The following is a 71,708-nucleotide window of genomic DNA, read 5'->3' as shown; positions in this document are numbered from 1 at the left end:
CGAAAAGGGTCGAAATGACCAAAAATGAACCAAGAAGAAGATCCATGAATTGAAAAGGCAAGGTTTGGACTTTATACCTCCCAAGCCACCAAAAGGAGATACAAATGCAAGATCACAAAGCTTTCCTTTAAAGAACAATCTTCAAGTTTCTCCTTTTTCTTCTAGATCCACAAAACCCTCCACAAAATCTCACAAGAGCTTCAAGATCACCAAACATAGGCTAGGGGTCGAATTAGAGTTTTTAGAGCATAGAGGTTGGCTTAGAAATGATCAAAAGAGGCTATCATAAAACTTATATAGAGCACAACACAAAAATTAAGGTTTTTCTTACTTACCCTCGTACGCCCAATGTACTCCTCGTATGCCCAGCGTACGAGGCCTCATACTCCCGCACCACCCTTCGCAGTACGCCGAACATACACCACTTTATGCCAAACGTACTGACCTCCGCAACTGTACGCCCCGCACATTAGGTTCCCTCTAAAACCCTAAACACTCTGAAGGCCATGACTTCCTCGATCTAAGTCCGTTTCTGACGAACTTTATATCCATGGAAAGTTGACGAGAAGCCTTACACTTCTAGTAACCCATCATAGCCTTAAAACTCCGCGAACCAAACCCAAAATTCATAAAGGACCGAGTTAACAAATTACAATAATGCCCTTAGGCTTCGAAACACCATCGAACACTCGGGTCACTTAAACTTTAACACACTCATCCAAAAAGGGCCAAATCCTTTCTTCCCCAAGATCCCAAGCCTTATGATAACTGATGATCGGGCCGTAACCCTAGAAAATGAAGTGATTCAAAACTGGGTATTACACATAATACACACAATTGTTAAGCAGTTTATATGTTTTTCTGCTCAAGATTTTAGTCTTCTTTTGTTTTCCTGATTTTACTCTTCATTTGGTTTCCTTTTTCTTTATTAATAAAAATCCCTAAAAATATCCCATCAAATTATCATCAAGATATGTTAATTAACTAAATCTAAAAAATATCAAGAACCTATTTCAGACTTGAATTTGTACTGTTTTTCTCGGCTTCATATATACATTCAATCTCAATGTATAATGTCTCATTATATAATGGATTACCATCCCATATTTATGTTCTGCATATTTGTTCTTCTCGATTATTAACCCTAACCCTTTACTGCTTCTTTTTTAAAGGCATTCAATTTCAATCGACAACTCAAAATATTCAAATTTCTACAATCCCTATTGGATCAGATTGACCGACACTAAACTCAAGTCTAACTTATCCAATTTCTGGATACCAGTTCCACTCAGCCCCTCATTGTATTCCAACTCACCCGCTTTCCTTAAGTTTAATATTATTTCATACACACACACACACACATATATATATATATGTGTGTGTGTGTATGTATTTATGTATGTATGTATAAAGAAGAATGAAATTGAATAGTGGAATATTCATCTGATAATTATAGGTCGAGAAAATGATGTTGCCTTATGTAGGATCTGGTGGTGAAGTTTAAATGTTAAAGAGTCAATGAGTTATTTTATTGAGTGGTCATGACTTTAGTTTTAGATTATGATTTCATTGAGAGTAAAGATGTAACACCGTAAAAGTTTACAACCAATTTAAACTTTTCAAAAACAACCCATATTCATTAAGTTATTACAAAAATGTTTTCAGTTCATTTATTATCAGAGTATGCTAGAAACATCAACATAAAACTGAGGAGCGGTATGATCATGCCTTCGCCTTGCCACGGTGTAACGCTCTAAAAATTCAACCAATTTTAAACTTTTCAAAAACAACCCGGTTTCATAAAGTTATTACAAAAAGGTTTTCAATACAATTATTATCAGATTCTTCCCAGAACCACATCACAAAATATAATCATGAGGAGCGGTACGATCACGCCTTTGCCTTGCCACGGTCTCCTGAAGAACCTGAAAAACATTAAACCACAACTATAAGCCCGAAAGCTTAGTGAGATACCCCCAAAATACCAACCACATATACCATACACACACAACATGTCATATCATAACAGAACACAGAACAACCATGCACTTCGGGTCTAATGTGTGACTGGTCCGCCGCACCGGCCTTCAGTCCACCTGGTCCACCCTCCGAGTCTAGCCACATACATCGAGTCTACAGTGTGATTGGTCCGCCCACACCGGGCCTTCAATCCACCTGGTCCACTCTCTGAGTCTACAGTATGACTGGTCCACCCGCACTGGGCCTTCAGTCTGCCTGGTCCACTCTCCGAGCCTCGGCACGTCTGGTCCCCCCTCTTGGGGCCTACAGCCTATCCGGATCACTCGCTGGGCCTTCGGGATAGCCGGTCCGCCTTGGGTATGTTGGCCTACAGCACAAAGCAAGACCCGCTTCAACCCAACCCCAGTCCAACAACCATGTGCACATAAACATTCAATCATATAACAAATCACATCCAATCAAACCGATCTAACAGATCACATAGCATAACATCATCCTATATACCAGGATACCAACCTTAACCAGGTCTCTAACATATACCATCCTAACTACCAGATGCAAACATAGCAAAGCAAAACATAACAAAGATACCCGGATCACAATCCGATAAAGGGTCGGCCTTGGTGCCATAGACCCTGTCGATATAGTGAGGATAACTCACCTTGCAACTGCCGACTGAAAAGATAAGACCAAGATGCTCCGACCACTGACACGATCTCCACCACTAGCCAACACCAACACTGAACTCAAAACAAAAGCCAACAATTACCAAAATGCCCCTGGAAGTCAACTGGTCAACCCTTGGTCAAAGTCAAAGTCAAAGTCAACCTCCTGACTGACTCTACTCGCCGAGTCAACCTAATGACTCGTCGAGTCCCCATTCTCAGAACTTCCCCAATCCGCGACTCAGCTCGTCGAGTCACCTCGAGACTCGCCAAGTTCAACAACTCTGAGTCCCCTCGCACTCAACTCGCCGAGTCCTCCCTTGACTCACCGATTCACGACTCAACCAGAAGAAGGTTAGGACCTCACGACCAGACTCGCCGAGTCCAAGAACAGACTCGCCGAGTCCAAGGCTATCTTCAACAAAGTCGTCGGGTTGTTTTTCCAACTCGTCGAGTTTCTGCCCACCTTCATGCAACTCGCGGAGTACACCCATGTGACTCGCCGAGTGCCACTAGCTCTTAACCCATACAGAGGCTTTCCAAGCCATGCAGGGTCTCAAATCCATAGATCTACTCTTATACAAGCCATCCATCACGTAAAGTGGCAAACTTTACGTGAATCCAAGTAGATCTAAGCATTTTACACTCTAGGGTTTGGGTTTAGGACAAAAGGGCTTCATCAACCATTCTTGGGCAACACCTTTACAACAAATAGGGTCATTACCAGCTTGGATTTGAAGTTTCAACTTCAGATCTAGCTTCTAAACTTGCAATTGAATCCACTCAAGCCATAATCCCCAAAATAGCAACTAAGAACAAATCAAGAAGAAGGAAACTCAAGGTAACAGATTGTTACCTCAGAAATGATCCAAAGGAGGAGTAGATCCCTGATCTACAATAATATCCAGATGCTAGCCTCTTAATCTTCAACCTTCTTCTTCTCAAGTTCTCTTCCCAAGCTCTAATTCTTCATCAATGGAGGTTATGCATGATTCTAGGGTTTTCTGGACTTCAAGAGAGGGTAAAGAGGCTGGGGAGAGGGTATAATGTCCTTTATATAGGGCTCATCCTCCAAAATTAGGGTTTTCTCCACACAACACCAACTCGCCGAGTCCAGCCGCCGACTCGCCGAGTTGGCCACTTAACACGCGACCAGAATCGCGACCCTACTCGCCGAGTCCACCCATGGACTTGCCGAGTTGCCCTTTCAGATTTACACTTTGAACCCTAAACTTGCACTTCTGAACTCGGGATGTTACAATTCTCCCCCACTTAAATTAGGCTTCGTCCTCGAAGCATGCATCAACACAACTCCAGAACTACTCTCGCAATGCACTACCTGGCATTAATCAGACCAAGTTCCTCAAAACACAACCACCGAAACCCAAAACCCAACTTTCCCTCCCGCGGAGTTCTGACCACCGCTTCAAGCTGGCCACCGACCTCGTCCTCTGATAACCACACTTATCGACCGAGTACCATTCCATGATACTTCACTCGCTCCAAATCACGCCAATCACTTGACTCATTCGAGATAGAAATAACCCTGAACCACCGGAATCCCAATCGGAGTCTAACTTTATCCACTCCATGCTGACAGGATGACACATCCTTCAGTCTCAGAGCAACCCCCATGAGTTCTCCTCCGCAATCTCATACCCATGCTGAACTGACTCTAGCACCCTCGGGTTGGGAAAACCCGATACACTGACGACACCTCCAACATCCCCGAGGATGAATTTCCACCGCATACAATAATTCCTTGATCAAAATCAAACCGGAAATCCAAGATTCCATCCCTGCATCCCTTCCGAGCCTCTTGGCTCTACACCCGCGGAATTCCGTCCGCGACCTTAGCAGACATCCAACCCGGATGTGATCTCGTACCACCACCGCAACACACTGCTCAAAACCATAATTGGGAACACCCCAATCATAACTCCGCACTACTGCTTTCCCTTCCGTGAACTTACACTCCCTCTCGGAGCTACATTCCTTTCCCTTTCCTTACCAAGGAAATCCATTTGGCTGCCTTGAAACTACCACAAGTGCCACGGTGCTCACCCAATACTACACCATTCCATTATAGCATAACCGCTATCTCATGCACCACACATGCTCTGAGTCCGCTCGCAGGGACTCTCAAGTCCATGCACTACCTTCCACTAATCACGATCGATACCCGGGCCAGACCATCTGATGCTATCACATCGCGACATACTCGTTCCATTTCCTCATACCGATCTATCAACACATGCAGAGTCTTCAGCATGACTGGACCGCCTTACCAGGCCTTCAGCCCATCTGGACCACTCTCAGAACCTTCAGCAGGTCTGGATTGCCTTCCAGGGCCTTCAGCCTGTCTGGACCGTTCTCCAAGCCTTCGGCCTGACTGGTACGCCCACTGTCCTTCAGTCTATCCGGACCGCCCAACTAGCATTCTTCATCCCGCGTTATCCCTCCAGGAAAAATCTCCCATGCATACTGTTCTAGCCCTCTAGGGGTTCCGAACTCTATCTCCATCCTACATACTCAATCCCTGCCCGATCCCACGCCTTCCAGAATCAATCACCCTTGATCTGCATCCCGCCCCGTCTGTCTGACACTTGCTCATACCAGTCTACGCTCGGCTGACAGAACCACTGTTGAATCCCAACAGCTAAACAACCTCTCATGCTTATCGATCTTCCGGAGAATTTTCCAATTCTCCCCCACTTAGAGCAATGACTATCAACCACCGATCGCCATCACCGACCTCCCTTACCAACCCTACACAACACAATCCCTTACACGCGAACTGATTCCCACTAGAACTAGCAACCTTCACAAAATCACATATCAACAATGATCCTCTCGGACTCGAAAGAAACTCGACCTTCAGCTAACCACTCCTCAGACTGCAGATGCTCCCCGACATTCAGCCCAAAAGCCAGATTTCTCACTAATAAACCTCATGAATGATAACCAACGAAATTCCCAACACTAAATCCATAACCATACCATAACCCTCAAGGAACAAAGAATATAATACCAAAAATCGCACAACGAGACTAGCAGATATACAATACTCCATAATAATCACAAGATAACAAGACGTCAAGAAAGAAACATACCTGCAGCTGCATCCGGCACTGCCCTGACCTCCTTTGCTGTAAGCTGAAAAGCACGACCCTGAGCCCTTGGGGGCTCCGCTCCACCCTGACCTCCACCCGTAATCTTCAAAGTGGCCGGTGCTGGAGCCTGCACCAGTCCTGCAGCAAGCTATGGATAGTTGACCCTCAAGTGTCCAACCTGATGGCAATGATGAAAAATCCTCAAATCCCTAACCGGGGCTGTCTTCCGACAATCCCTCGCATAGTGCCCCTCCTTTCCGCACTTGCGGCATGCACCACTGGACCTACAAACTCCGGTATGACCCTTCCCACACCTTCCACAAGTGCAGCTGCTCTGATCTCCCAATCCAGAATCAACGGTCTTGGACCGTTTCGGCGTCGGCTGTGACTGTGCCGGGGCCTGCCTCTGCTCTCTCAACTGCAACTCAATCTCCAACTCATGCCGCCTAGTGGCCTCCTGCAACTCTAACAAGGTCCCGCACCTCTGCGTAGACACAAACTGCCTGATATCCCTCTTGAGCATGCTCAGATATCGAGACATCTGAGCCTGCTCCGAAGCAAACTCAGGGCAAAACATCGCCCTCTCAGTGAACATCCTGGTGATCTCCACCACCTACTCCGAATCCTACTTCAGCTCCAGTAACTCCTGAGCCAACCTCTCTCTTTCTCAACCCGCGGAACATAACAAGTGCTAAACATCTCCCGGAACTGATCCCACGAAACCGCAACCCTCCGCGCATCCGAATATGACCCCGTGGTCAATCTCCACCAATCCTTCGCCCTGAGCCTCAACAGGTTCAGAGCACACCTCACCCTCTGATCAGCAGGGCATGAACACGTGAAGAAACACCCCTCCACGTCCGACAACCATCTCATAGCAACAATCGGGTCCTGAACTCCATCGAAGGTAGGGGGCTTCGTATTATCGAAGTCCCGATACTAAAAACCTCGACCGACTCCTTCCCCTGCCGCTGCTACAGCTGCTATAGCCACCGCGGCAGCCGTCTCTGTGAGAGCCGCATAACGCTCATCAAAATACTCAACCATGGCGGTCTTGATTGACCCAAACAGTTCCGGCAACTCGGTCCGGAACAACGCAGCAACCTCATCATGTAGGATCTCACGAATCCTAGCATCCAACTTGCCTGTGCTTATCTGACCAATAACCTCGGGCGGTACTGACCCACCCTGACCGCCGTCTCCTGCTCCCGATCCTGACCCGGGTCCGCTTCCAGCATGCCTCGTAACCACCATACTGAAAAACACCACAAGATCTCAGATACTTCCCACTAACCCGGGAACCAACCCCCAACCCAACCCTAGAGGTTATGGTCTTTTTGATACGTGTATGGGTCCTGTGCTTTCAGTAGTACGGGCCCATACTACCTTCCACACCTACCCATATTTGTATCAAGTATCACCACAACACCCTAGTGAAGAACATACATACAAGCACTCAACCCTCACTCCTAGAGGAACACTGGAAATCTCCCACGGAAGAAACCCTAGGCTAGCAGGCATCATAAATCAGGCAACATTATCATGAAATCCTGAAGATCCCTAGCCTAGTACTAGCATGTTGTTCTATCATAGCTCAAAAACAAATATCATGTATGGTATTTTGGGGTTACTTACTGGCTCCGACTGATCGTACCTCCGCGTCCCCCTTTACTCATTTTGAAAACCATTTTAAATTCTCTTTCGAAAACTCTCCTTGATTTGAGACTGGATTCACACGAATGTTCCTCCAATTCACTCAAACCAAGGCTCTGATACCAACTTGTAACGCTCTAAAATTCAACCAATTTTAAACTTTTCAAAAACAACCCGGTTTCATAAAGTTATTACAAAAAGGTTTTCAATACAATTATTATCAAAGTCTTCCTAGAACCACATCACAAAATATAATCACGAGGAGCGGTACGATCACGCCTTTGCCTTGCCACGGTCTCCTGAAGAACCTGAAAAACATTAAACCACAACTCTAAGCCCGGAAGCTTAGTCAGATACCCGCAAAATACCAACCATATATACCATACACGCACAACATGTCATATCATAACAGAACACACAACAACCATGCACTTCGGGTCTACTGTGTGACTGGTCCGCCGCACTGGCCTTCAGTCCACCTGGTCCACCCTCCGAGTCTAGCCACATACATCGAGTCTATAGTGTGATTGGTCTGCCCGCACCGGGCCTTCAATCCACCTGGTCCACTCTCTGAGTCTACAGTATGACTGGTCCGCCCGCACTGGGCCTTCAGTCGGCCTGGTCCACTCTCCGAGCCTCGGCACGTCTGGTCCGCCCTCTTGGGACCTACAGCCTATCCGGACCGCTCGCTGGGCCTTCGGGATAACCGATCCACCTTGGGTATGTTGGCCTACAGCACAAAGCAGGACCCGCTTCAACCCAACCCCAGTCCAACAACCATGTGCACATAAACATTTAATCATATAACAAATCACATCCAATCAAACCGATCTAACAGATCACATAGCATAACATCATCCTAACCAGGATACCGACCTAACCGATCACTAACATAGCATCATCCTATATACAAGGATACCGACCTTAACCAAGTCTCTAACATATACCATCCTAACTACCGGATGCAAACATAGCAAAGCAAAACATAACAACGATACCCGGATCACAATCCGATAAAGGGCCGGCCTTGGTGTCGTAGACCCTATCGATATAGTGAGGATAACTCACCTCGAAACTGCCGACTGAAAAGATAAGACCAAGATGCTCCGACCACTGACACGATCACCACCACTAGCCAACACTAACACTGAACTCAAAATAAAAGCCAACAATTACCAAAATGCCCCTGGAAGTTAATTGGTCAACCCTTGGTCAACGTCAAAGTCAAAGTTAACCTCCTGACTGACTCTACTCGCCGAGTCAACCCGATGACTCGTCGAGTCTCCATTCTCAGAACTTCCCTAATCCGCGACTCAACTCGCCGAGTCACCCCGAGACTCGTCGAGTTCAACAACTCCGAGTCCCCTCGCACTCAACTCACTGAGTCCTCCCTTGACTCACTGATTCACGGCTCAACCAGAAGAAGGTTAGGACCTCAAGACCAGACTCGTCGAGTCCAAGGCTATCTTCAACAAACTCGCCGGGTTGTTCTGCCAACTCGTCGAGTTTCTGCCCACCTTCATGCAACTCGCGGAGTACACCCATGTGACTCGCCGAGTGCCACTAGCTCTAAACCCATACAGAGGCTTTCCAAGCCATGCAGGGTCTCAAATCCATAGATCTACTCTTATACAAGCCATCCATCACGTAAAGTGGCAAACTTTACGTGAATCCAAGTAGATCTAAGCATTTTACACTCTAGGGTTTGGGTTTAGGACAAAAGGGCTTCATCAACCATTCTTGGGCAACACCTTTACAACAAATAGGGTCATTACCAGCTTGGATTTGAAGTTTCAACTTCAGATCTAACTTCTAAACTTGCAATTGAATCCACTCAAGCCATAATCCCCAAAATAGCAACTAAGAACAAATCAAGAAGAAGGAAACTCAAGGTAACAGATTGTTACCTCAGAAATGATCCAAAGGAGGAGTAGATCCCTGATCTACAATAATATCCAGATGCTAGCCTCTTAATCTTCAACCTTCTTCTTCTCAAGTTCTCTTCCCAAGCTCTAATTCTTCATCAATGGAGGTTATGCACGATTCTAGGGTTTTCTGGACTTCAAGAGAGGGTAAAGAGGCTGGGGAGAGGGTATAATGTCCTTTATATAGGGCTCATCCTCCGAAATTAGGGTTTTCTCCACACATCACCAACTCGCTGAGTCCAGCCGCTGACTCGCCGAGTTGGCCACTTAACACGCGACCAGAATCGCGACCCTACTCGCCGAGTCCACCCATGGACTCGCCGAGTTGCCCTTTCACATTTAAACTTTGAACCTTGAACTTGCACTTCTGAACTCGGGATGTTACACACGGTCTCCTGAAGTACCTGAAACAATACACTAAAACTGTAAGCCCAAAAGCTTAGTGAGTTACCCCCAAAATACCAACCACAATACCACACACATAACATATCATATCATAAACAGAACAACCATGCATATCGAGTCTACAATATGATTGGTCCGCATGCACCAGGCCTTTAGTCCACCCGGTCCACTCTCTCTCCGAGTCTACAATATGACTGGTCTGCCCGCACCGGGCCTTCAGTCTGTCTGGTCCACACTCCAAGCCTCGACACGTCTGGTCCGCCCTCTTGGGGCCTTCAGCCTATCCGGACCGCTCGCCGGGCCTTCGGTCTAACCGGTCCGCCCTGGGTATGTTGGCCTACAGCACAAAGCAGAACCCGCCTCAACCCATCCCCAGTCCAACAACCATGTGCACATAAACATATAATCATATAACATCACACAACTAATCAAAACGATCCAACATATCACATAACATAGCAACATCCTAACTAGGATTCCGACCTAACCGGTCACTAGCATAGCGTCATCCTATATACCAGGATACCGACTTTCACCAGGTCTCTAACATATACCATCCTAACTACCAGGATGCAAACATAACAAATCAATAACATAACAAAAACTACTCGGATTTCCATCCGATAAAGGGTCGACCTTGGTGCCTTAGACCCTGTTGATATAGTGAGGATAACTCACCTGCTATAGCTGACTAAAGAGGTAAGATCACGCTGCTCCGACCACCGACACAAACTCCACCACCGAACACTACCAATAAACCAAATCCAATAAATACCAATAATTACCAAAATACCCTTGGAAGTCAAACTGGTCAACTTTTGGTCCAAGTCAAAGTCAACCTTCCTGGCTGACCCTACTCGCCGAGTCAGCCCGTCGACTCGTCGAGTTCCTTTACTCAGAAACTCCCATCCTGATTAACTCACCGAGTCGTCCCTTGACTCACCGATTCGAGGCATAGCCAGAAAAGGTTAGGGTTCCACGACCAGACTCGCCGAGTCCAAGAACAGGCTCGCCGAGTCCAAGGCAATCTTCAACAGACTCGCCGAGTTGTTCTTCCACTCGCCGAGTCCAAAACGTGACATCTTCATTCAGATGATTTCAGGCCATTTCATTGCTTCCAATACATAGATTTGGAATCCTAGGGCTAGATTCACACGTAAAGTTTCCAACTTTACGTGCATGCAAGGCTCAACAAGCTCTAATCAAGCTACAAGGAGGTTTTGGGACAAAGATACTCTAAATCAAGCCCCATGGCTGATGCTTTAAGCTTCCATGGCTCACTATTAACCTAGATTTGAAGTTGCAACTTCAGATCTAACCACTAAACCCGAAATGGATTCTAATCAAGCTAAAATTCCCGAAACAACAACCAAGAATGGATCTAGAAGGAGAAAACTCAAGGTAACGACTTGTTACCTCAGAAACGTGCCCAAGAAGGAGTAGATTCCGGATCTACAATGATCTCCCGATGCTAGCCTCTTGATCTTCTAACTTTCTCCTCTTAAATTCTTCTTCTAAGCTCAAACTTTAACAATGGAGGCTCACACACACTAATTAGGGTTTCTGGAACTTAAATGGACAGTAAAGAGGCTGATGGTGGCTATAATGTGCTTTATATAGGGCACAACTCCTAGAATTAGGGTTTTCTCCCTTCAACACCAACTCATCGAGTCCATCTGCCGACTCGACGAGTTGGCCACTTAACCTGTGACAAAATCCCGCTCCGACTCGTCGCGTAAGAGGACCTACTCGTTGAGTCCCTGACTTAATTTACACTTTACTCCCTGGAACTCTTGATTCTGACTTGCGATGTTACAAAAGATGAGTCCTTTATCACAAGGGTTGTGCTAGCCCGAGTTTTCGGAGTTGCATTCGTCAGCAGGTCGCGCCCATGCGCATGTTCGGTGATTTTGGTCTATGAAATCCAAGATTTGTCTATGGTCTTGAAGTAAAACCATAGACACAAGATTGTAAGCCTTTCATGCATTCAAGCTTATAAACCTAGTCGAGTTTGGTCTTTCTACCAATGTGCGACTCATTCCCACATTTATCTCTTTTGCTAACTTTATTTTTAAATACCCGTCTTTGAGTATCGATATCTCATTCACATATATTCCATTTTGGACATATAATATATCGTTTCGAAGTACCGATATCTCATTCACATATACTCCATTTTGGACATATAATATATCGTTTCGAAGTTCTCACAGAGGAGAACACAAACCAACTCAAAATTAATTATATATACAACATATGTTTATATATGTCCAAAGTTAGTAAAAATATAAATTTTTAACTAAAATTTTCCAACATTAAGCCCTACAAAGTTTTCTATTTTTAATATTTACGGCACTTTGCGAGCAAATACTAAAAAATATCTCAAATTTTAATCTAAACATACACATTTTTAAATCTTAATGGCTTTTTTAGCAATTAATTAAACGTTTATGTTATAGAAGAACATTATCATGGTAGTGGTATTATTATTATTATTATTATTATTATTATTATTATTATTATTATTATTATTAATTGCGCCTTGTAGCCTTTTCGTTTAAGAAAGTGCCTAAGAAGGAAATATAACATAAGCACGTTATTATTTCAAATATGTTTTAAGATTGGGTATGTAACACATGATAAAGCCTGTTCGAGAATGAAAATGAAGGAACTGCTACATTTACATCAAATTAAAAAATTAATTAAGGTATAAAACATAGTAAAGAAATATTAATAAAATATATTGTAAGTTGCAATACAATTATATTAAAATTAGTTATTACGATTTTAAATTATCAATAATATATTTTTTCTTATCCGTGGTTTTTACGAGTATTAATCTAGTCTACTATAAAGACAAACAAATTAATCCTTATACTAATCCCTATACTAATAAAAGAATAGTCTTTTTACCATGTGTCACTATATTAGACATCTTAATTAATATGAAGCCACTTGTCAATCTATTAGTCATACCTTTTAAATTTATTAGACCTCCTAATTAATGTGATGTTATTTGTCAATATATTTATTCTCCATTTTAAATTTTATATTATTGTTTTCATTAATTCACAAATAAAAAATGTTTAATATATATTAAAAATTAATTTTATATATTTATTTGAATCAACGATTATAATTTCACATAACTAATAAAAATATATCGTAATTAATAATTTATTTAAAATAATTAATTAATAATTTTGAGGTTTTACTATAAAAATTTAATTAATTTTATACATGTGGTTTCCACGGGTTATAAACTAGTATTCTAATGAATGAATAGTTTTAATCTCCACTTGCTAAGTGTCACTCTAATACAACTCCTCATTAATATTATGTCATATGTCATGTAGATATATTAGGTAACTCATTTCAAAATTTAAATTTACATTTTCTAATTATATGTTAAATTTGAATTTATAATAACTTAAAAAAATTGATATATCTCCTTATTAATAATTTATTTAAAATGATTTATTTAAAATAACCGATTAATAATTATAAATTTTTATTATGAAAGTTTAATTAATATTATAGACGTGGTTCCCACGGGTTATAAACTAGTTAGTTATATTACAGTGTTATACAAACTCTATATTTACAAATATAATATATGACTTCTTTTATATTAATCGACAATATATATTAATTAAAAGAAAATAGATTTATTTTTGGTAGACTGTAACGGTAATTTTAGAGATGAGAGTGTCTTTTGACTCTTGAATACTTCCTTTTGAAGTAAAAGTCCATATAGAAATACAGTCAAATATAGATTGTATAAAGCCAATGTGAGATTAAGGCACGAAGAGCAATTTTACAAGTGACAAAAAAAGAAAGAGTTACATATATAGAGAGGTTGAAGGTTGAAGATGGTGACTGATGAGATCTCAAGACGATAAGACGGTGGTCGGCGAGATCTCAACACATCGAGACGGCTACTATGGAGAACGAAAATTTTCGATGGATTATTAATCGGTATTGCTAGTGTGCGATGACCAGAGAGGCGAAGACGACATTGAGTGGTTGAGTTGTTAGGGTTTATAGTTTTAGATGTTGGCCTTTTCTTTTTAACATTTTGTTGGTGAGTTTAAAGAACATTTTTTTTGCATGGGCGGGTCGGTAATGGTGTCCGATGTTGCACCGCTGACACCTATTTTTCCGGTACGTAATGGAAAAAAATTCGATTTTTTGATTTTTTTTACATATTTTTCCTGCACCGACAACACTTACTTCAAATCGGCAATACCTAGTATGAACTAATGTGTCTGCCCCTGATTTTCCGTTTTATGGGCCAAAGTTTTTTAAATTTTTGATAGAATTGGATGTGTGATTATGATTTTTGAGACTTGGAATTTCAAATTTAGATTATATTTCGTCTCAAAGACTTAAAAAAATCGTTATTTGTGAACCATAATTTATCATCTTATGATTTGTTTCATAAAATTGATTGTTTGGTTTTGAAACACCGAAATCCCAACATCAGTCATGTCATAACGCTAGTGTGTGTGATGCCACATTTGCCACGGTCCACATAGACGTCACGCCATTTTTGTCACATTTTAGCCAAAATTTATCATTTGTATTGCGTGAGTTGTCACACTTGCCATGCTATATATATATATATATATATATATATATATATATATATATATATATATATATATATATATATATATATATATACTTTTAATTAATTTAGAACAATAATATTGCAAACATATTATTTTTTTAAAAAAACTTAAATTCGATTAAAAAACCTAGAAATTCAAAAAACATAGAAATTCAAAAAAAAACATTGAAATTAAAAACATCTCGAGACCACTAGAAATTCAGAAACATCACACTAGAAATTCAAACACACAACTAGCTAGAAATTAGAAGACAAAGACTTCAAATTTGATGCCATTTAGGGCTCTGCCTCACAATTTGTCAAAACTCAACAAACTTGAAATCTTTGTCAGTTTCAAGACGGTAAACCTCAAGAGCATTCTTTAGCAAAGTATTTTTGTTTCACCATTTCTGGCTTCATGAGTCACCCTACCAAAACACAATGGTAAACCGAGTTGCGAGTGCGTATGCCTTTATCCATTTGTCGTAGAGTATATCTTTTCTTCAAGGTTGAAAGGTTTGACAGTTGTATATGTCGGCGACTCTACTCCAAAAGTAGTCGCATGGTTGTCATTGTGGTGTGGATCTTCTACTACATCAATCCATGGACGAACTAGTAAAATCTCTTATTCAGTCGACCAAACAATAGTCATTTTTAGTGATGAGGTGTGAAGAATGAGGGTATTTATAGTTGAAGATTCATGGTTTAAATTTTGAAATTTTGAAAAAAAAAATTAAATTTTTGAAATTGGATATTTTTTTGGAAAGAAGGTACTTTTTGAAAAATAGGATTGAGTAATAAATGGGTAAAAAAATACAATCTCTCTCATCGGTGAACCATTGTCGAGTTGCCGAGCCGAGCTCGGCAATGCCTTTGCCCCGGCCCGGTATTCGCCGCGGTCACCAAGTGTATTCATGAGTCCCCATTGAGCAACCTAACCCTTCTTTAGAAAATGCATAATTGTTTGATATTTGACAACCTTTATAAAAACTAGATATGTTGCCCATGCTCCGCATGGGCCGTGTACGTCTAATTTGAATGTCGTTTTTGTTTATAGATTAATAGACGTTGTTGTTGACTGTTTAGTTGACTTTGGTGAGGGTAGGAAAAACCAAAAAAAATTAAATATGATGACCAATATAGAAAAATTATAGCAAAAGAAGCAAATGACAGACGTAGAAAGTGCAAGGGTGAAAAACCCGAGTTTTACCTCGTACAATTTTTTTTTTTTTTTTTTGTGTTTTTTATGAAAAATGTAAAAGTTTTGTCTTCAAGGACGAAAAATGTCAAAATGTCTAAAGAATTAAATGGGTAGGAACTAGCAAGTTTTTAGAAAATGGACCAAAGTTATCAAACCGTTAAAGTTTTGTGGTCAAACTCCGCATGGGCCGTGTGCGCCCGATTAGAATGTCGTTTTTGTTTATATATTAATAGACGTTGTTGTTGACTGTTTTAGTTGACTTTGATGAGGTAGGAAAAACAAAAAAAATTAAATATGATGACTAATATAGAAAAAATTATAGCAAAATAAGAAAAATGACAGACGTAAAAAGTGCAAGGGTGAAAAACCCAGGCTTTGCACCGGACCATTATTTTTTTTTGTGTTTTTTTATGAAAAAATGTAAAGTTTTGACTGCAACGACCAAAAGTGTCAAATTGGCTAAAGAATTAATGAGGTAGGAATTAGCAAGTTTTTATAAAAGGGACCAAAGTTTTAAACCGTTAAAATTTTGTGGCCAAACTTTAAATATTAAAAGGTTCCTAAAATATGTAAAAAATTTGATTGCAATGGCCAAAAATATCAAAATGGCTAAAGAATGAGGGCCAAAATTGACAAAACCGTCAAAATTTACTGTTCCTAACTTTGAACATCTTTAATATATACTAGATATGTTGCCATGCTCCGCATGGGCCGTATGCGTCTGATTTGAGTGTCGTTTTTGTTTATAGATTAATAAGCATCGTTGTTTTTTTTGGAACGACAACAATTTTATTAAAAAACTAGCAAGAAGCTAGAAAAAGAACATTACAATAACTTACAAGTAGAAACAAGATTATGAAGCCAATTAGTCAATCGTATATTAGGTTTGCTACACCTATTAACAACCCAAAAATAAGAATTTTTGACCGTGTCATCAAAAATTACTGATTTCATAGGCAACTCCATTCCAAAAAGAATGGAATTCCGGAAATTCCATATACACCATAACGTCGTCATAATCACCGCGTCAAACTCTTTCCATTGACCACTTCTCCAAGAGAACGAATTAGACCAAAACAATAACGAATCTATGGAAAGATGTTGAGGAACATGAACACCCCACCATAGAGCAACTCTATTCCAAAGATCATTTAACTCACTACACCCAACAAACAAGTGATCAATAGACTCAATCATAGCAGAGCAAACTGGACACAAGATTGAATCCAATAAACAGTGATCAATAGGCGTCGTTGTTGATTCTTTTAGTTGACTTTGAATTATTTTCATACGGATAAACAGTCGTAGAAGGACAGACAGAGGGTAGGAAAAAAACAAAAAAGTTAAATATGGAGGCCAATATTAGGGATGTCAACGGGGGCAAACGGGACGGGGAGTGCATTCCCCGTTCCCGCCACCGAAATTTCCCGGTTCCCCCCGTCCCCGCCCCCGCCCCCGAATCCCCTTTATTATCCCCGCCCCCGCCCCCGTTCCCCCGCCCCCGATTGATTTTGAGCTGCCTTTTTTTTTTGCTAAAAAAAGTTGTTATCTAGGTTAAAAGAAGCTATTTTTTAGGTAACAGATAATTATTTATAGCCGAATCTTACATGTTAAAAATAAAAAAGTTATGGCATCTTAAAAACATTATATAACAACTTAAAAACATATTTTTTGATGAATTTTGGAAGATCAAAATCATGTTATTGTTTATTATGTTTACATAATTAATATATGTAAATATATGTTTAATTTATTAACGGGGTCCCCGTGGGGGTTTCGGGACGGGATTGCCTACCCCCGCCCCCGCCCCCGAAATTAAAATGGGGGTTAACCTTGCCCCCGCCCCCGTCCCCGCCCCCGATTTTTTTAAAAAAATTTCCCCAAACGGGACGGGGCCCCCACGAGAACGGGGTCCCACGGGACTTTTTGACATCCCTAGCCAATATAGAAAAAATATACAAAAAGACGAAAATGATAGACACAGAAAGTGCAATGATGAAAACAATAAAAAAAACGTGAGTTTCACTATTCCTAACATGTTGTTGACTCTTTTAGCGAAAAAAAACCCGGCTTTGGCCCTGGCCATTTTTTATGAAAAAATATAAAAGTTTTGATCGTAAGGACCAAAAGTATCAAAATGGCTAAAGAATTAAAGGGGTTGGAATTAACAAGTTTTTAGAAAAGGGACCAAAGTTGTCAATTTCTTAAAGTTTTGTGGCCAAACTATGAATATTAAAAGGTTTCAAAAAAATGTAAAAATTTTAATTGTAAAGACCAAAAGTGTCAAAATGGCTAAAGAATAAAGGGTAAAATTGACAAAAAAAAAATGCTATTTTACTATTCCTGAACATCTTTAATAATAATAATAATAATAATAATAATAATAATAATAATAATCAAAGGGATAGCAGTGGCAATGGGATTAAGTGGAAAATATCAACAACCAATGAAATAATACACCCCATACGGTGAGCTGTTAGGCTTTATGCCTACGTGAATCGAAAATGTTCACCGGCCTGCCCTATTGGCTCCGCCAGTCTGGTAAAGGTTGAATATTATTGGATAAGTGTACCTTAATTGCAACATCGTCACCAAGTTTTTGCACAATTCATATTTGATAAGTAGCCACATGCATTATGTTTGTCACGGAAAAGTAACCACTCCTAATTAAGTCCTAAGTCATTTTCACTTTCACATTCTCTTGCTTTTCATCCATTCTTTATCATTCGCCATTAAAGTCTTACTGGATAAACCTTCACCAACGCGTAGCCAAACCATAAATTAATCCTTCAATGTTTATCCAAATATGGATTTATTCAAACTTCTCTTGTTCCAATATTTACATATGCAAAACCTTTATAAGGTTATCCACACTTGATCAAACGCAACTAACCTTTTTCTAATTAACCTAATGCTTGAGCCATGTCATTAACACTCAAGAATCTTAATTCAGAACCATATATACGAACCTTTCATCACTGCTGTCAAGTCTCAAGTACGTTAAGTTATCATGATCCATATATGCGAGTTAACAGACGCGTGACAAACAAGAGGTGACTCGCCACCATTCCAACTTGCGGCAGTATCCACATTAATTAATCTTGCTCAACGCCCTTGGTGGTGACACTCTCCGATTAAATATAAATATAAGTTTCATTTAATTAAATCAAAAACGTCACGAAAACCTATAAAAAAGCAGATTCGCAAATAATATGTATGGCTATAATTTTCCAACACACTTTATGTTTACACAATTTTTGAAAGTAAGTTACATTCAAACATTGCCAACACGAGCTGACTTGTCAGCTTAATCTCAAAGTTGAATATAGTTTTTCAAAGAGTTGAAAATTGGTGTATGAAGTCATTGGCTTGATATCTTTTGCCAAGAAAGGAATGTCGTGGTGAGAAAAAGAACATGTCATCCTTCTAGTTTATATTACTTTTTTTCAGGTATATATATATATATATATATATATATATATATATATATATATATATATATATATATATATATATATATATATATATATATATATATATATATATATATATATATATATATATATATATATATAAAAGAAGTCTACCCAAGCACCACCTTCACTATCTCTACCCACCACCTCTGTCATGCCACCACCACCGCCTCCACCGCCATCATCGTCATAGACATCTCCGCTACCCATCGACACCACCTCTGTTACCTCTACCACCACCACAACTACCACCACTATCACCGTCACCGCTATCTCTGCCACCGCCACCAAACATCATAATCATATATGAATAATCATTTTTAATAGACACGTATGAATAATCATATGTGAATATACTACGTAATATTAATATATGAATATATACTTATTCATATATTAATATTATATTTTTCCGTCGTTCCGAAACACTGGAGTGTTTAAATGGTAGATGAAGAAACATGTGGCCAAGATTTAATCTTGCATTTTCAACATTTTTTTTCTCGGTTGAACCTTTTATATATATATATATATATATATATATATATATATATATATATATATATATATATATATATATATATATATATATATATATATATATATATATATAACCAACTAAATTAATTTCGGTCATTGATAGTCGTCTAACAACTTATTAACCGCATTACATCTTAGTCATTGATATTTTAATCTGACAGTTATAATATGTTGTTACGTTGTATAACTTGGTTGTGTTTTGATCTTCTAGCTTCTCCATAACTAACGGTAATGGTAGGCCTTATGGCGGTGTTTATGTGTTAACATGTTTTTTATAAATTTTTTCTTTATGAATGCATTTTTATATGACCGGTTTAATGTCTTAAATTATTTAAAAATAAAATCATACAAAAAAGTTTGTGGAGTTCGCGTGAAAATATGGGTTCGTAATATATATATATATATATATATATATATATATATATATATATATATATATATATATATATATATATATATATATATATATATATATATATATATATATATATATATATATATATATATATATAGAGGTAGGTTCAATTGAGATTAAAAATAAAATAGAGATATTGAAATTCAACCTCACCCACATATTTCAAGTCTGCCGTTTTAACCCTCCGACGTACCGGCGCGACATGCATGTTATAATCATAAATGATTATACAGTGTTGCCCGTTCCTTTCTCCTCTGCCACCATCCCCACCACTACAACCGCCACCGCCACCTCTGACACCAGTCAACCCCACCACTGTCACCTCTGTCCCTTATATCACCCCCAACTCTGTCACTATCACATTCTCTGTCACCAACTGTCATAATCATATATGATTACTCAATCTATAAACAAACGTATATGTACAATCATTTATAATTACACATACATCGTTGTCAATATACTGAAGCGCTAGACCGGCAAATGAGAAATATATGACTCAAGTTGAATCTCAAGATCTCTATTTTTTTTAATATCAAGTGAACAGTACCCTATATATATATATATATATATATATAACATTTGGAAAACAAGATGAAACATAATTAAACATTGAAATATATAAGGAAATTAAGATTTGGGTCAAAGTAAAAGAAATTTAACCTTATCTGGATGCGGATAAAGACCTTCTCTCTATAAATACTTATTTAGTTCTTCAATTTCTCCATCCATCTCTTTCTCTCTCTTTTCCTCCACACTAGCAAGTATTTTCACTTATTTTGAGTCCAACCCTTCGAATCGATAACCATCCCTTTTGTTTGTTTGTTTGTTTTTTTCATATATATTCTTTGGTGGAGAAAGTGAAAGGCACGAGTTCATATGTTCATATTCTAAGATTCATAATCTTGTTTATGATGAGGTCCTTCAATAGATATTTACGGGTTTTGCCATTATTATTATGGTATTTGTCAATGTTGAACATTAATCTCATTGGAAGAGGAGTTATGGCCTTCCACAAGGTTCACCTCAACTATAGAATTGATAATGTCGTGGACGTTAAGAACGTTTATAGAACTGGCTATCACTTTCAACCAAAAAAAAATTGGATCAACGGTATGTCTCTTTTTCATTTGCACGTAATTGTTTCGTACCATTTATGAATGATCGCCCGTCGTTTATTTGTAGTATTTCTCACATGCATACGTACGTACATACACACATACATACATACATACATACATAAAACTGTGTTTTATTACTTCTTTTTCTTCCAAAATTGCTTTTGGTTTCGAAACTTCACAAAGCTGTCGCTTTGAAACTTGCAAGGCTTAGGTAATTACGATGTTAAATTAGTTATTTGATAATTAAAAATATTTTATGGTTTTATGAGAAAAACAGTGTGCATTCACACTTTAATTATATGCGAGGTTCAGGACTCAGGAGAGCTATTTGACCGAAAGAGCCTGCCTTCTTTGAATATTAATAACAGTATATCTTAATATAGTATATAATTATATTTAATATTATTATTGTAAAAGTTAATGTTGTATTAAATCAACTTTAGTTATGTATGTTTTGTGATTATATATTTCATGTGTAATTTGTATATGACCTTTTCTCTCCCGTAGAAAAAAACTTATTAATGTTAGTTTATTTCTATTGAAAAGGATAGCTTTTTTTTTTGGCTAATTTGGTGATAATTTTTTTTTTGAGTGATTAATGAAGAACATTTCTGAAAAGAAATTTATAAAAGAAGTAATATATTTTCCTTGTGATTTGCACTTCATTTCTGGTCCATCTTGGTTGGTACCTCATATTTCATTAGATCCGTGATGGTGTTTATAGTCATTAATTCTCACGAAGTTCTTTTTTTTTTTTTTTTTTTTTTTGTAAATAGGGTTTTATGAAAATAAATTCATATTTTCTTATGATGAATAAGCATAGTTAATAGCTAAATAAAATTATAATTTAATATTATCTGTTTGTAAATAAAATAATTAGATCGTCACTAACCCTAAATATATTATATATGTAACTTGTGACATTATAGGGTCAATATTTGATTCTGGCATTGATTGTCTAATTTATTAAAAGATCTTACAGCTTACATTATTAACTATAAATCGTAGAGGCTGTCACATTGTTGCCGTTGTCCCAAAGGACTGGTATAAGTCAATGCTCTTTAGATTTATTCGATAATAAAACAAATAATCTTTGATTAATTATTAAAATACATTAGTTTATAATATAACACTCTGGAATTTGTGATTGATACTCTTACTAACGAACAACTATGTATTAAATTAGTTTCAATTTCTGTTTTATATGTGATTAAATTAATCATGTTTCGTTTTCCATGTATGATATTGATGCGGGGCGAAATCATATCAAATTAACACAGATCCAAACGGTAAGCTTATTTTTAATGTAAATAATTTATATACACATGATAAGATGATTTTTATTAGTTAACTTTATTTAATTTATTTTTTTAATTTTTACATATGTGTAGCACCCATGTATTACAAGGGATTCTACCATTTGTTCTACCAATACAATCCAAAAGGAGCCGTGTGGGGCAATATCGTGTGGGCCCACTCGGTGTCAACCGATTTAATCAACTGGATCCCGTTGGAGCCAGCAATCGTCCCATCGAAACCGTTCGATAAATATGGGTGTTGGTCTGGATCTGCCACAATCCTACCAGGCGATAAACCAATAATCTTATATACAGGTATAATAAACAAGAAACCAGAACCAGGTCATCAAGTCCAAAACTATGCCATTCCCGCCAACTATTCGGATCCTTACCTAAGAAAATGGATCAAACCCGACAACAACCCGATCATCAAACCAACACATGAAAACGTTTCCTCTTTTCGAGACCCCACAACGGCTTGGTTCAACAATGGCCATTGGAAAACTGTGATTGGTAGTAAGAACAACCATCGAGGCATTGCCTATTTGTATAGAAGTCGAGATTTTATTAAGTGGACAAAAGCCAAACATCCATTTCACACGAAGAGTAACACTGGTATGTGGGAATGCCCTGATTTTTTCCCAGTATCATCTCAAGAAACAAGTGGGTTGGATACGTCAGCATTAGGTGACGATGTTAAGTATGTTTTTAAGGTTAGCCTTGACATGACTAGGTTTGATTATTATACGATTGGAACATACAATGTCATTAAAGACAAATATGTCCCTGATAACACGTCAGTTGATGGATGGGCCGGGTTGAGATATGACTATGGGAACTTTTATGCTTCTAAAACGTTTTTTGACCCGATTAAGAAAAGGAGGATTTTGTTGGGTTGGGCTAACGAGTCAAGCACTACCAATGAAGATATCGCAAAAGGATGGGCTGGAATTCATGTAATTTTATCGTATTTATATAATCATATTTGTATGACTTGATTTTTTTTTATTATTAAACTTACTTTGATTTTTATGTTTTTTTATAGTTGATTCCACGTAAGCTTTGGTTGGACCCAAGTGGACATAAATTGTTGCAATGGCCAATTCGTGAACTGGATAAACTAAGGGGTAAAATGATAGAATTGAGAAACGTAAAAGTCAACAAAGGTGATACCATTGAAGTCAAAGGGATTACATCGTCTCAGGTTTGTATTCTTTGAAGTAATTATAGTATGTTGACTATATGTTGATTGATTGATTGATTATTAAATTAACATGATATAAAATTATAAATACAGGCGGATGTAGACGTGACATTTTCATTTTCAAGTTTGGATAAAGCTGAAATGTATGATAAAAAATGGGAGAAATTCCCAGTGGAAAATCTTGCGAAAAGTATTTGTGGGATAAAGGGGTCAAACGTCCAAGGTGGGCTTGGGCCATTTGGGCTTCTTACTCTAGCTTCAAGCAAGCTAGAAGAGTACACACCTATTTTATTTAGAATTTTCAAGACCATTGACAATAAACATAAAGTTCTCTTATGTTCTGATGCAACTCCGTAAGTCCTCTTTCTAAAAAAAAAAAACAAATTAAATTAAGGGATTACAAATGTTTTTAGTGAAGTGGACTAACATTTGTTTTGTTTTCAATGAAAACACAGTTCCTCATTGAATCCAAATGAGTACAAGCCATCGTTTGGGGGCTTTGTGGATGTCGATTTATCCGAGAAGAAGCTTTCACTTAGGAGTCTAATTGATCATTCGGTCATAGAAAGCTTTGCAGAAGGAGGGATGACAGTTATCTCATCAAGGGTTTATCCGACACTGGCAGTTGCTGGGAATGCACATTTACATGTATTTAACAACGGTTCTGAAATCATAACAATTGAGAGACTAAATGCATGGTCCATGAAGACGGCTCGTATCAATTAAATTCTATCAATTCATGTCATGTTTTAAAAAGGGTTGGGAATAATTCAAGGATCGGTATTATGCCATTTATATGTTAAAAAAGAGGGATTGTATTTATCGATTAATAAATGTTGCATTAATATATCTAATGACATTGAGTTCTATATCACCACCATTATTAATTGTTGCATCATTCCAAACGTGAAATAATAGTAAGATAAACAAGGATGTGAAATGAAAAATTGTCACAAGGCCCACAACTCACAACTTATAAGGATTTTGTCAAAATACTTTTTCTTTTATATATATATTTATAATTCAAAATACGTTTTTGCATTACCACTAATGGACTGAATTTATAACTACTTCATACTGTCCTTCAAATTCGTTCAATGATAACCAAAGAACCATATAAGTTTGTCATTGTTTGAAATGAAAATCGCTAAATATTAGGATTTTGTCATTTGTATATATTATTTTCTCTAAAATATATGACCATTTCATGTCCACTTGTAGTAGGAATATTTCGAAATCTTGACCTAAAAGAATTGCATGTTTCTCTCAAATTATACACGTTTGTTTGAATGACATTGTATTTTATGGTATTAAAATAGATTCACATATATATGCCAAAAATATATTTATAATAATATATCTTTTTTAAGATCAAGACAACTCAATATAAAATATTAATTATAATCCTTATTTCATAAGTTTATTGACTATTAAAATAATTAAAATTGGAAAATAATTAAAAATGAAAATAGAATAACGAATTTAGCGAAAGATCAGATACGAAAATGTGTATCTATGAAATAAATTCATCTTTGTGTATAAATTCTTCCTAAATCTCAATTTTGCTTTCCACCAACTCTTGTTCGTTTCATACACTTACATGCATTACAATATTGTATCATCTTCTTTCGTCAATTCCACAACGTAATATGCAGGGTTTCAGTAGGTTTTCATGGGGTTTGTCATTGTTGATATGTCTTCTACCAACGTTCAACAACTTAGGCGGAAGAGATGGAGGAGTCATAGCCTTCCACACGCATGATCATCATAATCATCATCATAATCATCACCATAATCATCATCATAAACACACTCATACTCACGACACTGTTAAGGTAAAAGAGACATACAGAACTGGGTATCATTTCCAACCCAAGAAAAATTGGATGAATGGTATGTACATCTTCTTCTTCTCTTTCACATGCATTGCATCCACAGTTAGTTTTATGTGCATTTGAATTAATCATGATTCATGACATTCTTTTTCTTGTATGAAATCGATGGGGACACAACTTTTATGAAACCAACATAGATCCCAATGGTAAGTTCTCTCTTTAGAATTTTGTTTATTCTTTTTATGTAATTGAGTTCAATATTTGATACAATGGTTTATACTTTATATGAACAGCACCCATGTACTACAAAGGACTCTATCATTTGTTCTACCAATACAATCCTAAAGGTGCTGTGTGGGGTAACATTGTGTGGGCCCATTCAGTATCAAAAGATATGGTCAACTGGATTCATCTTGAACACGCAATCGTTCCATCGAAACCATTTGACAAATACGGATGTTGGTCAGGATCCGCTACAATCTTGCCAGGTAATAAACCTGTCATCTTCTACACAGGAATAGTTGACCCAAAACCCGCACCGGGTCACCAAGTCCAAGTGTATGCCATACCCGCAAACTATTCGGATCCATATCTACGAAAATGGATCAAACCCGCTGACAACCCTTTCCTCAAGCCAACAAGTGAGAACATTTCAGCTTGGCGTGACCCCACAACTGCATGGTTCAACAACGGTCATTGGAAGATCATCGTTGGTAGTAGACACAACCATCGAGGCATTGCTTATTTGTATAGAAGTCGGGATTTTGTTACATGGGTCAAGGCTAAACACCCGTTTCACTCTAAAACGGATACGGGTATGTGGGAATGTCCTGACTTTTATCCAGTGTCATCTCAAGGAACAAATGGATTGGATACTTCAGCTTTGGGTAAAAATGTGAAATATGTGTTTAAGAATAGCCTTGAAGTGACTAGATGTGAATACTACACCATTGGTAGATACGACCTTGATATGGATAGATATATACCAGATAACACATCTATTGATGGTTGGGCTGGATTAAGATATGATTATGGAAACTTTTATGCATCTAAGTCGTTTTATGATCCGAGCAAGAAAAGGAGGATTGTATGGGGTTGGGCTAATGAGTCGAGCACTAGCACTGAAGATATATCAAAAGGATGGGCTGGAATTCAGGTGATTTAATTTATTGTGTGTACATATCTATTTATTTTATGTGGATGTGAGTATGTGACATATATAATCTCTTTTGACTTTATAATAACTTGATTTAATATTTTATACTTCATGTAGTTAATTCCACGAAAGGTTTGGTTGGATGAGAGTGGACATAGATTGCTACAATGGCCAATCAAGGAATTGGAAAAACTGAGGCATCAAAAGGTAGAGATGAGAAACGTGAAAGTTCACAAAGGTGATACCATTGAAGTCGAAGGAATCACTGCAATCCAGGTTTGTATTTTCTTATAGTTAACAATTATTGTAGATCAACATTAAACATATGATTGGATATGTTTTAATTTATTGATTGTGATATAAAAACAGGCGGATGTGGATGTTACTTTTACGTTTAAGAATTTGGAAAAGGCTGAGATGTACGATGAAAAATGGAGGAAATTTCCACAACATGATCTTGGTAAAAGTATTTGTGGGGTTAGAAGTGCGATTGTACATGGTGGAGTTGGGCCATTTGGCTTAATGACACTAGCTTCAGAAAACCTTGAAGAATACACTCCTGTATTCTTTAGAATCTTCAAAACTAAAGACAAAAAGTATAAAGCTCTCATGTGCTCTGATGCAACTACGTAAGCTTCCCTTATCATTTCTCTCTATTATTAATTTTTAGAGAAAAGATATTATACCACAATACCACATATATATTAATTATCTAATTTTGTGGATTAACATAAGTTTTAATGTGTTTTGTGAATATATATGTAGTTCCTCCTTGAATGAGAAGGAGTACAAGCCATCATTTGGAGGCTTTGTGGATGTTGACTTAACCAAAAAGAAGCTTTCTCTTAGAAGTTTGATTGATCATTCTGTCGTGGAAAGCTTTGCAGAGGGAGGAAAGACAGTGATCACATCAAGAGTTTATCCGATGATAGCGACTTCATGTAATACACGTTTGTATGTATTTAATAATGGGCATGAGACTATCACAGTGGAAAAACTTCATGCTTGGTCTATGAAGACGGCTCACATTAAATAGAATTACCCATTTTTAGGATAGTTGGTAATAAAAAATGGAAGGTAGTTATTATTGTTTTGTTTTTACTTTTATTAGTATGGTACTAGTTTAATTCTAGTTAAGTTCATTACTATATATTTATTGAGGACCTTAGTTTCAGTTGTTTATGCCGATGACAAGTAGAATGAAGATTGGGGAAATCCTTTTGTATAAATATATATATTTTTGAATGACTGCATTTTTATTAAGAGACTAGCAAGTTGCTAGTTTGAAAACAAACAAACAAACAAACAAACTGTTATTAAGAAATGGATAAAATTGTGTTGTAAATTGTACCTTGAACACGTATATAAACACCATGAGGATATAGATGTGTCTTTGGCCCATGTTTGGAGGGGCTCGATGAAGATGGCCGTCCTTTTTTTTTAAATGCAGTCATCGGTTGTTTGTAAGTGGTCTCCCAAACTGCCCTCCATGGATACCCGTGACACCATCAAAACATGAATTATACCTCAAAAATAATAAATGACAACTAAGGTTTTGGTTGTTTTTTCGAAACCAAAACGTCTGCAATCTGCGGACCACATCTGCAACCCTCTGCAACAGAAGAGGTAGACCAAACATCTACAGTCTGTAATAAGAAATTTGTTTGTTTTTAATATCTGCAGGCTGAAAAAACATACCAAAACATAATCTGATTTCTGATTACCAAACAAACATACCAAATCATAATCTGATTTCTGACTACGAAAGCTTTAAAATTCTGATTTATGATTTCTTAACTCATTACCAATGCAAAAAAAATTCTGATTTCTGATATCTTAAGTCAGTATCGGCAATGATAATCTGATTTTTAGCATAAACAAACAATCATCTAACTTCAAACAAACATCAAACATCCCATAGCATAATTTGATTTCCAAAAAAAAGATCTTGAAAACATCCCAGAATAATCAAATTAGCATAAAAAAACATGAAAAAAAAAATCATCCACCAAACATCCTATCAAACAAATCAGATTTTGAAAAAAAAAAAACTGATATTCTAAAAATCAGATTCATTTCTTCCAAAATCAGAAAACAATTGATTTCAAATCAAATGGGGAAAAGTAGAAGAAAAATGTTACCTGAAAGGAGAGGGAAAATCAGTCAAATATAGGGCTGACAATTCTCGACACGACATGCGACACGACCCGCGACACGACACGAAATAAGTGGGTTTGGGTTGAGTTTTTCAACCTGTCAACCCGTTTATTAAACGGGTCATATATGGGTTTCTCAAAAAATAAACGGGTTGACCCGTCAATCCGTTTATATTCTTAATAAAAAAAAATTATTATATTTTTAAATATATTTATGTATCAAGTATTAATATTAATAAATATTATATAATATATACTATTTATTAATAGACCATTTGATTGTTTTGACATTATTACTCATGGTGGATGGTCTAAGATCATAAGTCGTAACCTATAAGGTTAAGTCTGTAACATGTTTCTACGAATGTTTTTAATTTTCATTTAGATTTTTAAGACTTAAATATCTAAAATTTAGACTCACGAACCCAAATCTGACCACAAACCCGCCAACTTGTGAACCCGTATAAATAAATGGGTTGTGGGTCATATATGAGTTTATGTTCCAAACCCGCCAACCCGTGACCCGCCAACTTGTGACCTGTATATTTAAATGGGTCGTGTTTGGGTTGGTATATTTTGACCCGCCAACCCGCGACACGCCAACCCGAACACGACACGATTGCCAGGCCTAGTCAAATAGGAGGAAGAAGTCGTGTGGAGAAGGGATGATTTGCATTCGTAGATGGTTGTGGATGTCGGAGCTTCTGATACGTCCGGTGGTCGGTGTGTCCGGTGACAGTGATTTTGGTGGTCGGTTGGAAGGAGGACCACCGGTGGAAGAACGATCGATGATGAGGAGAGGTATGGAGATGCTGAGAGAAAAGAGTTACATGTTTTTTTGTTAGGGTTAAATGAGATGTGAAGACATTAGTCAATGTTTGTACCAAGAAGAAGACCTCAACACAGATGTTTTTAGGTTTGTACACTTTCAAAAAGCAAACAGTCTCGTATGTCTATGCATGGTTTTGTAGATATGCAAACAAAAAACAAATTGCTTCTAAGTAAAAAGAATTTAAAATGTTAAATGACATAATACATGTTGTAGTCGATATTAGGGTCTAGGGCAAAGATCTCACCCATTGAATCCCTTCCTCAACAGAGATATTGAATCTTCCTCAACAGAGATATTGAATCCCTCCCTCAACAGGGTAGACTCGCAGCGCATCCCAATAACCAGTTAATTAAGTTTTTGACAGAATGATCAAAATTTCTCACCTAAATCAAACAAAACCCTCCTTACATAAGAGGTACTACATATGGTAGGTAGAAAGCACATTTCACCTAATTGGGAAAAAGAAACACACTATATTGTAAACCTATTAAAGCAAAACTAATTCAATCCCAACATATTCATCAGAGCATTTTACATTTTGAAATTTTATATTTCATACAAGGTTTTCCATACTTTAAACAACATAAAGATAACAAAAAAGAACAACATGAAATTTAAAACCAGCTACCATTGTACCATTGAATCTCTGGCAAAAGAGAACCATTTAATTCTGAATGTAGTAAACAGATAGCAAACATAACAATAATAAAAATCCATGACCAAAAATGCGAATGCACATCCAGATTACACCACACTAAAATGTCTTTAGAAATCTAAAGTATTAAAACCACTCCACTAAGCAACAAAGCCTTTGGTTTTACTTCTTACAATAGTTTAGAAACAGAATAACTAGAAATGATGCAGAAACTTCCAAACCAAACACATAGAACAACTGGGCTAGCGCCTACTTGATCTTCTTCTTTGGCCTCAACTGCGCAACACACACAAAAGGAATTTCTCAAATCATGAATTATAAACAGAAGAAACATTTAAAAATGCAAAACTTTGCAGAAATAAAAACCTGGTTGCTGTGGCCACACTTCTTCTTCCTGCAGTTTACTGCCCTAGGGTGCAAACGTGCATAGCACCTGCAAACAACCAATTTTTGTTAAAATATGGAAGGAATTTAAACAAACTTGTTATTGGTTAAACTTATATAATGTGATTGAAACCCTTTAAGAATAGACAAAAGCATCATAATCATTCATATGACAACCTTTGGATAGAAAGAGGAATACAGAAGAAAAAAAACTCACTTGCGGCAAATGGTCTTGTCTTGGTTGTATTTCCTAGCCAAAGCCATCAATGAGGGCTCAATGATTCCTCCTCTTAGCCTCAACACCAAATGAAGAGTTGATTCTGAATCAGAATTAAATATAGTATAATCAGCAATTCAGTATCACAATCAAAATAACAGCCTTATATTGTAAAATCTGAGTAACTATTGCACAATTGATCAGAAATGACTTTGGATGTTATAATCAGCAAGAGTTCTAAGTATCATGTCTGTTCCAAATAAGGAAGAACATATTTTTATAAACATCTATGCTGCATACATGCCCAATAGATAATAATTTCAATTGCAGTTGTGAAATTTTAAGAACGTCAACGATCTGATACGAAAACATACTTCGAAAGGATCATGTATGCTACAATTTACGAATACCATCATGGATTCTTAGAATCAGGTTGCAAATCAAACAATAACAATAATAAAACGGGATAAGACGAACCTTTCTGGATGTTATAGTCAGCAAGAGTTCGGCCATCTTCAAGTTGCTTTCCGGCAAAGATCAATCGCTGCTGATCCGGTGGAATACCTATAATCTCAAAAGGTTCAAACACAATCGTATCAAAGTGAAAGAAAATTTCAATTCCATAATAACATAAAAAAGAATAGAACTACGTACCTTCCTTGTCTTGAATTTTAGCCTTGACATTGTCAATGGTGTCACTGCTCTCAACCTCGAGAGTAATGGTCTTCCCGGTTAGGGTTTTGACGAAAATCTGCATCTTTCCGTTTCTCTATCTCTTTCACTTTGCCGAGGCTGATAATTGTTTGTTATGAGGATTTTATACTCTGGTTTGTAATTAGGGTTTGGAGTAGTACCTTTTTGTCCATGAAAGTTTCAAGCCCATCTTTTTCAATTCTTGGGCTTTTCCTACTCTTGAGTCTTTGAAGTGAATATGGACTATGAATCTATGATTGTGAAACACATATTTTCATAATATTATGATTTTATCTAACAAGGATTTTTATAATCATGTAATAAAATACATTTATGATTAAATATAATATTTACATAAATTTGTACTAGAACCATAGGTCCAAAGTTTTTATTTTGTTGCGAGTTTGGTCTAATCTGTTTTTAATTTTTATAAAATGACGATTTTACCATTTGTATTTTCATTATTTATTTATTTTTTAAATTACAAAAGTTAATAAAGGAAAAAAAATAATAAAAATCTATTTGTATTATCACCCCCACCCCATATTTTTCTCTCTCCCATTCAGAAAAAAAGGAAACACCACGAGATTCCGGCAGTAGCGGATCTAGTGTATAAAAAGTGGGGTGTATGGTCCCACTTCAATATTGCTTCTATTTAAAATTTTAGCAAAAAATCAAGTTTTTGTTATGTAATTCAACAATTGGCACCTAGTTAAGTTTTCTTTGGCATCATTTTCACTGAAAAAAACCCAAGAAACACTAACAATAGTTCATATTTTTCTATTAATTTTCTTTATATTTATCCTTTATGTATTTTGACCCCCCTGTTAGTTTTGGTTATGAGTTCGCCACTGGATTCCGGTTGATATTTTGGTGACCGACCTTTCCGGCAACGAGAGGATTCTGTCGTCGGAGACGTTTTTTGACAACAAACCAGAACGGTCCGACAACTAGAATGCTTTAAGTATATGGGATTGCTTTGGAAGAAGAAGATGGATAGAGGTTTCCGGAGAAAGGAACGAGTGAATTGGTCTAGATCTGTCTAACATGTTCGTCGTATTCCGGTAGTGGTGACACATAGATTGAAGCAAGGGTTTGCTAGGGTTTGTAGAGGCGGCGACGACGACGTTGGAGTTTACATACAGATGGTGGTGTAGTCTTGCTTCTCCTTTTCATCATCATTCTTGCTTCACCACGGACAAAGGTGGAATAAACTCGAGCCACCGACAGAGGCAACTTAAAGCCGGTGATGAACGACCCTAGGGTTCCAGAGTCGACGACGACGCTAATAGAGACAGTCAAGGATTCGACAGGGGCATTAGAAAGCTAAACGACACGGATCATAGATCCGATGTCTGATGTTCAGATCTTCGTCGTCGGTGGTGGTTTAGATGGTCCGACAGGCGGTTCATAACAGTAGAAGGGAGAGAATGAGAGAGATGGCCATAGTAGCAGTAGAAAGCAAGATGAATAGTGATCTTCGGCGGTTCAGATCTCAATTTTTTTTCTCCGGCGAAGTCGGCGCCCGATAGTTCTACGGTTCCGGCGGTGGTTTTGGTGGTAGACAGTGGTGCTTCGGCAGCCGATGGTAGTTGCTTTTGAAATAATGAAGAGAGATATGATGTTTATATGTGTTATAAAAAACATGTGAGTGTAATAGGGGTATATATTTCTTTTCTTTTTGGTTTAATTTTTATATAGGAAATAAAAAATTAATAAAAGAAAATTAGAAAAAAAAATAACAAGGGCAAATCCGTCAGTTTAGATATTTTCAAAACAAATTGGACCAAACTCGCAACAAAATAAAAACTTTGGACCTCTGGTACTAGTCCAGATAACTTTTTCTCTTGTATTTAACTTTTTCTCTTGTATATATAACAACAAAAATACATAACACGAGATAGATTTATTCAGTAAACCGTTGTATATAACTTTTTCTCTTGTATATATAAGGCGTATGGTGTGCATTGTATGTCTCCTATACACAACATATCACGAGTAAAAGCTTGATACATATATCATGTATATCTAAACGGAAAATTATCATCAACTAATAACAATTATCAGAATACAAATTTTGTTATACTGTCTTCTCTCTACACTTGTAGACCCAATAAAACATCATTTCCCAAGAAGCCCTTTTAGTCAAATGGGTCAATTCTGTGATCATGCTCACTCGCCATTACCATTCCTGTGCACAGACATGTCGGGCACATTACCTGAATCCACAACAAATGACTATTTTACCCTCACTTTCCAAAAAAGCAAGTTTTACAATACTAATCAATCTTCATCAATTTTGACATGAGAGGAGTTCATTTTTTGGCTTAACCCATTAAGTCAAAAAGAAACAACCATATATAGCTGTTTTTTTAAAAAAAAAAAAGTATGGTTTTGAGTACCTTTCCAGCTCCAGAACAATTGAGACACCTTTTTGTAGTGGGAGCTCTTAATGGACGATCTGAAGCATTTGATACAGAAATCGGCTCTATGTTTACACACACCCCACTAGAAGAACAACGTGCACATGCCAAGTATCCTATAAATTATAATTCATTCAAATTCACATTAAATCTCAAAACAAGGGCATATATGGTAATGCAGAAAACTTACCAGTTCCATGACAATACTTGCACCTTTTCTTCTCTTGTTGCTTCACATTATTCGCTTCAAGCAACATCAGAGTAGAAATTACCCCCACTGCCCCTCCCGAAAAAGATGCCACTATCGGATCAACCTCACTGAAATTAATATAAATTTGTTATTTTCCACTTTGAAAAAATCGAACTTTTATTAGTTTTTGTATGAGATAGTAACTGATTCACACATACCTCAGTTGCATAGGTAGATGCATATGGTTTATGAAATCTTTATATGAGGTTCCACCTACACCTAGTTTTAGCTCCAGCTGATATGAAAATAATGTTTCATGTTACAATTACATATGAAAATATGAAATAAATTGGAAGAAGAATAATCATTTGAGTAGATGTAGATAAACTTACTATTGGTGCGAGAAGGCCACCAAAGACTATAACTCCTGATATAAATGAAAAACTTGTCAAATAGAGCTGCTTCAATGTCTTTGGTGTCTATAGAAGATAAGAAAAATAAAGATTTGTTAGCATCTATTCTAAACAGTTGCTTGTAAATTGTAATACACCATAAAAGAAAGTGTAATTTACCACTGAAGGTAGAAAAGGAATTGAAGATGGAATGTCAGGCATCTCGTTGTCCTCAAATCTGCTCTCATTTCGTTTTAGGTTTTTTAAGCGTTGTTGCACTCGTAACCTCCTCACCTGTGAATTTGAACAATTCAATTTTTGTGCAGACAACAAGTTTGAAAGGAGGAGAAATGGTATATCATGCTGCAGACAAAGAATGGTTTCAGAATGAAAGTTGTACCTCTTCCATGAGGAGGAAGATCTTGTTGCGTCTACTCCTTATGTTGTCTTGGATTTCCTTGGTCTGCATCTGAATAAAATCCTTAACAGTCTCTGGACTTTCTATAATGCAAAAGTTGCTGCATCGGCGATAATTGTGAAAGTAAGTATATATTCCTCTTTTATTATTGAGTTGAGATTTTACTGGAACATGTTGTGTATGTATTTAACTTCTTTAACAAGCATCAATTTACTCAGAGAAAGATAATTTGATTTTGTTTTTGTATGAAAGAAGAAATCAGAGAGTACACAGAAGACTAAATCTGGTTCATATAATCAAAGTGGCTATTTCATGTAATTGAAATAAAAAAATGAGGGTGGATATAGAAACATACCTTGGGATGTTATCGCCAGAGGGTACAGAACCGGACGCGGCTGAATCATCTGAAGAACAACAGATAACTGAAGCTCGTGAATTGTTCTTTTCTCGATGTCGGCTAGGGTTTACGCACTTCAATCGAATTATGCGTTTGGATGAACTTAAATTGAAAGAATTGTTGTTGTTATTGATAGAGGAGGGAAGAAGGTAGCATTTGAGAGAAATAGAAGCCATGGTGGTCGATCCAAGATTCCAAGTATGGTAGAATTGATGACGAATAACAATAGTTGTTCAGATACAAAGGGGGAAGTGTTAGGAAGATAAAGGAAAAAAGGGTAAGGATTTTTGTCAGCTGATGGAGTTAGGATCTTTCACAGCATCTCCTCCATTAATGAAATCACGCTAGCGTTTCGTCGTTACTCCAGTTTTGGCAAATGAAAGCTCTTTAAACCCTCAATTACGACGTGGTGCATCATTATTCGCTAGACCATGTCAAAATCCACAATCCTTGCATCAAATCAAAATTATATTTATACGGGTAAAATTGCAGATTTGTCCCTATGTTTTTTATTTTATTTTTGGATTTAGTTTAAAAACCTTAACTTACATCACAAATCCAAAACAATGTATGTTTTATGAATTTAATTTCTTTTTATATAAATTTGGTCTATACCGAACTTAAAATAAAATGACAATATGCTTCTTAGATAACTATGACACACATTGTAAAGATTAGCTATACTCTGAGCATTACATTCAACAACCATGCATGAGGAATAAGGAACCACAAATAAATCTTTGTTATTCGAACTATCTTTTTAAATTCTCGAACCACACATGTCTCACTAGCCTTAGCCACGTTTTCGTTTACAATATTTACATACGTTTGCTTTTGGTTTCCTTTACATTGAGATCTTATTAAGTTGATTTAGAATGGCTTCTTCTTCACCTTTTCTCCATAAGTTTTTCTCATCTCGAACAAAAGCGAGTAGCAACTGCAAATAGGTGGTAGTTCCCACCCAAAGTGAACACAATTTCAAAGCAAGGATCAGTGGATCATGTATATGCAAAAATCTTACAAATGTAGAATGTTTACCCACATTCATTACATATTCTTCACGGATCCTTAGGTTGAATTGATCAATGGAAATTCTTCATTTACATTATTACCAAAAAAACATTCAACATCATATTTATTACCAAAGGATTTTGATGTACATAGTCCATCTTCGTTCGTAGTAGCCTCCTTGCCTCTGATCCCATTATGTTTAATATTGATGAATCTCAACTCCCATTGTTCTCCTGCGATTCCATCTTCTCACATACAATCACATTTAGGGTTCCACCCACCTGCAACAAAAAAAAAAAAGACTCTTCGATCAATACGACACTCATAAAGAACATTGTTATCGTGTTCTCCAGGATCACTTTCACACCCAAGAACACCTCACCGTGTTGAACAACCGAAAAAATCAAGTTCAATAGAAAGTCGACGTTGAGAGTCGTCGACAACTAAGGTTATTGGTAAAGCAAAACAGTTGTTAATGAGTTAACAAACGACATTTGCTACTTTAAATTGACAAATTAAAAACAGTTGCCTAGGTATTGTATGACCTTTCTCAATGTTCTCATATAAAAGAATTTATATTGTTGGTTAGTTTAGTATTTTTAATGGGATGAAGATATTTCTTTAAATTTTTTTATTCACGAACAATGCCCATGTAATCACCGGGACCAAGTAGGAGAGGAGAAATCTAATGCTTAGTACGATTGTGAATTGTGATTGTGTACAGAGTATCCATGGTCTTCATACACGTCTTTAATTTTAAACATATCACAGAGCTCAAGAAACATAACAATATGCATGCTTAATTCATTACCCAATAACTAGTCAAACTGAGTGTTATTTGGAAATATTTGAATAACATTCTTTTAATTTTGGAATTGGGCACTACAATACCCGCCCTCAAAATATTGGATTGACTTCCATCTATGAAAGATCAAACGTAGTTTTCCATGCTATTTTAGTTTATTTTGATGGAACTCCTCTATGATGATGTATTAATCGATTTCCTCAAATTTCAGAAATTTAGGTGTTGGCGGTAAATTGGGAGTAGTCAATATTGATGTACGCCTTGATTAACAAGAATGCTTGCAAATATCGGGAAGACTGCAAAAAAAAAAATACAAAGTAGAATATAAAAAGGAACTGAACAAGTGGGTGCAAGAAAGGCAAAATAATTTTGGGTTTATCAAGTATTTAAGATCACCGCCAATGTCGTCAAAATTTGTTTGCAGTTGATGATGCAAACACGGATAACCTTAAATCCCTTTAAATGGTAGGTAACTAAGGTCCGGATCGATACGAGCTAATGGTTAACATAGTAATTCCCAGTTGATTAAAACATAAACTTGAATGATTGCATGAATGGTTGTCACTACAAGTAAAGTAAACAAAATCATTTAAGTGAAAAAAATGTATTTGCAATATGTGAAAGTGGTGATCACTTTTGGCTTCAGGTTTGATTCCAAAGTTGTATTATAGTTGGTACTTAATAATTTTTTTATGGTACCTCGACATGGATGCTTTAGCACGGTGAAGAAGACTATATTAATGTGTTAGCATCATACTTAACATAACCACATTATTTAGAAAAAAATAATCGCATTAATAGTCATGTGTTTTAAATGTGACTTGAGCATTTGGAACCCTTGATGGCACACTTGGATATGGTAGCACACTTAGATATGATGACATACTTAGATATGATGTCACATTTGGATATGATAACACACTTGGATATGATGGCATATTTGGTGTAACACCTGGAAATTTGGGAAACAACTTTGAGTATAATTCCCTTTTGAGAATTTGACACAGCGTGTTTTGTAATGCCTTATTTCTGATAAGATTCTATTCCAAGTATCGCATTTTTCCTAAGGAACTCATCGAGTTGGAAGCCCCAACTCGACGTGTTGAAGTTATTTTTGGCCACGTATTTTTATGAGGCAACTCGACGAGTTGAGGAGTCTCAACTCAGCGAGTTGACCGCTCTGGAGGAAACCCTAATTTTAGGGTTTTGCACCCTATTTAAACACCTTAAATCCCAGGTGTTGGCCTCATTTCTAGCCTCCAAAGTCACTAACCCTAATCTCGAAACCCTAAAGCCTTTTTGAGTGTTGTGAGCCCTTTGAGAGTGTATTTGGTGTGTTTGAAGCCATTGGAAGAAGGAGAAGCTTGGTGCAAGGTGGTGATTCAAGTTGGAGCCTTCAAGATCTTGATTCTTTGCTTCATTTCCAACATATTTCTGCTATAAAGTTGTAGCACCTGGTTCCTGGTATGTATTTTAATCTACGTATTTTTACATTTTTAGCTGGAACTCAGCGAGTTGTATGCCTAACTCGCCGAGTAGGGGCGAGATATCGAGCACGTTTAAGTTGGCGACTCGACGAGTCCATATCCTGGACTCGACGAGTCCGCCGTTTTAGAAGAAACCCTAACTTCAAGGGTTTGCACCCTATTTAAACCCCCCTTATGCGCCCCAAGCTCTCCCCCTTCACTCTCAGAGCATCCTTTACCAAACCCTAACCCTCCCCTTTGTGATTTGAGTGTTTGTGTGCTTTTCCTTGAAGTTTGAAGAAGAGAAGGAAGGAAGGACCAAGGAGAAGGAGAAGAGCAAGGATCTAGAACTCAATCCAGAGTTCATTGAGGTATATTTCGGATATTTTCTGTTGCCATGATGATTTTCTATTAGAAACCCCATTTAAGCCATCTTTATCCACTTCCTAGCTTGATTGTAATATAGAGATCATATTTAGTGGAATGGCCTTTGAATCTAGCTAGGTTTGAGCTTCAAGAGCTCAGATCTACTGCCTTTATGGAGCCATATTGCATGAAAACCCTAGATCTACTCTTTTAGTGTATTTTGAGCCTTAAAATCCTTCATTGGTGTTTATCTACACGTAAAGTTGGAAACTTTACGTGTTAATCGTGCCCTAAGAAACCAGATCTATGGATGGAATGCACTGGATTCAAGCAGAATTGAGTATATAGTGATTGCTTGCATTCGACTCGACGAGTCGTTCTTCAGACTCAACGAGTCGAGTCGCAAGTTCCCGATTTTCCCCTTTTGAGTTATGCCAAGTGGGATCAGTGAGCTATAGGTGGACTCAGTGAGTCGAAAGCCAGACTCGGTAATGGAGGGACTCGGCGAGTCAATGCCCTGACTCGGCGAGTCCAAGGCAATCTTCTTGCCTCAAGAACAGGCTCGACGAGTTGTTCATACAACTCGGTGAGTCACAAACCAGAGTGTTCATCGGATGAAGATGAACTCGACGAGTTGTTCATACAACTCGGCGAGTCGGATGAAGAATCGTTGGATATCTGTATAGAAGGAGAACTCGTCGAGTCAATGCCTAACTCGACGGGTAGGGACGGGAGTGAGGACAATCGACTGGATAGGGACTCGACGAGTTGGCGAGCCAACTCGGCGAGTCGGGTCAACTGGAAGTTTGACTTTGACTTTGACTTTTTACTTGGTCGGGGGTAAAATGGCCATTTTACCCTAAGGATAGTTAGCAGTGTTTGATTGAGTGTTTTGTAGGAATTACAGTCGGAGGATTTCCGGAGCAGCAGCAGCAGACAGACAGTTCCCGCGCAGATCAACAGCTACTTCAAGGTGAGTTACCTTCCAATAGCGATGGGTCTACGACCACAATGTCGGCCCACCAGTAGGAGTTGTGTGTTAGATGATTGTATTTGTGATATCATCTAGGTTTGCTACTACCTGATATGTTATATGCTAGCTTGTTGTGTTATAGTAGTACAGTTCGGTTGTTAGGACCGAAGGGTAGTCAGACACCCCAGATACGTCTGACAGTATGTGATGTTATGATTATATGCTAGCATGATCTGTGATATGTGTTAGTAGTAGTGGTAGGGGTGAAATAGTCCCTGAGGTTTGGTTGTTAGGACCGAAGGGTGGTCGGCACCCCAGAATGGCCACACGGGTAGGTCGACACCCCAGAATGGTCGTACCGGGTAGGTCGGGCACCCCAGAAATGCTTGACAAGTATTGTATGTTATATGATTGTGTATGTGGTACGATGGGGGAACTCACTAAGCTTTGTGCTTATAGTTTTCAGTTTTGGTTTCAGGTACCTCTTCATTGAAGGGGAAAGAGCTGGCGCGGTAGCGGCACATCATACACATCCACGGTTTTCCGCCTTACGAGATTGTTCTGGGATTTGTACTCTGACATTTAGTTGATTTCATATTTTAGTTTTCAAACACGATATATGATTGTGAAATGATTTGATCAGACGATGTTTTATTTACAAATGTTTTCCAAAGTATTGATTTAAAAATGAAATTTTTGGACGTGAAAATTTGGTTGTTACAAGTTGGTATCAGAGCCCTGGTTTTAGGGATTCGAGGTGTTTGGACTCAAACCCATGGATTAAAAGATTTTTACAAAGAAAATGACTTTCTAAAAGCTAAGATAAAAGAGTTTTGAGAAGGAACAAGTGTGTGATGTGCACAACCAGCCGAGCTCAAGTAAGTATTCCCCAAAGTACCCATACAAGTTTATGTTACGTTTAACAGTTTCAGTAAAACAGCATGCTAGTATAGGACTAAGGATCTAGGAGTGATGCCTTATGTTCCTGCTCTATGTGCTTCAGCGTAGGAGAATTGCTTGCTAGAATTGAGTAGACAGCAGTAGGATAGCCTGTTTAGGTTATGCCTGATAGTTTGAGCTTAGCATTGTATGCTAGTGCAGTTCCTGTTATAAGAATATAATTGCTAGAGAATTGTTCCCTTTGGTTAGAATGCTGCTTGCTTTGTGCTTTGTGGGACTATAAGCAATGAGAGTTAGCCATTAGGTGTATACGTCACGTTACATGTGATCAAGGTTGAATAATCTCAGAGTGCTGGATTTGGCCCTATTTCTCAGCTCTCGTTTGAGTCTAACCGTTGTAGGGACGAGTCTTTTACTCGAAGGATTATCTGAGCCTCATCACATGTGATGGTAGTCAGGTAATGGCTAATTGGCTTTGCAAGGAGGCCTTCAGTAGCTGAGGACCGGATTGGGTGGAGCTAGAGATTTTCCCTAGGGTAAGACTAGGATGAGGATAACAGTGATCAGCAGTGGTAAAAGGGATCTGGTGGAGTCAAGGCAGTCCTTAAAGAAGGTACAGATAGATGTGGAAGGTATTATGGGCCCGTACTACTGAAATCAGAGGATTCGTACCCGAACTGAGGAAGGCTGAGACAAGACTAGGGAACTTGTAGTAGATGTGATCCCTCAAGAGGTATCAATATCACTAACGGTTGTTATTATGTATTGCAGAATGGTGGTACTACGACCGAGACCAGCAGTTGGCAGCTTGGGAGAGGGATCGGGTTCGGGATCATGTTCCGAGCCAGTAGATGAGAGGATACGTGAGTTCATCGCGTCAAGATCACAAGAGGCATCCTTAAGTCGACCCCCATCATCTTCGGGTCGATCAAGGAAGGGATAGTTGAGCTGATGGAGGACCGCCTCAGGGCGTTCCGGAGTGACCTGACATCTGGCCAGTCAGGATCTCGCACACTGTCCTTCAAGGACTTCAGGGGCAGTGGTGTGCCAGATTTCCATGGGGTAAAGGACCCCATTGCTGCTAGACGATGGATTGCACACATTGAGTCTGCGCAGTTGACTAGCTTCTGCCCCTAGGGGTCGAAGGTGAGGTTTGCAACAGGGTGTTTTAGAGACAGAGCTAGAGACTGGTGGGAGTCTGTTGGCGACTCATTGGGAGCCTCGGCTGTTGAGGCTATGACATGGTCGGACTTTTTGACCCAGTTCAAAGAGGAGTTCGCACCTGCGGTGGAGCTCCAGCAGTTAGCTAGAGAGTTCTTGGACATGAGACAGACGACGGAGACTGTGGCAGAAATCACCGCCAAGTTCCGAGAAAGGGCGTTACTAGTGCCCCAGTATGCGGGAGATGAGGATATGAAGAGGACCCGCTACCACGACATGTTGTGGGCCGACATTCGGGAGTATGTCAGTTTTTCAGCTTGCCCTACCTTGGACTCTATGATTGCCAGGGCGAGGGAGAGGGAGATAGATCTGGAGTACATCCATAAGAGGAAGTCATAGGAGGGACAAACAGGAGGGGATTCGGGGAAGAAGCCCAAGGGATCAGATGGTAGGCCGAAAGGCCAGTCAGGATCAGGTCGCTGCAGGAAATGCAGCAGGCCACATGAGGGAGCATGTAGAGTGGGATCGTTGGGCTGCTATAAGTGCGGCAAGATGGGGCACTTGAGCAGGGATTGTACTGCCCCTGTACCTGTGTTACAGACGTCAGAGTTGCTGTGTTTCCACTGCAACCAGAAGGGCCATAAGAAGGCCAATTGCCCCCAGTCGACAGCAGCAGCGCCAGTGAAGGCGCCAGCTCCAGCGACCCTGTGGATTACCAATGGCCGGCAGGGCAAGGAAGAGGCTCCAGTGGTGAGGAGTCGGGCTTTTCAGCTGACTACCGAGGAGGCACGCGCCGCAATCTATGTGGTGACGAGTATGATTCTTTCCCTCTGATTTATTTACTTGATGTAATGATGTTGATATGTGCTCTGTATATATGCGTTTAGGATCGTTCCATGTAAACGAGATCCCAGTATATGTGTTGTTTGACTTGGGTGCCACCCGATCATTTGTCTCACTTGCGCTTAGCAAGAAGTTCACTGAGTATTCGGGCATGTTGGATTTCCCTTTAGAGGTAGAGATTGCCGATGATCGATCGGTGCGAGCATCAACAGTTTTTAGAGATTGCGTTATGAGGCTATTTGAGGAGCGCTACTTGGTAGACTTGGTTCCCATTCCATTGCGTGGGAACAAGGTGATTATAGGTATGGATTGGCTCAGCCCCAATGGGGCGGTGATAGATTGCGCTCAGCAGCTGGTGCGGATCAGGATCCCAAGTGGTGGAGACTTTGTAGTTTAGGGCGAGAGGCCACAGCGAGGACGAGCGGTATGTTCAGCAGCGAGAGCTAGGCGCTACCTTCAGCAGGGTTGTGCAGGATATGTCGCGTACATTATGGACACCCGTGAGGCGGGTAATGCGACGGTAAGCAAGGTTCTGGTGGTGCGAGATTACGCAGATGTTTCCCATAGGAGCTTCCTAGGGTACCTCCAGAGCGACAGGTGGAGTTTAGGATCAACCTAGTCCCTGGTGCAGCTCCGATAGCCAAGACACCGTATCGGTTGGCTCCTCCTGAGATGCAGGAGTTGTCTACACAACTGCAGGAGCTGTTAGACAAAGGATTCATTAGACCAAGTAGTTCACCATGGGGAGCCCCGGTTCTATTTGTGAAGAAGAAGGACGGGTCGAATCGAATGTGTATAGATTATCAGGAGCTGAACAAGGTAACGGTGAAGAACCGTTACCCACTCCCGAGGATTGATGACCTCTTTGACCAGCTTCAGGGAGCATCTTGGTTCTCCAAAATTGATCTGCGTTCAGGATATCATCAGATGAGGGTCAGAGAGGAGGATGTGCAGAAGACCGCGTTTCGGACGCGTTATGGCCATTACGAGTTTATGGTGATGCCCTTCGGGCTCACCAATGCTCCTGCCGCGTTCATGGACCTTATGAACCGCGTGTGTAGACCGATGTTAAACCGGTCTGTGATAGTGTTTATTGATGACATCTTGGTTTACTCCAAGACGCAGGAGGAGCACGAGGAGCATCTGTGAGAAGTTCTGGAGACTTTGAAGAGGGAGAACTTATATGCTAAGTTCTCCAAGTGTGAGTTCTGGTTGCACGAGGTGCAGTTCCTTGTACATCTCGTCAACCAGAACGGGATCTCAGTGGACCCGGCCAAAGTAGAGGCTGTGATGAGATGGGAAGTTCCGAAGTCTCCATCTGAGATTCAGAGTTTCCTGGGATTAGTGGGCTACTATCGGAGATTCATTCAGGATTTCTCCAAGATAGTCATACCCCTGACACGACTGACGAAGAAAGTCGTGGTCTTTCGTTGGGGGCCTGAGCAGCAGGCCACGTTCGAGACTCTTAGACAGAGATTGTGCGAGGCGCCAATCTTAGCCCTGCCAGAGGGCGTGGAAGATTTTGTTGTATACTGCGATGCGTCCAGCTCAGGTTTGGGCACAGTATTGATGCAGAGAGGACATGTCATTGCCTACGCTTTGAGGCAGCTAAAGCCTCACGAGGCGAACTACCCGACGCACGATTTAGAGTTGGGGGCAGTTTTCTTCGCACTCAAGATTTGGCGGCATTACCTCTATGGAGTCCGGTGTACCATTTACACGGACCATAAGAGTTTGAGATACCTCATGGACCAACCGAATCTGAACATGAGGCAGCGACAGTGGTTTGAGGTGGTAAAGGATTATGACTGTGAGATCCTTTATCACCCAGGGAAGGCCAACGTGGTGGCCGATGCGCTTAGCCGTAAGGCAGCACCGATCAGAGATATGTGTATGAGGATGACGGTGGTGACCCCACTGTTAGAACAGATACGGGAGGCTCAACAGGAGGCTATGAAGGAGGAACATCGGAAGAGCGAGTGTATAGTAGGTCAGGTTTCCTCCTTTGATTATGATAGCCGCAGATTATTGACACTACACCGCAGGGTGTGGGTACCGTATCACGGGGGTGTGCGTCAGGTTCTGCTAGAGGAAGTGCACAAATCCCGATTATCCATTCATCCCTGGGCGACGAAGATGTATAGGAATCTTCGTCTGGATTATTGGTGGCCCTGCATGAAGCGGGATGTGGCATGGTACGTAGAGCGATGCTTAACCTGCAAGAAGCTCAAGGCCGAGCATCAGAGACCACACGGCAAGATGCAGCCGTTGGATATCCCGCTTTGGAAATGGGAAGATATCACGATGGATTTTATCACCAAACTTCCCAGGACCATGCGGGGAGTGGATTCTATATGGGTCATCGTGGATCGGTTGACCAAGAGCACCCATTTCATACCGATCCAGGAGAGTATCTCGGCAGAGAAGTTGGCCGATACCTACATCCGAGAGGTAGTGATGCGGCACGGAGTGCTAGTCTCTGTGATTTCAGATAGAGACGTACGGTTTACTTCCAGGTTTTGGAAGAAGTTCCATGACGAGTTGGGTACTCGTCTGCATTTTAGCACCGCTTTTCACCCGCAGACAGATGGTCAGAGTGAGCGGACCATCCAGACTTTGGAAGATATGTTGCGGGTGTACGTGTTATACTTCGGTGGTAGCTGGGATACTTATCTTCCTTTGGCTGAGTTCTCATACAACAACAACTACCACACGAGTATTGACCGTCCTCCTTTCGAGATGTTGTACGAGAGAAGGTGCAGGACCCCGATATGTTGGGGCGAAGTTGGCCAGAGGGTCATGGGGGGCACCAAAGTGGTGCTCAAGATGACCGAGAGGAATCAACAGGTGCGGAGTAGGCTTCAGACTACTCAGAGTCGGCAGAAAAGCTATACCGACAAGCGTCGATCAGACATGGAGTTCCAGGTCGGAGATATGGTCCTGCTGAAGGTGTCGCCATGGAAGGGCGTCATCCGATTCAGGAAGCGGGGCAAGTTGGGCCCCAGGTACATTGGACCCTTCATGGTTCTAGCCCGGGTGGGAAAGGTGGCGTAGCGGCTGGATCTACCAGCCGAACTCAGTCAGATCCACAACACCTTCCACGTCTCGCAGCTGCGGAAATGCCTAGCGGACGACTCAGCGGTGGTGCCTTTAGAGGATATTCAGGTTGGTGACAGCCTGAATTATATTGAGCGGCCAGTAGCCTGAATTACATTGAGAGAAGGAAGGAAGGACCAAGGAGAAGGAGAAGAGCAAGGATCTAGAACTCAATCCAGAGTTCATTGAGGTAAATTTCAGATCTTTTCTGTTGCCATGATGATTTTCTATTAGAAACCCCATTTAAGCCATCTTTATCCACTTCTGTAACGCTCGTAGGGCTGGGCTAGTCAATTTAGAGACGATAAGCATCAAAAATGACTTTTTGATGGAAGATTATTTAGAAGGATTAATCTTAACCAAGTTGTAGTATATGTCACAAGGTTTCTGTGCATATAAAGAACGCCAAAATCCGAGTTATAACGAAGAAGTTATGACCTGTCGAAGTTTTGCGACAGAACCGACACAACCTAAATGATTTAAATGAGAATTGAAGATCTCATCGATAGTAGTGCAACGACGGAAAGACAGACGAAAACGGACGTCAGACGAAGGAGTTATGAGTTTATAACGGAGTTTTCCTGTCCCGACCTACTAAAAATAATATATAAGTAATATAATTATAATATATTAAAAATAAAGTCAAAATTAGCCAATGGAGTCTAAACGAGAGTTGTATAGCATAATCTCACCTTCGCGGCGATATAAAGAACGTCGAAAACGGAGTTCGTATGCGAAAGTTATGAATTTCTGAAGTTCGGGGCGCGAAACCCCAAAACTGTCAGAGACCACGACGTGGCAAGCAGTGCCACGACGTGGCAAGTCTCCTGACACCTCCAGGAGTCCCCCAGATGCAACTTGCAATGACGCATGCAATGACGACCAAGCCCACGACGTGGCAAGGGCCAAATTTACCCTATAAATAGATTTGAAGGGCCACCCGACTATGGTTGCTCCATCCCTTCTCTCCCACTCTCGATACACCCTCTAAGCCCTATTTTAACTTCCCGAAGCCTCGGTATCAACCCCGAGACCCAAAGCGAGTCCCGAAGCCCCGAAGATCCTGAGAAGAAAAGGGTTTCTGAGCCGAAGCTCTGCCCGCGAGAAACCCGGTGTGTGAAGATATCTCGGTTTCATCGAAGAATACTACTCTTAGAGCTGTAGTGTTGTCCGATCATCTTCTGATCAAGTGAGTGTATAGTCCCTTTCATAAACACGATAATAATACAAGTATTGATTGAATGTATTAAGTATATTGTTGTTTATATGTGTGAGTGTGTGGTTACTTTCTTCTACCACATAGATATGAAGTATTTGCTATGAAATACGTGCTATGTGTTTATATGTTGTTGGTTTACTTGAGATGGTTGTTGAATGATTGTTTTATACAGGTTTTTAAATGATCTAAACTGTATATGTATGTTATATCTACAAATATGTTGGGTAGAACATGGGTAGACGGATTAGTTGGTGTGTGATGACGGATGAGCTTGAGGATGAGACGTATAGACAAACCTTGGTAGCTATGGATTTAGTACCGTATAGACAAACCTTTGGTAGCTATGGATTTAGTACCGTATAGACAAACCTTGGTAGCTATGGATTTAGTACCGTATAGACAAACCTTGGTAGTTATGGATTTAGTACCGTATAGACAAATCTTGGTAGCTATGGATTTAGTACCGTAGAGACGAACGTTGGTAGCTATGGATATAGTACTGTTAGATAAACGTTGGTAGCTATGGACTTAGTACCTACACTAGTAGCTATGGATTTAGTACCCGATGAATGAACCATAGCAACTATGAAATTAGTGCTTTACGAAGGAACCTTGGGAGCTATTGTCTTAGTGCCTAATACGGAGTAAACGAATAGATAACTCTTAGGGTAAACCCTTAAGAGTAAGGAAGATAATGGGGATGGGAAATTGAGTTGATTGTTTGATAATTAATTATAATAATTATATTATTGTGGGTTGAAAACCCTATATGCTCACCAGGCTCCCAAGCTTGACCCACTCAGTTTTGTTTGCATTACAGGTAATGGCACAAGAGTATAAGTTGGTGGACTTGACGAGAGATTTTGGATTATAGATCAATAGTTATAAATAACCACTACTAGAAAAACAGCCTTTTACGACGCTCATTGCGCGTCGTAAAAGGCTCCGACGGCGCGCAAATGCGCGTCAAGGAAGGCCCTGTCATAAAGAGAGATGACGCGCTTTTGCGCGTCGTCTATAGACGACGCGCATTTACGACGCTCATTTACGACGCGCAATTACGACGCGCGTTTACGACACGCAATGCGTATCAAGGAAGGCCCTGTCATAAAGGAAGACGACACGCATTCGCGTGTCGTAACCTTACGACGCGCGTGTTAATGACACGCAATGCGTATCAAGAAAGCCCCTGTCAAGAAAGGCCATGTCATAAATGAAGATGACACACATTTTTGCGTATCGTAAATTTAAATGTTTAAAAAAAAGTATATATTTATTAACTTTTATATTAAATTTGCATTTAATTTCTCGTAATAGAAATAAAATACTTTTTTGATACATTTACTAATTTTCAAATTAAATAACACATTAAAAGTCTCATAATACAAAATAAAATACCATAAACAATAAAGATAATTCATTGCACTAAGGACCATTTTAACAAAAGAATATAACATTATATACCATAAGTACCCTCAAGTAATCAATCTCTTACAATGTTACTAAAAATACCCTCAAGTAATCAATGTCTTACAAAGTTAAGAGACTTAGATACTCAGTTGGTATGTAATATGGCACTAAGAAGCCCAAAAATTGTTTGTGTTTTTCCTGTTCCTGGTGGATCCTACATGGACAAAAGGTAAAGAAGTTGTTGCATCAAACCAATCAAGAAACAAAATATAGACCTTTTAGTTTATGTTTCTTGTTTACTTAACAAAAACAAGACTTAATCAAGAAAAAAAATATAGACCTGTCCCTAACCTTCTGTGCTGTGGAAAAAGCTAATCAAACCAAACCTCTTATCCTACCAACCTCTTTCTCAACTGCATCCTTCAACTTAGCATCAACCTGAAACCAAACTCATTTTATACATTAACCAATTATAAAACACTTCATATTAATATCTGAAAATTTTAACTAATGACAAAAATAAGAGGTTATTGGAATTGGAATAGGTGATTCCATCTTTGTACTACTTTTGGAATTCACTTCATTTTGCTTTAAGATTCCTGATGTCTGAAACAAATTATAACCACACAATGCAAAAATATAAAAGTCAAAAGTCAAAAAAAGACGAACTTCACATAAAAAAATACCCATAGACTATCATTGCAAAAAAGACGAGCTTCACATAAAAAAAATACCCATAGACTACCTTGATTTAAGAGGAAACAGAAATAAGTGGTTAATAATGTGTGGCCCAACAGAAGCTTCACGGTTTCTATCAGCAAAAAAGTACAGAAAACATGAGAATTTAATCATTTATATATTGAAATTTGTTAAATATGAGGAATGATATAACTTACAGGCAAACGATCCCAAACAAGGTGACCATCATTTGGTTTGAGGTGATAATAAGAGCATCCAAAAGCAACAACAGCCACACCAATGTAAAAGCATGTCCAACCACAAAGCTCACCTTGTAGACTTAGGCATTTTATACCAGGCAGAATCAGGGGAAGTATAAACCTGAGAAGTGGATGCTACTTTGTTTAATTGTAGTTATCACTATTATATAGGTCATCAATAAAAGTTAAAAGGTACACCATTTGAAAGAGAAAACAAGAAAAAGATAAAAAGTGTTATCTGTTAAGGATGAAAAGTGGAAAGAGTAGCTCTTTAAAAAGATTGACAAAATCAGAAAATATATTTCCGTTAACTTGTTAACATAAACCCCTCGCTTTATCAATCTTTTATACGTATATCATAAATCCAAAAAGTTATCTACGTTGAAACCCAACAAACCAAGTTTCAACAAACATAGCAATGGAAATGGAACACCCATGTTAAAATATATACAAGATGAAGGGCATAATCGTCAATCTACCATTGACATATCCCAGGTGCTTCTGTCCTCAACATTGATATCGCCTCTTCATACTCTGAAGCATATACAAACCCCCACAGCTGCACACATTGACATTCATATCAACTCAACTTATGCAAACTATTTATATTAAATTACACTTTTGGTCCCTGAGAATCTCTAATTTTTCTGATTTTGGTCCCAAAAAGTTTTCTCTTGCAACTTTAGTCCTTATTTGACTATTTTTGGTCCCGAACCATTTTTTCAATTTTGGTCCCCAAAAATTCTCTTACAATTTTGGTCCTTTGAAATTTCTTGTAGAGTTTCAGTCCTTGTTCTAAGTAAGATGACCATTTTTGGTCCCTGAGTATTGCTGATCTTTTCAATTTTAGTCCCAACTCATTTTACTTGGAACGAAGAGTAAAAACGTTACAAAAACCTCAAATAACGATCAAATTTGCAAGAGAATTTTGTAGGACCCAAATTGAACAAAATCAGCCATACTCGAGGACCAAAAATGTAATTTTTGCAAAAATAAGTGAGAGAAAGCACCTCAATTTCCTTCACTTCAAATTCTTGGGTGTGTGACAAACAAGAGTTACCATAAGTTTCTGAGGCCAAACTTGACCCATTCAATCTGGGGAAAAAAATATGCAAATTGCCAAATTACCATATTATCCCTCAAAAAGAAAAATAGGAATGATGCAAGTGCAACACTCTTACAAGTCACTATCGAGATACAATGCAAAATGATTTGCCCACCAAGCGCTAAATACTCAGTTGAACAAAGAGTAAAATACCGATTCACCCCTAATAAATGCACAATTAACATAATAAATCCCAAATAAATATTAAAATTATAAAAGATTTTTTTATATATTATCAAGAAAATGCAGTACCTGTGGGGCGATATATAACAGGACGCCCTGGTGTATTTGTAAACACAAATGTATCATTCGATCCCTGTATAGTATTTACTCATCATAGTGAAAAAGGGTAGAAAAGTATTTTGTCAACATATAGAGAAACGAACTTAATTAAACAATTACAAACATGGTATCTTTTCTTTGTTGATGGTTTCAAAGGTGCCTCAACTAAACCACCAAACACTGCACCTTTACGATCTCCAACAACCTGAAAATGTTTAATCAAGTTTCAGTTAAAGGGTAAAGTTGACATTTTGCATAGTTACTGAAGACAAGACATTACCAGTAGACTTAACCCAGGGCAAAGATTGCTTCTTCTATATAAGGTTGAAAGAGATATGCCATGCCTCCATGTACTAACATATAAAAAAGATAATGATATATCAAGATTCAAGAATAATGTGAAACTGAAAATATGATGAAGATGAAATTTTACCTGTATAGTAAGACCCATTTCTTTCCTTGACTGAGAACAGGGAGTGCAACATAAAGATCAGAACGTGTATTTTCTGTCATAAGTTGTGAAGGTTCTGACATTTTTGGAAGTTTATCAGAAGGAAAATCTGAGAACAAGAGCCTCAACAAGTGCTCCAGTTCCACCAACAGGGTATTCTAAACTACAACCTGGTTTATACCATTCTGCAAACATATAAATCTGCAAATATGTGGATATATATACAGGCAAAAGATTAGACATTTAGAGAACTATAAAATGTGAAGGAATAGAATGGATTCTGTTTGGTTGGAATGGAATGGATGAGGACATGTGGTAATGGAATAGCCCATTTCATTCCTTCCTCAATTCCATCATACCAAAAAGTAAAACTACCTTAAAAGAAACTTTTTAATGTATGATATGATTATGTACCATTTCTGCTGAAAGAACACCATCAGATTTCACTCCAGCAAGTAAGAAAGACAAAAGATCCACCCAATTTCTAATGAAAGGATCTTTGAGTCCCAATGAATCAACTATTTCTGAAAAAGGGCGTAAAAGCTTTGTGGCACCAAGAACACCTTGAGGTCCCATTTTTGCAAATGATTTTAGGAGTGGATATGCATATCTAACTCCAGCAGTAGAAACAACTCCCAAATCACCTCGAATAGATAAAGGTGGCAAAGCCATGGCAGCTGCAGATAATGGAAGTATTGCATCAACCAAGACTGGAACATCTTCTTCTTGATTACATTGTTGTGTGTTTCTCCTTGGTTCATTACTCACATCGCCCTAACAAAAACGAAGGAATCCCATTACTAAACCCTAATCCTAAAGTGTATTAGTTCGTTCACAGAGATTAGATTTCATGAAGATAAACCCTAAGATTAAAAGGTCAAAGAATTGCACAAAAGGTCATATCAGAAATAGAATTTAAAATCGATGATCAGGAATTGAACTAAACTTGATCGAACTATTTTATTATTGATGGTGGTAGCTTAGGGCTTAGAGAGAGAGAGAGAGAGAGAGAGAGAGAGAGTGAGAGTACAGAGGTAAAGGAAGACAAACCGATTCAAAAGGATGTGCTGATCCCAATTTCACAAATCGGCATTCCAAAACCAAAATTCCCAATCCCAATCGCGTTTCTGTGCAATCCAATTTGCCAATTTCATGTTTCAGGTATCGATTTAAAGAATTGGTGGGATCGCAAGCATGACGTACCGGAGGGCGTTTCTGTTGGCGATCGGTACGCAATCGTACCCCGTTTGGGATCGAGCCGTTTGGAACGTGGATCGTGACTACTTTGGCGAATCCTGTGACTATGGATTGAACCATGCACACCATTGATTTCTATTCAACGAATCTCCAACGAACATAAGCCTCTTGTTCTTCGATTTCTCCACCAACAATTTCCCTATAAACCTTCATTTCATTTCCCCCAAAACACACAATTAAAATCATCAAGAATTCAACAATTAATTCGATTTTAAAAAGTGGAAGAACAGAGTATGCTTACTTTGGCAAATTACAGTCTTTAGGCTGCCACCTCCACTTTTGATATGAAGTCGTCGCTTGCTTTATAGAGAGATATGAAGTCGAGACAAAAAGACAAGATTGACCCATCTGGTAATAAACGGACTCGGGAAGCTAAACAAAATGACCCGAGATTGACCCATCTAGTAACAACGCTATTGATGCCATTCCTTCCATTTTCGACTGTTCATCCTCCACTTCCTCTACTGCTACTTCTTCACCATCTTCTATTTTTTCTGTATTTAGACTTGAGAGTATAATTAGGGCTTTTTCTAACAATTTCAACATCGAGTGGGAGATATGGTGGTTCCAGTAGGTAGAAGTGAGGGAAGAAGTAGGCAGCAGTCAATGTCGGGAGGGGGAAGGAAGGAGCGTCCATAATTTGGGCAAGAGGGAAAGGAGAAAAAAAGGAAGGCGAGATTTTTAATTTTTTCAGAATTTCATTTCCCCTACTGTTAAAGGATGGAACGCGCGTTCCATTAAAAATTATAAAGCGACATCCTTAGACGACGCACATTTTATTATAGGTGCCCTCCGTGTTTTTTTTAGACACTAATTTAAGGGCGCGCAATAATGCGTGTCTTCTATCCTTAAATTTTTTGAAGAGATGACATTTTTCTAATGTCACTCTCCTTTGCGTAACATAGATCAATGAGTGTCGTATTTTGCGCGTCGTCAAAGGCCTTTTTTCTAGTAGTGAACTGTTGTAAGGTCTATTTTGTTTTGTTTATGCTTTTGGTCTGTATTGAACATGACATCCCGAGATTTTGTTATATAATGAAAATACATTTCTTTAAAGAAATGCTTTGATAATTTTTATCCTATTTTGTTTTGGGAACAAATTCCGCAACTGCTTTCTTTAAAAGATAACTCTGATTTTTAAACAAAGCATAAACAAATCGGTCTTTTCTGGCCATGAAATTGGGGATGTCACAACTTCCTAGCTTGATTGTAATATAGAGATCATATTGAGTGGAATGGCCTTTGAATCTAGCTAGGTTTGAGCTTCAAGAGCTCAGATCTACTACCTTTATGGAGCCATATTGCATGAAAACCCTAGATTTACTCTTTTAGTGTATTTTGAGCCTTAAAATCCTTCATTGGTGTTTATCTACACGTAAAGTTGGAAACTTTACGTGTTAATCGTGCCCTAAGAACCCAAATCTATGGATGGAATGCACTGGATTCAAGCAGAATCGAGTATATAGTGATTGCATGCATTTGACTCGGCGAGTCGTTCTTCAGACTCGACGAGTCGAGTCGCGAGTTCCCGATTTTCCCCTTTTGAGTTATGTCGAGTGGGATCAGTGAGCTATAGGTGGACTCAGTGAGTCGAAAGCCAGACTCGGTAATGGAGGGACTCGGCGAGTCCAAGGCAATCTTCTTGCCTCAAGAACAGACTCGACGAGTTGTTCATACAACTCGACGAGTCACAAACCAGAGTGTTCATCGGATGAAGATGAACTCGACGAGTTGTTCATACAACTCAGCGAGTCGGATGAAGAATCGTTGGATATCTGTATAGAAGGAGAACTCGTCGAGTCAATGCCTAACTCGACGGGTAGGGACGGGAGTGAGGACAATCGACTGGATAGGGACTCGACGAGTTGGCGAGCCAACTCGGCGAGTCGGGTCAACTGGAAGTTTGACTTTGACTTTGACTTTTTACTTGGTCGGGGGTAAAATGGCCATTTTACCCTAAGGATAGTTAGCAGTGTTTGATTGAGTGTTTTGTGGGAATTACAGTCGGAGGATTTCCGGAGCAGCAGCAGCAGACAGACAGTTCCCACGCAGATCAGCAGCTACTTCAAGGTGAGTTACCTTCCAATAGCGATGGGTCTACGACCACAATGTCGGCCCACCAGTAGGAGTTGTGTGTTAGATGATTGTCTTTGTGATATCATCTAGGTTTGCTACTACCTGATATGTTATATGCTAGCTTGTTGTGTTATAGTAGTACAGTTCGGTTGTTAGGACCAAAGGGTAGTCAGACACCCCAGATACGTCTGACAGTATGTGATGTTATGATTATATGCTAGCATGATCTGTGATATGTGTTAGTAGTAGTGGTAGGGGTGAAATAGGCCCTGAGGTTTGGTTGTTAGGACCGAAGGGTGGTCGGCACCCCAGAATGGCCGCACGGGTAGGTCGACACCCCAGAATGGTCGTACCGGGTAGGTCGGGCACCCCAGAAATGCTTGACAAGTATTGTATGTTATATGATTGTATGGTATGTGGTACGATGGGGGAACTCACTAAGCTTTGTGCTTATAGTTTTCAGTTTTGGTTTCAGGTACCTCTTCATCGAAGGGGAAAGAGCTGGCGCGGTAGCGGCACATCATACACATCCGCGGTTTTCCGCCTTACTAGATTGTTCTGGGATTTGTACTCTGACATTTAGTTGATTTCATATTTTGGTTTTCAAACATGATATATGATTGTGAAATGATTTGATCAGACGATGTTTTATTTACAAATGTTTTCCAAAGTATTGATTTAAAAATGAAATTTTTGGACTTGAAAATTGGGTTGTTACAAAAGTTCTAATCTTACTCAATGTTTGATTAGATCTATTTTTGGGTTAGTTTTGAGGCTTTTAGCCATGTTTGGGTGATTGGTGGGGTTGAAGGTCGTCCCACGTGTTATCTTTCCAGATCTATGGTCCTCTTGAGCTCTTTTGGCATAAAGGTGCCAACTTGTAACGTCTTGTTTCTGGTATGTATTTAAAATCATAATTTATTCACTTTCATTGAGGAACTCAACGAGTTGGGAGCCCTAGAATCGTCGAGTAAGAATAATTTGGGACGTAGGTTAAGAAACCTACTCGACGAGTTGAGAGGCCTCAACTCGACGAGGAGGCTGGCAGAAATGAAATCCTAATTTTCGGGGTTTCGCACCCTATTTAAAGGCCTTAATGTTTCATTGTGGCCTCCATCATCGTCCCCTCAGTCCAGAGAAAACCATAATCGTGCCTTTTTCCCCATTTTGAGTGTGTGTGAGTCTAAAGAGTGTTCTTTGGTGCTTTTCTTGAAGGAGTGTGAAGTTGGTGGTGCAAAGTCAAAGGGAGAAGCTCTAGATTCGGGATTTTCAGTGTTGTTACAACCATTTGGAGGTATAAAGTCGATACCTTGACTATTTATTTGCTAGATCTCTTCTTTGAGAAGTTTATGGCCTTTAGTAGCTTGTTTTGGTGTCATTGATGGGTTTGAACATGTTATGAAGTTATGACCTCAGATCTAGACATTTTATGGCCTATTAAGACTTAAAGTTGCCAACTTTATCAAGTATCGGTCCTCCTTCATGCCCTAGGTCCCTTATAAAGCTTAGTTTTAGTGTTTTAGCCTCTTAATACCATGCATGGACGTAAAGTTAGCAACTTTACGTGGTATCTCATCCAAAAGGGACCAAATCTATGGTTTGGAGGCATTAGACTCGCTTGGAAGTGACTGAATGAGTGAAGACTAAGGAAACTCAATTCCACAATGTTATATATATATATATATATATATATACATATATATTGTAAAACTAATTGTTACCAAACAATATATAGATGTGTCTTCGACTTGGATATATATAAACCCTCATACCTAAACATACCCACCCCAATCGATCCTCATAGATCTTTGTCTACGATTATTAGGAAGGATTAGCCCGCCTGATGAATCATTTAGAATAACCAAGTGATTCTCATCTGGAAGATGACCATGCATACTTTTATAGTTGTTTGATTTGGACCCACCATTCCCGATCATCCCAAAGATTATGCAAACATACACATACAATTATCTGATCAGGATTCACCATTTCTAGTCATCCAAAAAGGAATACGATTTGTATTCCAGTACATATTTCGTACCATCAACAGCTGAAAGTGTCAAGGAACAGAACTCTACTCTCCGTTCCTAATTTACACACATCTCCTGAATGAGACTACCCAAAATCAAACTTAATTGAACTATATATCTATAATAAGTTTTACCTTTATTAACATGCATAACTACTAAAATCCCAATACCAACTATGTCTAGACAATACTATCTTACCTTGGTGTATATATTTAGCATATAGTATTTTAGGCATTATTATACTTTTATTCTTTCCCCTAATAATATTTTTATTATCGTTATATATATATATATATATATATATATATATATATATATATATATATATATATATATATAGAGAGAGAGAGAGAGAGAGAGAACCATATCTTGTTCGCATGTCGTATATTCTCAAATACATTTCTAACACATAAATGAAGTAATAAGCATATAGCTTACATACAATTTTTCTAATAGATATTTAATACTTTAATTAATACTTATATTAAAATCATGTTCATGAAAGTGACTATATACTCACTTGATAAAAGTGAATGCCTTGGAATTTGAGCAGAAATTCGCCTTTGTACTTTATCTTTTCCTCTGATGTGACCTAGGTTCACATTACTAAGTCTTAGTCTTATATTCCTGGTGACTAATAATATTCCATATCCCTCACTAATCCTAATGCCTACATCAAGATCTATCAAGTAAGGAACAACCATGTATGATCATATCGGATGTAGGGTCCATTTGGTATATAGAGTATATTGTTTGGAAATCCCACTTTAAACACCTCACTATATCCAACCTAAACATCATCCCTGTAGGTAGATCAATTTGTATAATGAATTGGAATCACTGATAAATCTTAGTTATAGGTTCATAATAACGACTATGACTATAATTAAAAATTATACTTTAACAAAATAAGTGTAGGTTAACTTATAGAGTATTCTGATGAAAACCAGGGATTATGTGGCCATAACTTAGATCCAAGAGCTTCTATTCACCGGCTATCAGACACCGTAGGGCTTCGCCGATGGGGTCGGAAACTCGGAATTAAAAGGGACGAAAGGTATGAAAGAAACCTTGAGAATCATGGAAGAAAATGTGTGAGAAAATGATTGAATTTTGAGGGTTTATATAGGCTTGAAATGGGTTCGCACTGTGCATCTGGTCGGCCAGGCTGATGAGTCGATCGATAGGTGGTGCCACATGTCGAGAATTTGGTGGAGTGTCAGTGCGTGCTGTGCCAATGGTCTGTGCACCCGGTTGCGCGCGAAAAATTCTAAATTCTTAAAAAACCATATATTTTTCATACTGTAACAGCCCGGAATCTCAGGTATTATTAAATTATGTTTTTGGGGTAATTTAAGAGGGGACTCGGCGAGTTGGAGCCTAGACTCGCCGAGTAGGATCGCAGAATTGGTCGCGGGTTCACGACTGGACTCGACGAGTCCAGATATGGACTCGGCGAGTCTACGCTGTTTAGCGAAAACCCTAACCGTTCAGGTTTGGAACGTATAAAGGAGACTTATTGGCCGTCATTATTCATTTTAGCCTTCTGAGAAGAACCCTAAATCGATTGGGTGCATCTGGAGCAAGGATCTTAGGCCATTGTTGATTATAGAAGAGTGGTTGTGCAAGGAAGAGAAGGGATTGGCTAAAGGAGCAGCAAGGGGGTCACATTATGAGGATTGGGGATACAGAGAATACATCATCCAGGTAAGAATTCGTGTATGCTCTGCTATATTGATGTATTTATGGATTTAGGGTTTATGGAACCCTTGTATGATTAGATTGACTGTTACCCTAGTCCCCTAAACGAGTGTAACCCTGTATTGAGACCTATGGAGGTCCAGAATGTCCCATGTCTATGCATTTCGGGAATTGATGAAGGTTTTGGATTGGAATCCTTATGCCTTAGGTCAAATGTAAATTATGAATCACATGGTGTATCATGAGCACTAAAATGAGGGCTTCACGTGGTGGATCATCCTAGGAAGGCCAGACCTAGGAATGGTCGAAGCAGTTCTGACCTTAGGATGCAGTTTGAGCGGTTGCATGGCATGGACTCGCCGAGTTCGATGAGCAGACTCGGCGAGTAGCTTGAAGATTAACTGGGACTCGTCGAGTTGTTCTTCAGACTCGGCGAGTTGAGTCGGGGTGGCCCCGCGATTCTTCCAGGAGTAACTCGTCGAGTCAAGGAGGATACTCGACGAGTAGATAGGGAATCCCAGAGAGTTGGAGGACGTCTAGACTCGCCGAGTCGCCATGGTACTCGTCGAGTCCGGTCGAGCTGACCGTTGAACGTTGACCAGAGTTGACCTAAGTCTGACTTCTTAGGGATAGTCACACTTAGAAGATATAAGTGTTAATGAGATATGCGATGTTATAGGGAGGTTGTAGCTCGTCGGATTGTGCACGAGTGATTTCAGGATTTGCTAGCTTTCAGCATTTACGAGGTGAGTCTTCTCATTATACTGTACCCGGAAGGGTTTGACTGTGTGACCGGAAGGTCGGATATGATATGTGATATGTATGCTATATGTGGTAAGTTATTTGTTATATGTGCTATGTATGCTATGGGCCGGAAGGCGAATATATTATGGGCCGGAAGGTAATATGTTATGGGCCGGAAGGCGATATGTTGTGTGATGGACCGGAAGGTCGGCGTGGGTAGGATCGGAAGGTCTACCCAGCAGGGACGGAAGTCCCCTGAGACACATGGACCGGAAGGTCAGGGCCTGGAAAGGCGTATGTGTGTAAGTTGTATATTGGGGAACTCACTAAGCATTTATGCTTACAGTTGTTGTGCATGTATTTCAGGTACTAGCGAGGACCGTGGGAAGGCGCCGGCGTGATCGATACACACTGAAGAGCGCTTTTATGATCTTGGGATTTTGATTATTTGTATTTGACAGAATACTTAAACTATTTATGCCTTGTTTGAATGGAAATAAATATATTTTTGAAATGAAAAATTTGTTTGAGAATTTGTGCTGTTACACATACACGCTCCGTTTTCGACGCGTTTTATATCCACGTGTAGCTACCAACAAGATCTACAATTTTCGTTTAGACTCCATCAGCTAATTTAGACTTTGTTTTTTAAGTTATATTTTTAACAAACTTAGACTGTTAAAATCCGTTAAAAATTCATAACTCTCTCATACGTTATCTGTTCTTGACTGTCTTTATATTGACGGACTCCTATTAATGAGATCTTCAATTCTCGTTTAGATTGTTTTTCCTAACAATCAACCGATTTCAATTTCGGTTTCTGAGCCGTATATTGCTACGCTGAAATATTAGAAAAATCATAACTTTCTCTCATGAAGTCATATTTACGTGTTCTTTATATGCACAGAATCCTTGTCACATATACTATAACTTTAGTTGAGATTATTTATCCTAAATAATCTTCTATAAAAAGTCACTTATAATGCTTATAATATCTAAATTAACTAGCCCGAATCTGCAGGTGTTACAGTGCTAGCAAGAAGGTGGAGTTTGCAACACAAACCCCACACAAATTTGTGATAAATGAGGAACAACATGGTGGAATGGAACAATATAGACACGAGGAATCCATTGAACAACCCAAGGAAGAAGTGTCTAGTGATGCTGATGTCATGAAAGATAACTTGAAAAACTTATGGAGAATGAGTTTGTGATGAACAATTTAAGAGCTGAAAAGAAGATAGTAAGGATGGAGATTCAGAAGGATAGAAGAGCAAGATAATTATACATTTCTCACTATATTGAGAAAGTCTTGCGGTCGTTCTATTGTGATTAGTCCAGACTTTTTGGTACTCCTTTGGCGGTTTGAGACAATCAGGGGAAAGGTCACTTGGAGTGGTTAAGTGGATCTTGCTACACTTAAAGGGAACATTTGATGTTTGTCTGGTGTATGGTGCTAATGCACATCATACAGACTTGGTTGGATCGATAGACTCAGACCATGAATATGATCTGAATATAAGAAGATCATTAGCGATTGGTCTCGTTCAGAGTCTTATTTTGAAGGTGGAGAAACCTATCGTGGTTTATGACAAGTTTTGCATTCAAAATTCTGGTACCAAGGAGAATATAGAAGACATGTTGACGAGGTCTTTTTCTAAAGAAAAGTTCAAGCTTTGCTTGGACTTGGTTGGTGTTTACAGGAGTTAGGTCCCTTCGGGGATGGATGACAGGAAATGAAAGGAAGCTCTTGGTTTAAGGTGGAGTTCGGAGGATATTCAAGTCAAGGCAAAGATTGTTAAATGTGAATTGAGCATTTGGAACACTCTGTTGACACACTTGGATATGATGACATATTTGGATATGGTGCCACACTTAGATAGGATGAAACTCTTGGATATGGTGACACACTTGGATACGATGGAAACACTTGGATATGGTGGCACTCTTGGATATAATGGCACACTTGGATACGATGGCACACTTTGAGAAACACTTTGCATAGGAGGTGCCACCAAGTGACAATGTGCCACTTAATGGCACCTGATGTGCCGTTATGGCACCTCAGAGACGTTCTATGCATAGGAGGTGCCACCAAGTGTGAATGTGTACTCAATGTCACACTTATCGTCATGACACCTCGATGATGTGCCATGCACTGGAGGTTCCACTAAGTTACAAGGTGTGCCATACAATGGCACATGATGCGTGAGTGGTGCATTGTTGGTGCCAATGTAACGTCTCTTAAGGATGAAGGTTACATAAGCGGCTGCATGTCAGATTGTGATTGGTTGACACTTTTCATGGGCCTATGGGTTAATGAGCCAAGCTCATTAGGGTTTTAGGTTTGATCTCTAGTCTATAAATAAGGATGTTTGCTAGTCATTTGAAAAATGTCTTTGTATCCTTAGTGAGTAGGTCAAATCTCTGTTGGTTGTACTTGTAATATTTGTTTGAGAACTTTGTAAATAAAAATACTCCCTCCTGCCCGTGGACATATATAGGTCACCTCGACCGAACCACATACATACTGTGTCTTTATATGCTTTTTGGTTTCGTGTGTTATCCACGTTACTTTCGAACAATGATCATCATCTATTGACAAGTGACATTAGATTTGTTATGATTGTTAAAAAGTATCATTTGGTTTCCTTATAATTTAAATTTGAAGTCATAAACATATTGATTACACATAAAATATTCAATACCAGATACAATAACGAAATAAGAAAGGTAAAGCCTATCCCCAGTAGCGGTGACATAATTGATTAGACAACCATGTTGTTGTTTACTACACTATTAATTATTGATTACATTGACGCTATTCCATAAGATAAACTCTGGAGTTGTTGATGATATATCACTCAATCAAGAAATTAGTGAAGAATAAGATATGTTCAATGAGATAGTTCTATCACATGAATCAAGGTTAACTGAGGAAAAAAATTATGATAACATGTTAGTATTTAGTTGTCACACCACAATTGATTTAAAGAATAATTCTTAGATTTTTTTTTTATTTAACGAATGAGTGTAAATTTGCATAATTTCTAGTATCTATGAAAAATCTATTTAACCGAAAAGTGTAATTAATTCAAGCCAATTTCAAAAAAATGGACCACAACACAAACATACAACTTAGTTAGGGTGCTTTTGCCTATGGGATAATGACTTGAAAGAGTAATGAACTTTCGATTTTTGTCACATTTAGTCATTAAACTTTTTTTCGTTATCTATTTGCCACTAAACTATTGAAACTGTTCACATTTTACCCTTATGATCGGTTGTTACCGGTCATAAGGGTAAAATGTGAACAGTTTCAATAGTTTAGTGGCAAATAGATAACGAAAAAAAGTTTAGTGACTAAATGTGAACAAAATCGAAAGTTCTTTTCCCTCTAAAAAGTTCAATGACTAAATATGAACAAACTTCCTATTGTATTATGTTTTAGCAAAATTATTTATTTTTGTTTAATTGTAGCAACATTTGTTGATGAAGAAATCTATGAAATAAAAAAAACAAAATGTAACATCCGGATTTCCAGGTATCATCATTTAAGTATTTTTCTTTTGAGTTAAGAAGAGAGACTCGACGAGTTGACGCCTCAACTCGTCGAGTAAGGTCGCGACTAATGACTCGGAGTAATGAATGGACTCGACAAGTCGGTGAGGCGACTCAACGAGTCCGCGCTGTTGGTAGAAACCCTAAATCTTTGGGCCCGAGCCATATTTAAAGGCACTTATGGCCTTCAATTGCGACTACCTTTCCCATAAGTGAGAACCCTAGCGAGCTTGAGTGTGTAGAGTGAGAGGAAGAGTTATCTTGAGCTTTTTGGTGTGATAGATCTAGATTCAGAGAGCCGGGAATATGAAGCTTTAGTAGAGTAAACCTTGGGGTTCGCAGTTAGGAAACATTTATGGGATTTTTATGGTATATATAGTTACTTTCATCTTACACTAGATACGAAGTATTTTATATAAATTACGTGCTATGTATGCATATTATGTGAATACTTGCTGTCTATGCTGGATGAACGATTTTACACATGTTTTAAAAGATTTAAACGGTATATTTATTTTATATCTACAAATATGTTGCGGATGAAACATGGGTAAATGAAATAGTTGGTGTGTGATGAAATAAAATGATGAGAGATAGATGATGATAGAAAAGTGGTGATAATTAGGTAAATAGATGATGATGAATATGTGATGTAGGATGAAAGGAGATACCATAACCTTAACCAGCAATGTGGCGATGTAGTCACCTACCAGAGTATAGATGGTGACTACGGACTATTCTAGACAACCCAGTGGAAACACCAGCAGGCCCATAACCTGTAGGTGATGAATTACGAGTTCAGGTGATGTTGTAACTACGTATTCATGCGATGATACTCTAACCCCTTACTATGAATTACGAGTTCAGACGATGTTGTAACTACATATTCATGGGATGTCACAAATTTCGCATGCCAAACCAATGGTCATAATTCACATCAGTGAGAATGATTCATTTTTTTGTAAAACCAAAATCAGATTGGAAATTTTGATTTTTTATTTTGGAAAATGTCAAACCATTGGTTTTTTATTTCGGTTTTGGTTTTTTCTTTTTTTTTTTTAAATATATTTTCAGGGTTTTTTTTTTATTTATTTATTTATTATTTCATAGATTTCTTCATTAACGAATGTTGCTACAATTTAACAAAAATAAATAATTTGCTAAAACATAATACAAGAGGAGGTTTGTTCACATTTAGTCATTGAACTTTTTAGAGGGAAACGAACTTTCGATTTTGTTCATATTTAGTCACTAAACTTTTTTCGTTATCTATTTGCCATTGAACTATTGAAACTGTTCACATTTTACCCTTATGACCGGCAACAGTCGGTCATAAGGGTAAAATGTGAACAGTTTCAATAGTTCAATGACAAATAGATAACGAAAAAAAATTTAGTGACTAAATGTGACAAAAGTCGAAAGTTCGTTACCCTTTCAAGTCATTATCCCTTTGCCTTTTGGTCCAAAACTCCCGTTTCTTCCCTATACTTTGTCCGTACATAACCATAATCATCTATCGACACGTACCACCTTTATCAACGATGTTTGTTGTTTTGATCTTTAAATTTTGATTTTTTATATACATGTTTTCTTTCTTTTTAGTCTTTGGTTTGTATGTTTGATATTTGTTTTGTATTCTTGTATTTATGCTTTCCACTTTATGATTCTATTTTGATGTTGATTTGTTTGATATTTTTATCATTACTGTGTTTCTTTTTAATGTCGATATTTTGTTTTCAAATTTCAATCTAGTCTTTGTCATGATCTTTGTAACATGGTTTGCTTTTGTTCATTTGAATGGGTTTTTGTTTTCATTCTTTGATTTTGATTTTTTAATATGTAATATAATCAAATATTTAAATTTAAAATATATAATACAACTTTAGATAATGGTTATTTATAAAAAAGAATGTAATTTTTTTCATCGACAGGACAAAGTATGTAAATTTGAAACCCTTAAAAATATACCAAAAATCTTTTATCTTCTTCTTGTGAGAACATAAAAAAAGAAATAGAGACGGTTGACTGAATCAACGATCGGAATCTGATGACACCAGTGTGACTTGTGAGCGTCATCGGACGACGGAGATGGTAAACGCTGTTCCTGGAGCACCGGCGGTGAACATCATTACGCCGCCCTATGATGAAGAAATTGGATTATATTTGCGAACCATGGAAATGTGTTTCAATTCCGATCTTAATTCCAATCACTGCTCTTTCAGGTTAGGCATTTCAGTTTTAGTGTGTATTCTACTCTCTATTTCAAACCATATCCGAAATCGGAGTCGTAATTTTGATTTTCAAGAATAAGTCTCCAATGTTTGTCATGTTATGCTTCCACTAGCTCTAAGAACTTGTACGGTATAACCTACTGTTCGATAAGGACGAATTTGACTAGCATTCGAATTCTGTCTAAGAGATAGAGTATTCTGTTCTTCCAAAAAGGACAAGTATATAGTCTCGAAAGGGCCCTCCATTTTGAGAGGCGACAAAATCGACCAATCGAATGAAATTGCAAGAAAACGATAAAAACAAAATCGTTAAAAGAACTGACCAAATTGCAAGAAAACAACAAAAACACAATCCTTTAAGAATTACATATATAATAGTATTCTGTGATACGAACACAAGACCAAACGCTATTACAAGGCAAATTTGTGAGTTCTGTTAGCAGTAAAAACAAAATAAAGAATCAGAACACTCGTCTAGGTAAAAAAATAACGTAGAGCAGGAGGCAACATTGTAACAAAGCACAACTTTTTTGTCCAAATTACATATGTTAAATAATGTCCAAGGCCGCTTAATTTAATTGTTTTGAATCTCTGTTCAGATTCTTGCCACCCTTTAACTACATTAAGACGGCCTGCAGTATGCAAGAAGCTTGTTATATATACATGTCGAAATGTATGGAGCACAAAGCATTTATGGTTCTGAGTTTTATCTCTGTAAATGGAGAATGGTGGCATAAAGGAGTGTTATCCAGGTTTTGGTGAGGAAGATGAAGATGATTATGATGCTATTGTTGTGGGGTCTGGATATGGAGGCTCTGTTGCTGCTTATAGGATGTCCATGGCGGGAATAAAGGTGTGTTTGCTTGAAAAAGGTCGGAAATGGGAAGCTCAAGATTTTCCTACAGATAGTTTGAGATTGTTATCCTCTGTTAGATTTGAAAACAAAAGCTTGAAGTTTGGCTTAGGCCCAAAAGATGCATTGTTTCAGGTCTCTGTTTCTCTCCATGTGTGATTATTCAATCCAATGGTCCAATTTTTGATCTGATTACTAAAAACATACATTTTTCCATGGTTTCAGATACATACAGAACATGATTCTTTAGCAGCAACTGTTTGTGGACTTGGTGGTGGTTCACTAGTGAATGCTGGTGTAATGCTGCCAACACCTGTGCGAGCAAAAAGAAACCCAAAATGGCCAAAAGAATGGGAGTCGAATTGGAAGTCATGTGAAGCCTCTGCTTCCTCCATGCTTAACATACAAAACGTTCCTGTGAAATTTTCTAATGCTAAAACTATGGAGAAATTAATGGTTGGTGATGAGTTCAAAGAAACTAGTACTTCTTTAAAGGTGAGTATAAATTTTGATGTAGAAGAACAGGGAACTCATCTTAAAACACCTAAAGAAATCGGAAGCTGCATAGCTTGTGGAAACTGTCTTTCTGGTTGTACTTACAATGCAAAAAATTCCACTGACAAGAATTATTTGTTCTCAGCTGTTGAGGTATGTAGTAAGTTATACTTTTGTATTATGATTATTATCAGGCTTAAATTTTCTTTTGATGCAGGCAGGATGTAGTATAAAAACAGATTGTGAAGTTAAGTATGTGGTGAAAAACCCTAATGACACAAATACACATAGGAAACGAGCACGTAGGTGGCTTGTTTATCTTAATGAGACTGATTATCTACAATCTGATTTTGTTATTCTATCAGGTATATGAAACTGGTATTAGAATATTAGATTGAGGTATATTTTCATGCATCTTATCATTATACTCTGAAATGTTTTCTTATTGGTGTTTTACTATTTGTTAGCTGGAGTGTTTGGGACCACTGATTTGCTATTCCGTTCACAAACTAGAGGATTAGAGCTCTCAAGCAGGCTTGGTGAAGGGTTCAGCTGTAATGGCAACAATGTTGCTTGTCTTGCTGGATGCACAACACCACTAGCTGCTTATGGATTACACAAAGAGCAATTCTCCAAAATACCCTTTCAAGAACGCCCTGGGCCCGCCATTTCTAAGTCTTACACTTCCTCTTTGGGGTTCACAATTCAGGTTTTTCTCATTCTTCTTTTGGTTTTCTTGAAACATAAAAGTTTTCCATAATAAAAAGTTCTCATGTTTTGGATCAGAGTGCAGTGTTGCCAACAGCTTATCCATACTTGATATTTAAAGGGGTTTCAACGTATGGTTGGCCAACTGGGTTCTGGTTTCTACATGGAGTTATAGACAAACTGAAGCATTCTTTTGGTATAAAGAGCACTCAAGCAATGGCTTTAAATGTCATGGGGTATGATGAGAGTGATGGAAAAATCACATTCGATAAAAGAAAAGACAAAATAAGATTCTCCCCACCAAATGATCCCTTGCTTCCACGAAAAATCATTTCCTTCCAAAAACTAACAAAAAAACTAAGAGGGATACTCTTCATGTCTAGATACAGAAGCACCTCAGTTCATCTTCTAGGTGGATGCAATGCTTCTTCAGATCATTTTAATGGAGTTTGTAACTCAAATGGTCAGGTTTTCGATTCCCACTCACCTTCCTCTGTCCACTCGGGTCTTTATGTTTGTGATGCCTCTTTAATCCCTTGCTCTATAGGGGTAAATCCGTCTCTTACTATTGCCACTGCATCTGAGCATGTAAGCAGACACCTCATCCAAGATATTATCAATACTTATGTGGGAAAAGATTCCATTGATGAAAGAGATGATAAAAGCTGTGGATCAATACGTTCTTGGAAGGTAGAAGAGAAATCAAGATTTGGTGTTCGGTTTACAGAGGTTATGAAAGGGCATATTAATGGAATGCCTTGTGTTGCTTATCTTAAACTGAAAATGAGTGCGAAAACAACAAAAGGAAATCTGGTTTTTGGAAAATCTCATCCACTTATGAGAGGAATAGTAGGTGGATATCTCAATTTCAATTCTGTAGAGAAGGATAGATTATATGTAATCGATGGAGAAGTGGATTTATGTGAAGTCGACATAAGAACTCCTTACACACAGTTCATGCATTATCGCCTCCTTCTTGCAGCTTCTTCTGGTTCAAGGTTCAATCTTTATTCATGTTTTCAGTTGACATCTTTATAAAGTTCAAGAGTTAAAAAGTTTACTACATTTTGATGCAGATATGTTCTTGAAGGAAAAAAGGTAATGAACCCTTTTCTCCTAGGACTTTACGGATGGAAAGAGTCAACAACACTGCAAGTGACATTCAAGAAAGTCAAGAACAATAATCCAAGTGAAGAAATGGTAGATTTAAAAGGAGTGCTTCATGTATCCACGTTTGCACTCATGAGGAGTCTGATTAGTATGAAAGGAAACAACAAAATGAAGTTTGTGTTGCTTTTATTACAATCTATCTTTAGAACATATGTCATGCAAAAACCTAGAGGGAGTTTCATGGGTTTCCCTCATGTAGAACTCATGGATAGGCCTTATCCTAGCAGTACCCTTCATGAGATAAGAACAGGTATATATACATTTCCCATAAAGATTAATCTCTTAAAAACTTAAAGAATGTAAAAAATCATTAATAGGGTTTTCTTGATTTATGTAGAGGATGGATTTGTAATTGGTTGCAGACAATGGAAGATCAAAATGGATGATTCTTGGAGGTTTGAAAGAGAGAAAAATCCATATCCAGTGCTACTTCTTAATGGGCATTCCACTGAGAGTTTTTGTCTTCCTACCGAGTCAAATGATTTGGTAAGAACACTTCTTGACAAAGGACATGAAACATGGCTTCTTCAAACAAGGCTACACCCTCTTAATTCTTCAAATTCCTTCACTTTTGAAGATATTAGCAGATTCGATATTCCAGCAGCCATTGATAAAATCTTGAAATTGAATGACAAGTCCACAAAGATTCATGTGATAGCACATTGTGTTGGAGGCTTAGCCATTCACATGGCTATAATGGGAGGCCATGTTTCTGCAACAAGAATCGCTTCACTCTCTTGCACTAATTCATCCATGTTCTTCAAGCTCACACCTTTTTCAACTTTCAAGATGTGGCTTCCTCTAATCCCGGTAAATACTAAATATACACAAAAATCATCGTCTTTTGTCACTTTTTTAATAAGGGTTTTTTTTTTTTTTTTTTTTTTTTTTTTTTAAATATAGTAAGTAATAATACACCTATACACTTTCAGATAACAATGATGATATTAGGAAAAAACTCCATCCTTCCTATACTCAAAACTACAAAAGAAAGTATGAATCACAAACTGTTAAAGTCCATAGCTCGTTTCATCCCACGTTATGAGAGATGCAATTGTGAGGAATGTGAAGTATTTTCTGGCATATTTGGGAACACATTTTGGCATGAAAACGTAACACAAACTCTTCACAGTTGGATGAATGAGAAAAGTAATTCGAGTCTTCCCATGTCTGCTTTTCCACACCTTAGAAAGATATGTAACACAGGGTTCATAGTTGATAGTAAAGGAAACAACTCATATTTAATTCATGCTGAGAGAATGAGTCTTCCAACACTTTACATATCGGGTGGAAGGACTCTTCTTGTGACACGTGAGACTTCTTGGCTTGGAAACAAGTATATGAAGTTGCATCATCCTAATCTTAGACATGAGAGGGTGGTTGTTGATGGATTTGGGCATTCTGATCTTTTGATTGGAGAAGAATCTTGTAAGAAAGTTTTTCCTCATATACTCTCTCATATTGGGTTGGCTGAAAAGGAGGAAAATCTTGAAGATAATGGAAAGGATTACAAGTGTTTTAGTGGAGATGATCGGTTTGAGGATGGAGAATTGGTGTTTGTGGGTTGGGTCTCTTCTTCTATCACTATTTGGTTCCTCTTGTTTTTGGTTGCTTTATGTTTGGTAATTATGTGTTGAACATTTGTGATTGTTGTAGTTCAAATCAATTGTATTCGTACATAAGCCAGACAGTCAGTCTCTGTGTTTACCTGCAAAATTCTTATTTTAGTGTTTGAACTTTGAACCATAAGTTTTGAATTAAAGCGAACGTTTATGAAAAAGTTGTTGGCTTTTGGCGGAAAATTTTACTAAAACCAATGTTTTTGAGAAAATACTTTGTTTTTTATTAAAATCTAACAAAAAGTTAAAGAAACACAAGAAATAGGAAGTATATACGATATAAAGGGTTAAAATCAGACAAATATCGAAAAATTGTTATATCCGATATTTTGTAATGTATATTTCAGATATAAATAGAGTTTTTTTTATTGGAAAAAATCGTCCCAATAAGAAAAAAAACTCCAAAATTTCAAGTATAAATCCAAAATGAAACATTTTCAGAAAAAATGATAATTTTATTAACAATTGAAAAAAATAATATTTTTACAAATAAACTTTTTTATAAAAAGTTACTTTAATTAATGAATATCCCTTGAAAAATTATTCAACCCCATTGAATTAGCCTATGGCCAATTAGGCCATCATCAATTCTGATTTGAAAGCTCACGCTATAAACGCAAGGAAGTCGCTTTGATTCTGTAATTAATTCGTGAGTCGACGAAACCAAACAGCATGGTACAAGTTCTTATGCTAAGATAGTTACATTTGTTTACTTGTTAATTAATATTTAATATATTAACTTTTATTTTGGGGATGAATGCAGCTGTCCAAACTCCAACGTACATATATATATATATATATATATATATATATATATATATATATATATATATATATATATATATATATATATATATATATATATATATATATATATATATATATATATATATATATATATATATATATATATATATGTTCATCCCCAACGTATTTGGACTTTTGGAATGGAACCTCTGTTTGGTAACTTTGTGTTGAACATTTGTGATTGTTGTAGTTTAAATCAATTGTATTAATACATAAAGGGAGAGCTGAATTTCCTCTTCAGGGATGTTTACTTGATCTCTAAGTTATCTTATTCACTATAGCGAGAGAGAGAGAGAGAGAACCTAAAGATCATAAAACTTCTAAATAAAAAGAAATCCAAAATGATCATTTTATAAAAGCCTGAAAAAAATATATATTATTCACACAAATAAACTTGTTATAAAAGTTAGTTTGTATTCAACCCCATTGAATTAGCGTATGGCCAATTGGGTCATGACCAATTCTGAATTCAAAGCTCACGTATAAACGCAACCAACAAGGGCAATGAAGTCGCTTTGAATCTTTAATTAATTCGTGAGTACAAGAAACCAAGCAGCATGGTACAAGTTCTTATGCTAAGATAGTTACATCTGTTTACTTATTTAAATTTAATATATTAACATTTATTTTGGGGATGCATCTATGCCCAACATGCTCAGCCCCACGTATTTGGACTTTGGAATCTCTGTCAAAAACATAAACCACATGGATGCAAGCAATTAAATTAAATAAATCAATTAGATTAAACAAACAAAGATTTCTTGTGGTTCAAGATCCTAATTAATACTAGAATATATATATAAAATCACAAAATTAACAATTGACTATCAAAAAAAAAAAAAAAACAGTGAAAATAGGATAAAAAAACACGAACATATTTCGTGTAACCTTGAATAATTGACGCAGATACTTGTTTGTAGTAAAGAGAAATTAAAAATTTCAGAAGAGCTGCTGCTTGTCAAGAAGAAAAAGTCATCGTAAAATTAAGCCGCCAGTTGCATTAAATTTGGATACAATAGTTTAAACATTTGAATGAATCGTAGCTAGATCCAATAAAGTCAACAAGTGGAAGTCTAAATG

The 71,708-nt window shown here is 38.0% G+C and overlaps 7 protein-coding genes across 8 annotated transcripts in view; 4 read left to right on the top strand and 3 right to left on the bottom strand.

The window, feature by feature from the left end:
- Positions 1-16,292: 16,292 nt before the first annotated feature.
- LOC122195953 (uncharacterized) lies at positions 16,293-18,747 on the bottom strand. Its single transcript, XM_042898215.2, has 2 exons — positions 18,127-18,747; positions 16,293-16,713 (listed from the first exon to the last, which is right to left on the bottom strand). The coding sequence occupies exons 1-2, from the start codon at positions 18,183-18,185 to the stop codon at positions 16,380-16,382; spliced, it is 393 nt and encodes a 130-aa protein (XP_042754149.1). The 5' UTR covers positions 18,186-18,747; the 3' UTR covers positions 16,293-16,379.
- Positions 18,748-20,705: 1,958 nt separating this feature from the next.
- LOC111882591 (beta-fructofuranosidase, insoluble isoenzyme 1) lies at positions 20,706-24,476 on the top strand. The gene is made up of 6 exons (XM_023878961.2): positions 20,706-21,092; positions 22,381-22,389; positions 22,492-23,354; positions 23,444-23,602; positions 23,696-23,955; positions 24,058-24,476. The coding sequence occupies exons 1-6, from the start codon at positions 20,891-20,893 to the stop codon at positions 24,326-24,328; spliced, it is 1,764 nt and encodes a 587-aa protein (XP_023734729.1). The 5' UTR covers positions 20,706-20,890; the 3' UTR covers positions 24,329-24,476.
- A 678-nt stretch (positions 24,477-25,154) lies between these two features.
- LOC111882574 (beta-fructofuranosidase, insoluble isoenzyme 3-like) lies at positions 25,155-28,587 on the top strand. Its single transcript, XM_023878940.3, has 6 exons — positions 25,155-25,495; positions 25,635-25,643; positions 25,731-26,593; positions 26,711-26,869; positions 26,963-27,222; positions 27,359-28,587. Exons 1-6 carry the CDS (start codon positions 25,252-25,254, stop codon positions 27,627-27,629), a joined length of 1,806 nt encoding a protein of 601 aa, XP_023734708.1. The 5' UTR covers positions 25,155-25,251; the 3' UTR covers positions 27,630-28,587.
- A 1,639-nt stretch (positions 28,588-30,226) lies between these two features.
- On the bottom strand, positions 30,227-31,649 carry LOC111882596 (ubiquitin-60S ribosomal protein L40). Its single transcript, XM_023878968.3, has 5 exons — positions 31,492-31,649; positions 31,315-31,401; positions 30,838-30,940; positions 30,603-30,669; positions 30,227-30,512 (listed from the first exon to the last, which is right to left on the bottom strand). The coding sequence occupies exons 1-5, from the start codon at positions 31,592-31,594 to the stop codon at positions 30,486-30,488; spliced, it is 387 nt and encodes a 128-aa protein (XP_023734736.1). The 5' UTR covers positions 31,595-31,649; the 3' UTR covers positions 30,227-30,485.
- Positions 31,650-33,435: 1,786 nt separating this feature from the next.
- On the bottom strand, positions 33,436-35,754 carry LOC111882594 (protein ORANGE-LIKE, chloroplastic). Its single transcript, XM_023878966.3, has 8 exons — positions 35,309-35,754; positions 34,936-35,053; positions 34,716-34,829; positions 34,536-34,622; positions 34,362-34,438; positions 34,144-34,271; positions 33,933-34,069; positions 33,436-33,749 (listed from the first exon to the last, which is right to left on the bottom strand). The coding sequence occupies exons 1-8, from the start codon at positions 35,524-35,526 to the stop codon at positions 33,672-33,674; spliced, it is 957 nt and encodes a 318-aa protein (XP_023734734.1). The 5' UTR covers positions 35,527-35,754; the 3' UTR covers positions 33,436-33,671.
- Positions 35,755-64,402: 28,648 nt separating this feature from the next.
- LOC111882597 (uncharacterized) lies at positions 64,403-69,951 on the top strand. 2 transcript variants are annotated; one of them, XM_023878970.3, is made up of 9 exons: positions 64,403-64,967; positions 65,576-65,964; positions 66,055-66,477; positions 66,542-66,689; positions 66,792-67,033; positions 67,111-68,030; positions 68,109-68,452; positions 68,540-68,688; positions 68,780-68,969. In XM_023878970.3, the coding sequence occupies exons 2-9, from the start codon at positions 65,695-65,697 to the stop codon at positions 68,822-68,824; spliced, it is 2,541 nt and encodes an 846-aa protein (XP_023734738.1). In that variant the 5' UTR covers positions 64,403-64,967; positions 65,576-65,694; the 3' UTR covers positions 68,825-68,969. The 2 variants fall into 2 exon arrangements, with proteins under 2 accessions (XP_023734738.1, XP_023734737.1); XM_023878969.3 differs by adding an exon at positions 69,135-69,951 and having other exon boundaries at positions 64,411-64,967; positions 68,540-69,012.
- Positions 69,952-71,172: 1,221 nt separating this feature from the next.
- Positions 71,173-71,708, top strand: part of LOC111882606 (uncharacterized) — a 5,477-nt gene continuing 4,941 nt past the window's right edge. The window contains exon 1 of the mRNA XM_023878980.2: positions 71,173-71,708. This exon is cut by the window's right edge and continues 344 nt beyond it. The gene's annotated coding sequence lies outside the window, so the exon portion shown is untranslated.

The sequence above is a fragment of the Lactuca sativa genome, chromosome 9 (assembly GCF_002870075.4).
Source record: "Lactuca sativa cultivar Salinas chromosome 9, Lsat_Salinas_v11, whole genome shotgun sequence".
Lineage (NCBI taxonomy): Eukaryota > Viridiplantae > Streptophyta > Magnoliopsida > Asterales > Asteraceae > Lactuca > Lactuca sativa.
Note: the sequence above shows the minus strand (reverse complement) of the source record. Positions and strands in the feature narration are given on the sequence as shown.

Excerpts from the sequence above, each read along its gene's own strand:
- LOC122195953 (XM_042898215.2), bottom strand. The coding sequence starts at position 18,185 with ATGTGGCTACTTATCAAATATGAATTGTGCAAAAACTTGGTGACGATG. Across the intron at positions 16,714-18,126 it reads GTGACGATGTTGCAATTAAG|TGAGTTAAATGATCTTTGGA; the intron begins GTACACTTATCC and ends TGTTGGGTGTAG.
- LOC111882596 (XM_023878968.3), bottom strand. The coding sequence starts at position 31,594 with ATGCAGATTTTCGTCAAAACCCTAACCGGGAAGACCATTACTCTCGAG. Across the intron at positions 30,941-31,314 it reads TGACTATAACATCCAGAAAG|AATCAACTCTTCATTTGGTG; the intron begins GTTCGTCTTATC and ends ATTCTGATTCAG. Across the intron at positions 30,513-30,602 it reads AGTGTGGCCACAGCAACCAG|TTGAGGCCAAAGAAGAAGAT; the intron begins GTTTTTATTTCT and ends TGTGTTGCGCAG.
- LOC111882591 (XM_023878961.2), top strand. The coding sequence starts at position 20,891 with ATGATGAGGTCCTTCAATAGATATTTACGGGTTTTGCCATTATTATTA. Across the intron at positions 23,603-23,695 it reads AAGGGATTACATCGTCTCAG|GCGGATGTAGACGTGACATT; the intron begins GTTTGTATTCTT and ends TTATAAATACAG. Across the intron at positions 23,956-24,057 it reads TTATGTTCTGATGCAACTCC|TTCCTCATTGAATCCAAATG; the intron begins GTAAGTCCTCTT and ends ATGAAAACACAG.
- LOC111882594 (XM_023878966.3), bottom strand. The coding sequence starts at position 35,526 with ATGGCTTCTATTTCTCTCAAATGCTACCTTCTTCCCTCCTCTATCAAT. Across the intron at positions 35,054-35,308 it reads TCTGGCGATAACATCCCAAG|CAACTTTTGCATTATAGAAA; the intron begins GTATGTTTCTAT and ends TCGCCGATGCAG. Across the intron at positions 34,623-34,715 it reads TTCCTTTTCTACCTTCAGTG|ACACCAAAGACATTGAAGCA; the intron begins GTAAATTACACT and ends TATCTTCTATAG.
- LOC111882574 (XM_023878940.3), top strand. The coding sequence starts at position 25,252 with ATGCAGGGTTTCAGTAGGTTTTCATGGGGTTTGTCATTGTTGATATGT. Across the intron at positions 26,870-26,962 it reads AAGGAATCACTGCAATCCAG|GCGGATGTGGATGTTACTTT; the intron begins GTTTGTATTTTC and ends ATATAAAAACAG. Across the intron at positions 27,223-27,358 it reads ATGTGCTCTGATGCAACTAC|TTCCTCCTTGAATGAGAAGG; the intron begins GTAAGCTTCCCT and ends ATATATATGTAG.
- LOC111882597 (XM_023878969.3), top strand. The coding sequence starts at position 65,695 with ATGGAGAATGGTGGCATAAAGGAGTGTTATCCAGGTTTTGGTGAGGAA. Across the intron at positions 66,690-66,791 it reads TGATTTTGTTATTCTATCAG|CTGGAGTGTTTGGGACCACT; the intron begins GTATATGAAACT and ends ACTATTTGTTAG. Across the intron at positions 68,453-68,539 it reads CCTTCATGAGATAAGAACAG|AGGATGGATTTGTAATTGGT; the intron begins GTATATATACAT and ends TGATTTATGTAG.